We start from the raw sequence: 72,089 nt of genomic DNA, 5'->3' as shown, positions 1-72,089 counted from the left end.
TTAGCTCGCTCCGCTCGCTCGTAATAATTTATGAAATTCCATAAGTGTCTAGTCTCCTGTTCAAGGCCGTATTATGAGTGTTACGAATATAAGGACACGTAGCATCGACTAATATACTTGATTTACTAACAAACTATTGACAAGAAATGTATGTTTTGACGGGAAAACGCGAAAATTTCGGCTCGCTCACTCCGCTCGCTCGTAATCATTTATGAAATTTCTTAAGTTTCTAGTCTCTTGATCAAGGCCATATCATGAGACTTACGAGCAGAAGGACATGTATCATCAACTGATATGTAATCATTACCAACAAGCTATTGAGAAGAATTGTATGTTTTGACGGAAAAACGCAAACATTTCGGCTCGCTCGCTCCGCTCGCTCGTAATTATTCATGACATTTCTCAAGTTTCTAGTGTTCTGATCAAGGCCATATCATGAGTGCTACGATCCGAAGGACATGTAGCATCGACTATGATACCAACAAACTATTGACAAAAAGGTTATGTTTTCAACGCAAAAACGAGAACATTTCTGCTCGCTCGCGGGTCATGACCGCACTGTTACATACCCCATCCCCACTTAAATGTTATTGTCTTATTTGCAGCGCTGAAAAAAAAAGAAAAAAAAATCATCACCTCCCCCCCCCCCCCGCTCATCACTTTTTAGAGACTGGGCGGGAGATTTAAAAAAAAATCAGCGCGAACCCCCCCCCCTTTCAAAAATCCTGCGTACGCGCCTGGCAGAGGTAACAATGCTACGAATTCGTTGGAGGTGTACCATGAAGGCTTTTTAAAAAGAAATCAAACGAGAAATGTTTTTTCATTCAATTCATCAGGAGCAAAATGAACTGCACTATAGTTTCATCCATCATTTTATAATATTTCTATTTGTCTGGCTTTTTTTTGTATAAAGTTTTGCCAGGTTTACCGAAATATATAGATAGATAGATAGATAGATAGATAGATAGATAGATAGATAGACACATGTAGATAAATAGATTTCTACCCTATATGGTATGAAATCTCTAGACTTTATCAGGCATGATGCTTTTCATTGTTTAACTTAACCATTTTGCTTCACATTTGGTTTCTAAAGCAAGGCAGAGGTAAAAATGGCAGAGGTAATAATGGCAGAGGTAAAAATGGCAGAGGTAAAATGGCAGAGGTCATAATGGGAGAGGTAAAAATGACAGCTCTAGGTAAAATATGGCCAGCCTTAAACCCCCATGCAATGAATTGTCAAAAAGCCCCCGCATGTACATAGATTAAATTAGAAGTGCATGTCACGGTTAGGCATTTCATCATATCATTATGTCTTTATCGGCCTAACAATGCTACGAATCAAACGAGAAATGTTTTTTCATTCAATTCATCAGGAGCAAAATGAACTGCACTAGTTTCATCCATCATTTTATAATATTTCTTTTTGTCTGGCTTTTTTTCGTATAAAGTTTTGCCAGGTTTACCGAAATATTTCTCGTTTGATTTCTTTTTAAAAAGCCTTCACGGTACACCTCCAACGAATTATTAGCATTGTTAGGCCGATACATTAACATGTTTATGTATCGACAGCAAAGTTGATCCAAACTTTGGAGCATTTAGATCTTTTGTTAAGAAGCAAAAAGAAATTGAATATTGTGTGGCCAAAAAAAGACACAAACTCGCGACTCATTATAAGAAATGGAAGTTTGAATTATATTTTTTGTCATCTGCACATGTATCTTTGTACGTATCCTAATGATGTTATGATTAATTGTAAATAGTTTATGTTTGATTTGTTAATTTTTGTTTATACTTGGTCTGGTTGACCCAATACAACATACCAAAAATGTTCATGTATCGAATTCATCAGAGTATTTTCGTTTTGATTCTAAATAAATGCAAACCAAACTGAACCCAACCCAAATGGCAGCGGAAGCAAAATAAATCATGGGGGTCCACCTGAAATTTTAGGATCGACAGAGATGTTCTTTCTTGCTCACACAATATGGCTCCTAATCGTTTTTTCCCTCACATTACGGATACTTTCCATAAATGTTACAATTTGAGAACCCCCCCCCCCCAAAAAAAAGAGGGGGGGAGTCTTGACCTTTTTTACTTGACACTGGTATGAACATGTGTTAGATAGATAGATAGATAGATAGATAGATAGATAGACACATGTAGATAAATAGATTTCTACCCTATATGGTATGAAATCTCTAGACTTTATCAGGCATGATGCTTTTCATTGTTTAACTTAACCATTTTGCTTCACATTTGGTTTCTAAAGCAAGGCAGAGGTAAAAATGGCAGAGGTAATAATGGCAGAGGTAACAATGCTACGAATTCGTTGGAGGTGTACCGTGAAAGCTTTTTAAAAAGAAATCAAACGAGAAATGTTTTTTCATTCAATTCATCAGGAGCAAAACGAACTGCACTAGTTTCATCCATCATTTTATAACATTTCTTTTTGTCTGGCTTTTTTTGGTATAAAGTTTTGCTAGGTTTACCGAAATATTTCTCGTTTGATTTCTTTTTAAAAAGCCTTCACGGTACACCTCCAACCAACTCGTAAATAGCATTGTTAGGCCGATAAAGACATAATGATATGATGAAATGCCTAACCGTGACATGCACTTCTAATTTAATCTATGTACATGCGGGGGCTTTTTGACAATTCATTGCATGGGGGGTTAAGGCTGGCCATATTTTACCTAGAGCTGTCATTTTTACCTCTCCCATTATGACCTCTGCCATTTTACCTCTGCCATTTTTACCTCTGCCATTAATGCTTTATTGTCAAGGTAAATTGGTCTCCTGCGACATCTAAAATTCTCTTACTAAATAAGCACCATGGAAGCTATATACTTTGAACTATATTCATCACAATATACACCATTCTCTATGAAAACTGGTCGATTGCAAAAAGTTTCAAGTTATTAGTCCAATGCAAAGTTACAAAAGATGTTCTTTCTTGCTCACACAATATGGCTCCTAATTGTTTTTTTCCTCACATTACGGATACTTTCCATAAATTAATGCTACAATTTGACAACCCCCCCCCCAAAAAAAAGAGGGGGTGTCTTGACCTTTTTTTACTTGACACTGCTATGAACATGTGTTAGATAGATAGATAGATTTCTACCTCATATGGTATGAACTCTCTAGACTTTATCAGGCATGATGCTTTTCATTGTTTAACTTAACCATTTTGCTTCACATTTGGTTTCTAAAGCAAGGCAGAGGTAAAAATGGCAGAGGTAATAATGGCAGAGGTAAAAATGGCAGAGGTAAAATGGCAGAGGTCATAATGGGAGAGGTAAAAATGACAGCTCTAGGTAAAATATGGCCAGCCTTAAACCCCCATGCAATGAATTGTCAAAAAGACCCCGCATGTACATAGATTAAATTAGAAGTGCATGTCACGGTTACGCATTTCATTATGTCTTTATCGGCCTAACAATGCTACGAATCAAACGAGAAATGTTTTTTCATTCAATTCATCAGGAGCAAAATGAACTGCACTAGTTTCATCCATCATTTTATAATATTTCTTTTTGTCTGGCTTTTTTTTTGTATAAAGTTTTGCCAGGTTTACCGAAATATTTCTCGTTTGATTTCTTTTTAAAAAGCCTTCACGGTACACCTCCAACGAATTATTAGCATTGTTAGGCCGATACATTAACATGTTTATGTATCGACAGCAAAGTTGATCCAAACTTTGGAGCATTTAGATCTTTTGTTAAGAAGCAAAAAGAAATTGAATATTGTGTGGCCAAAAAAAGACACAAACTCGCGACTCATTATAAGAAATGGAAGTTTGAATTATATTTTTTTGTCATCTGCACATGTGTCTTTGTACGTATCCTAATGATGTTATGATTAATTGTAAATAGTTTATGTTTGATTTGTTAATTTTTGTTTATACTTGGTCTGGTTGACCCAATACAACATACCAAAAATGTTTATGTATCGAATTCATCAGAGTATTTTCGTTTTGATTCTAAATAAATGCAAACCAAACTGAACCCAACCCAAATGGCAGCGGAAGCAAAATAAATCATGGGGGTCCACCTGAAATTTTAGGATCGACAGAGAGGTAAAAAAAATTGACAAGCAAAAAAAAATTTAGGGGGCGTCCACCTGAAATTTTAGGATGGACAGAGGTAAAATATTTGACAAGCAAAAAAAAAAGAAAAAAAAGTTAAAATTTAGGGGGGAACCGTCCCCCACCGCCTATACAACCCAAGGTACAAACAAACGACATGAACCTGATATCAATAGGAAGGACGTCTCTTTTTTGAAACGGAACAAAATTCGGTCTGAAGGGAAGTGAATGTTGTTGCAGACGTGGTTGAAAGGAATGACACAAAATAGATGTTGAATCTTCATTCTATACATCGAATATACACTGGGCATTATATACATTAAACAGTAAATATAACGGTTTATAATATATTCATATTGCACTCTAATAGAGGTACCTCAGCATAAAAAGTTATAAAAAGTGGATACAAAGCAAATGAAAGGGCTTAACATCAACGCACTCAAAAAGAAGTGACGACATTTATAAATATTTAATTAACTGATTGATTCTAAAGTTACACGATTCTCTACATTCCCAAAGGCCACCGCACGCCTTACGACTGGTCAACGATCCGATTTTGAACCAAATCGCATTTTGCTCATTAACATCATTAATGTGAATGAAGAGTCTCTTTCATTTAAGGTTTAATTAACTGTTAGAATACTAATATAACAATTTTGAATGATTACAAGCCTATATTTTGGAGTACAGGTCAAATTAGTTTCGAATCGTAGCCAATCGTATGATTGCTATGACATCATCACGACTGAATATCAAACAAATCGCTTTTGTTATAATAAGGATGATAGCATACGGCATAATAAGGATGATAGCATGTGTGTATATATATGTAGGTTATTTACTAATTCCATGTTCACCTAACTTACAACCTTGATTTAACAATGCAACATTCCATTTATTAAAGCCCTCATCATGGATGCCCCATAAATTTCGAATCATCCGAACCTCCCCATATCAAATTTTATCATTTTTATACAAAACAAAACAGACATACATGTATTTGATTGGTATATGCGAGATCATTTCACGGGAAAAGACTATATAACAGTTTATTTCTATTTCTTTTTCGAGTTTTCAAGACTATAGAGTATCCCAAAGGGAGCCCCCTGTCTACACCGGAGAGACAGGACGATGTCTGGACGGTGTCGTTAGAAAGGACGGGATCATGCGGTAACCTGAAAAATACGATGGTCTTTATAATAATAATAATAATAATAATAAAGAAAAAAAAAGAAGGAGAGGAACGATTTTTTAAAGACACGTCGAAAAAAGAAAAGAAAATAATAGTTGGCCTAACGAGTTGGCGGTAATAAACAAATATGACTGGTCGCCATTAATTTTCAACAAACAAACAAACAAAGCTCACAGATTTGAACACACGTATATTCGTACGATGACAGAACATTACACAGTAAGATATTCCATGATTCAATATTAGCATCAAATTCTTGTACGTTTTATTCCAAAATCGGGTCGCAGACCAATCGTAAGGTGTGCGATGTTCTTAAAAACACATAAAAGCTACTAAACTGAGGAAAATCAAAGTACCTGACTCGAAGAATAAATTAAAATGTCTTTATTCCATACATCAATCTAATTACCTTTGAGACCTTTCGAATCCTCTCATTTTGGAGCACATCGTTTTCGTTTTCGCCTTTGAGTGAAATTCCAAGTGAAGAGAAGTTGCAGGTTAACAAACTTACAATAGGCGATGTCGCTGGTCTGGAAAGTAAATGCAGAGCAATTGTTCATAGGCGGATCCAGGTGAGCCCCCCCCCCCTATTGGCGGAGCAAAACAAAAGGGAAAGCAAGAAGAAAAAGGGAGAAGAGGAGAAAAAAAGAGGAGGAAGATTAGTGAATAAAATAAGGTGAGGGGAGACATGCTTAAATCATCCAGTTTCAGAAAATATCAAAAAAAAATCTGCTCGCGCTCGCATTATTAATAGGAAGATAATTATCCTAATCATGATTACAAAACATAAATAGAGTGTTCCTTTTTAGGTCTCAATCAATTTTTTTCCACTCGCGCTTTGCTCTCGCATTGTTTACTTATTTACCTATCCTGTTCATGATTACAAAAAGTGCTTAGAATAATTTTTAGGTCGGAATGTAAAAAAAATTCAGCTCGCGCTTCGCGCTAGTAGTAGGCTTAATAATATATAGACATAGGCATTTTCTTCAGGATCACAAACATTGTCCAGATGTTCAATTTTCAGGATAAAATGTATGAAATTTCCAAAAATTTTGGCTTACGAAATTATCATATATTTATGTTGCTTTTATAAGTTCATAGCTAAGAAGGGACTTGTAGGACGACCCCATCAAGGAACAAACAAAAATAATAATAATATAGGATATTTATATTGCGCACATTTCCACCTTGTTAGGTGCTCAAGGCGCTCCTATATTACCCGACTAAGCTAGGCGTTCATAGCGCACACAGCTTCTTAAGGAATTACGTCCTACCGGTACCCATTTACCTCACCTGGGTCGAGTGCAGCACATCGTGGATCAGTTTCTTGCTGAAGGAAATTACGCCATGGCTGGGATTCGAACCCACGACCCTCTGTTTCAAAGTCCGAAGACTAATCCACTGGGCCACAACGCTCCACAATCAACTTTGAGCAGGCGATGGGGGAAAATGTGAATTTTTTCGCCCGCCCCCCCCCCCCCCCTTGGCGAATGCCGGATCCGCCCCTGTTGTTATAGTATTTTCAAGCAAATAAGTAAAAGTTCTGTGGGTCCTTAAAAACTGCTTTTCTATGGCTGCCGGCGCAGAGGATTTTATTTTGTGTTGGGGGGCGCAACAATAGATGCCCCCTAGGAACATTAAAAGATAATCCTCTGCGCTCAAAATTGATCAAAATCAAAAAATAGATGAAAAAAGAGACATCCCTCAACTAACGATGTAAAATATAGGCCTGGGTCTCGTCTATCAAAGAGGTACGATTGATCCGATCAACTGTAACTATGGAAAGTCAGCAACTTTAATAATTGAAAATAAACATTTGTTCATTTTTTCTAGATATAGTGTATACTCATACATTCATCCTTTTGTTGAAAAATCAGTGTGCTTCTCATTGCCTTCAAAGGAGTGCAAATTTTCTGTAGAAAAAAATATGACAATGATGAATCTCCTTAAAGTTGAGGTTGATTGGATCTATCGTAACCCTTTGTAAGATGGGGGCCCTTGGATCTGGGGAGAGTGCCTCGATCAATATGCTCAAAGCTAGTGACACCCGAGATCAGGGGAGATAATCGCTTTGGGGGCAAATAACAAAAAAAATGAACGTATTGCTTCAATTTTTTGACTGTAATTCAGTTTTTATAGAATATAGAGGTTGTTGTAATAGAGGGCGTTGTCCAAATAAAACTGGCAACAAAATCGATCCAAGCCGCTGAACATTTTTATAAAGACGAACAGACTTTTTTTTGGAGGGGGGGGGGGTAATGGTACTAGATGTTGGATTAAAACAGATATTAAAGGGCTACAATACAGAACACAACATTTCGTACATTGCCTTACATTTTTATTTCAAATATTAGATAAATATAATATTTTTGCATACAAAATGAGATTTGTAAACATACCTGGGGCCCGTTGCATAAAACTTTTTACCTGAGAAAACTCGGGTTATTTTAACGGAGTTTTTCCCCTGTGTTAAAGTCAATGGCAGAAATCACACTAACCTTAGTTTTCAGTTTTTATCAGAGTTTTCTCAGGTAAAAAGTTTTATGCAACAGGCCCCTGATGTGCATGATAGAAAAATCAAAACAATTAGGTAATTTTAATGAAATTTAGTCAGAGTAATTGAAATCCTGGAATACTACAATGCAATTTAACATCACAAACTGTTTGTCTATCGGGTCTAACATTTCTGTACATGTATATCTAAATACATTGTTCATAATGATAGTGTCTAATGTGGGGGCTCTACTTTGCAGAAACAAAAAAGATCTGTCATTCAAGCAAGTGTATTTGCAGGTAAGGCCGTACTAACTATAGGGACCGCCAACCCTACTGGAAAATGTAATGACCTAAAAAGGGGGAAATGCGGACCTATTTATTTTCATCATCGACCGTTTTTGTCGCCGAGAAATGATTTTGATTTCAAAGTGACCCCCCCCCCCCGGTTTGGCATTTTAGTTCAAACAAAATGTTACTGTAAGTTAACAGATTGACATTTTTTCGATGGAAGTAAGAACGAATTAATCAAACCTCAATTAATCAAATTTCCCACTTATTATAATAATTATAATACTGTAATTATACTTGCTTATATAGCGCTGAACACTTCTTTGTCAGATGTCTCTAGCGCTCTACAGTATATGCAGCATAATTACCCTGGCTTTAGCAGTGCAGCTGTTACGTGCGCCGGGGTTCAAGGAATAAATTCCTGCCAGGTACCCATTTACCTCACCTGGGTTGAGTGCAGCACATTGTGGATCAATTTCTTGCTGAAGGAAAATACGCCATGGTTGGGATTCGAACCCGTGACCCTCTGTTTCAAAGTCCCCTACTCTCTGTCCGCTCTATACACCTTTTCTTTTCTTGGCATTTCCTTCTTTCTTCCTCTCTCTCTGTTGTCTTCTTATCTGATACTTCCTCCCTTCACCCCCTCTTTTTCTTTCTAATCACTCTATCCAATTCACCCCATCCTCCTGTCATCATGTCCCTATACCCCTGTAAACTGCAAAAAAAAACACTGCAAAAACATTGGCGTTAATTTAACACCAGCCCAATCCGAAAACACCAGAGAAGTGTTGGAAGAGCACTAGTTTAGAATCAAACTGTTGTTTCAGCATAGAACGGTGTAGATTAAAGGTCAAGTCCACCCCAGATAATGTTGATTTGAATAAATAGAGAAAAATCAAACTAGCATAACAATGAAAATTTCATGAAAATCGGATGTAAAATAAGAAAGTTGTGACATTTTAAAGTTTCGATTATTTTTCACAAAAAAATGATATCCATCACTCACTATTTCTTTTGTTTTTTTTGGTTTGAATTATACAATATTTCATTTTTTATAGATTTGACAATACGGACCAACTTGACTGAACCATATAGTATTAAATAATGCTAATTCCACATGTTCAGGGAGGAATTGATTGTTGTATCACTTGACAATGAGGAGGAAATTAGAATATTTCATATAATAAAATACAAAAGAAATAGTGAGTGGATGACGTCATAGTATCCTCATGTGCATACCAGTCAGGATGTGCATATAACTGTTATGTGAAATTAAGCAACTTTAAAATGTCATAACTTTCTTATTTCAGTGTTATGCTTATTGGATTTTCTCTTTTTATTCAAATCAACTTTTTATTGGGGTGGACTTGTCCTTTAAGCCAAACTGGTGTTACTTCAACACGTCTCTGGTGTTTCCTTTATCAATACTAGGCTGGTGTCCAATTAACACTGGTGTTTTTGCAGTGAAGGCTTAGTAAAAATAACCAGTCTATTGGGGAAGATTATGTACATGTATATCCAAAAAAATAATGGTCAAAATCAACTAAACCCTGGTGGGTTTGAATACATACTCATCAATGTATCGGTTATTCTACCACTCGTTCTTTTGCAACTGCACTCTCTGCCCTCCTCCCCTAAATTATCCACCTCCTACCCTCATATAATTGGAGGAATCTACATATTACAGAGTTGTATTGAAATTTTCACATAGAATCAATCAGTGAAAAAAAATACAATGGACATCACACTTTTGCAAGATTTGAATTCTGGAATAAATCAAATATAATTCACATGATTGTATTTACCATAAACTCCGGACAGGTTTTGAATTTGACTTGTACCGATAAATGATACAAGCAAATTCAGAACCAAATTGTGACATTTAATGACAGGTACATGAAAATGATTATAAAAGACAATGAGGTCTATACCAATATGATCTCTATTTCACCACTCATATACATATTCATAATCTAAGGATTTTGGATGATTCACACAAATGCTTTCACAATAGAATAGTATGATATCAAATAAGAATTGAATCAATAAAAATTGTAAGGAAAGTATACCTAGTATATACCACTTACAGTGCAGTCAGTCACATTTCATTTTTCTGGCACCAGCTACATAACCATGTAGGTGATTTGAATATGACCGTGTTCGACACGCCCCAATGCAGCCGTAGGGGAAATTTGACTGCACCATTAGTGATATCAAACCAAACATCACTGAAAAAGCAGCATTCACATATAATACTTGACAGCTGACACCATATACAACTTCATATAATTTCTAAGCAAAATAACTCAATGGTAAAAACATTATGGCACATCTACCTACATAAGAGAAAATGATTGGATCACATCACAATTGAAACAAACTCACCCCAATATAAATTGATTAAAATCATAAATATAAAAGCATAACACTGAAAATTCAATCAAAATCGGATACAAAATAAAAGTTGAGACATTTCACACTAATGCTGCATTCATATCTCCCCTATGGTGGCCATACGGCGAGTCCAAAACAGCCGTTTTTTCATGTTTATTCAAATCATGTAGCTGTTACAAAAAAATGTTATAACGGCTGTTATCGACTCACCGTTCAGGCAGCATAGGGGAAATGTGACTGCACCACACTTTTCATGAATAAAATGGGATTAAGGAGGGAAAACTTCTTGCCACATGTTCAGTATGTTGGCATATGGTGGCTAAAACGTTAAGGTCTGACAGCCCATTTAGAAAAAAAAAAATTATCAGAACAATGAGGAATATAAATTTGCTGGCTACTCTCTAGATAATTTGATTAGAAATCAACCCGAGCATCTTTTATAAGGTACCAGAAGAAAACAATTTGTTTGTCCATCAATAATGATATGGATGTCTAATTCCTTTAGATTTAGATTCCAATCCCATTCTAGATTGGCCTAAATCACAACACAAGGCATTTTAAGAGTGTGTGTTTAACAGTTAAAGCTGAATCAGTGACAAGTTATACTATTTATGAGTAACTTTGCCAGTTCAGATCCAAAAGCCAAATCATTCATAGTCCCCATACTCCAGTCATCACCATAAGCATCAGTGTCAGTTGTGAATTGTAGTACTCTTTTGGTGACACGACATTTGCTCTGCCAACAATTGTTCCAGGCTTTATTTCATCTAAAGATATAGGGCTAGGGTTAGGATTGCAAATAAAGAGAGGCTTTAATAGGAGGAAATTATAATTTGTAAACAAATTTTCGGCATTACTCCTTTGTATTAAGATCACATGCTCGATCTTCGATGAAAATCACAAGTCAGAAAAAATTGGAACCAGTGGAATTCGAACCTGCCATGTACTGCTTTCCGGGCAGCGACTTAACGACCAAGCTATTCTGGTTCACGGCTAAATCACGATGAACTGGAATTCAAATACCCTCGATCCTCTTCTATGTGACTCATTAACATGCATAATATGCAAATGCAGTCCGCCGTGGACAATAGATAGTAAATAAAGAGGCATTAATAGGAGGGAATTCTAATTTGTAAACAAATTTTTGGCATTACTCCTATGTACTAAGATCGCATGCTCGATCTTTGATGAAAATCACAAGTCAGAAAAAGTTGGAACCAGTGGGATTTGAACCTGCCATCTACTGGTTAGGATTGCATTAGGATTTTATGTCAGGTTCAGGATTAGGTACAATGGTCATTCCTTTAGTGTATAGAATTTACAGCTGAGCAATTGTAGCTGGAGTAAATGTAATGGAACAGTACATTCGTAGCCACTTGTCAAGATATTAATGCAAGCAACCATATATATGTGTTAATGAACTTACACTCTATTTCCATAATTGCTATTGCTTATACAGTATGGATAATTTCAGAATACAACCTGCGAAATAAACAGTTTCATAAAAGTATAATTTGCAACTATATACATAAGCCAAACTTTCACTCATGATATTGATTGGAATTTGCAGCATCTGGTCACATGATAATAGAATAATAAAATCTCTACAGATAGTCGACCAAGTATCCACGAGTACAGAACATAACTTTTCCCAGCCTCCAAACTACCCTGATCTAAGAAGGGTTCAGTTACATTTGACAAGAGCAGGAGGAATTAACATCAATTACACATTCCATTGTTTTCATATTTTTATGTATGAAAAATAATCTCTTTAAATCCAATAGATGAAATACACATACGGTTTGAAGATTGTCATACAATAATAGTTCATCAGTTCTGAAAACTGATTGGGAGTTTGCCTAACAATGCAACAACATATCAGGGACAGTGTAAGACATGAATGTTTCTACTTTCTTGCTTCAGAAAGGTACATGATTAAACTATGTTAAATCAGAAGTACACATAAAATCCTTTAAAAAATTCAAAAGACAGATAAGAATAAACATAAATGCTGATAGTTGTGCATAATATTTCAAGCATAACGCCAACTCATAGCACACATATTAAGTGAACGGAATGTTTATCTACTGATGTAGACCTCTTTACACAGAACAAAGTGATTGGTCATATCATAAACTCTCACAACTGATTTAGCACAGTAATCAGTCAAATCAAAGTCTGTGTAACAGGTCTGACTATGAATTCAAGGAATGTCAAAACAAACTGTGCATTGCTAGGTACGACCAGAGTGCTTAATGGGGAAGTTCACCCTGACAAAGCTTTATTGTAAAAATAGCAGAAAAATAATACAAAATATTGCCGAAGGTTTGAGAAAAAAATCCAAAGAAAAAATGTTATTAGAATTTTAATCATTTGATTTGTGACATCATATTAAGCAAGCAGCTTTCCTACATCTCTTGTGGTAAAAAAATCAATGAAATGTCATTTTCTCAGAAAATTGACAATGGTTTTTACTGTACCTTCAGTGTGTTAATATACAAATCATTTCACACCCATTCCTATAAAGAAAACAAAAATAAGTCATCATGAACCTTAAAAAAATGTATGCATTCTATATTACATAACATAATATGGGGCAGCTGCTCATTTATGATGTCACAAATATAAAATAATTGAATAGCTTTTGTAATCTTTAATTTATTTTCCTAAAACCTTCACCAATTATTTTTACAACAAACTTTTATCAGGGTGAACTTTCCCTTCAATCATTAAAATTAACAAGCTATAGGGTCTGTCGAATTGTTCCATGCAAGCCTTGCGCATGAGTCCAGGCAATCACCTGCAACTCACCCACAACGAGTTTCGAGCACATTCAAAATTTTTCTGTGGGCAAATCAGACTTAATTGCGCTCCTGCAAGCAACTGCATGCAATTTCTTGAGAGATTCTGCCAATGCGCTAGTAATCCGCAAGTCTCACGCAAGGCTCGTATAAAAGAATTTGACAGGGCCTTGACTGTTTGAAACAAGTTGCTGATGGCTTACATAAGGTGGCAATTGTTCAACCCATAACAGTAGTCACTACAACATGAGGTATAGTAATTAAAATTAGTCACAGGAGGTTGATCATAAAATCTCACAGTAGTTAACCCATTTCACATCATTCCTAAGAAGGAAATAAAACTCAAAAGAAACAAATGAATAAAAAGCATAATGATCAACACTACAAGATGGGAAGATCAAGGTAAATTGTTTTCAAAATACCCATACAACATGTCAACCAAACTATAAATTGTCATCACTATGTTCTTGGAATGGCTAAAAAGTGAACAAAAAGCTGATTTAAAATACACAAGATTGCCTACCATTATAATCCAAAATACTCTAACCCATAAAACTTAATACAAATAAAGCACTTAAACATTTATACACAGAGTGATTTCAAGTAGAGGGCTTAGCAAAGGTGTCCTGACACTGTTGGTCGGTGCAGAATGACAAAACTGACAGTGTAACACTTTACAATTGACAAAGAGTGCAACAAATACATCAGACAATCATCAAAGAATGTTCACACCTAGAAAATTATGTCCAGGATATGGAAATGGAATTCAGACTTCATCATATGGAATGTAAAATATAGATTAGTTTATCAACATAGGCTAGATAAAAAAAGTTGATTTTTATTAAAAGATTTAAGGATTTAAAAATATACTGCTCCGCAGATTTGCAGTGATATCATACAATGGCATTGTTCAGTTTGTGATCTTGAGATGTTTACACCAACACTAATACTGAACTTAAGTTAGCAAACTGGTATATTACAATCAAGAACAGATCATAAACATGAACCAAAATGCTCAGATTAACATATCTCATGTCAGTTTTCAAACTACTAAAATGAAAATGCATAATATAATCCGTAAGACAACAACATAAACATTGGACAAACCAAACACCAGCCACTTTTCCAGTGTCGACAGGTGCCGGTGTTCCAATAACACCAAAACCAGCTTGAAAACACCCAGTTAAATGAGAAAAATACCTCTTTATATACCACACATATACCATTAAACCTGATAGTCTTTTTTCTAAACATTATGAAGCACCAATAAAGTTTCAAGTATTTTTACACTGTTACACCAAGGAATGACCAGAATTACGAGATAAAATCTATAAAACCACACACTACTACAGCTACCTGGGTAATGCAAGGAATACACAAGCACATTTAAAAATAAGTTATATATTACTCTTCTTAAACTGCATAGGAACTCTTTCCAGAAGGAGTAGTCAGAACCTTATCTCAAGGCCATTTGTCTGGTCCGTGAAGATAAAAACTAAAACTCACTGATTATTGCAACCCTTACCATAATTTTACAATCCAGTTTAAAAGTTGGATACACTAGTTGATATCTCCTTGCAATGTCCTCACACATTATTGAAAAATAAACAGATTTCACATAATTTAATGTTACTTTTCAATACTATTCAATGTATAACTCTTCATCAAATTTTGTGCTTCTGACCTATTGTTTCCAAGGGTAGAAAAAAATCACAAACCAAAAGAAAAACTGCAAAACCTCATAATTTGTCACATAATTTCCAAAGCTTGACATTACATCATCTAAATCAATGTAGACTGATGCTCCTTAAAACAATTAAAAATGTATATCATCCCATCACCTGACAATGCTAAACAACTTTTTTTGTGAGCAAAATACTTTAAAAAGCAATTTATTTCATTCAGATTCTTGCACTTTTGATTTGGTACTAAGTTACCGTAGGAATGCTGACTTGTTTAAATATACATGTATACTGAACACTGAAAATATCTTAGAGATGACATGTTTAACTGAGGCAAGCATTTCATTAACATCTGTCATTTGACAAGTTGTCAGATCTGGGGCCCGTTGCAGAAAGAGTTGCGTTTAAACGCAAGCCAAAAAATCAATTGCAAGTCCCAAATGCGTGCTGTTGACTGGTTGAAAATCAAGTTGCGCATGATTTTTAGAGTTGCGATTGATGGCAACTCTTTCTGCAACGGGCCCCTGATGATTTCCCTTGAGTTTGATTGGCTGAGAAGCACAGGTGTCCAACTGTTACTATATCAACAACTGAAGTGCTGTCGAGCATTAGACAAGTTTTTCTATAAAACGCTTCTCTGTTCAACCTATCATAGCTGAATACATTCTGAATACGCCAAATCTTTCATCAAATAATTCATTTAAGATTTAAATAGTGTATCAAAACATATTTTGAATAGAGAAATAAATATTTAAATCTATATGTTACAATATTTAGCAGCTAAAAAAAACTTTTATAAATATATTATAATAATTTACCAGTATTTACTCTTACAAGTATATAATACTATAATTGTAACTAATAATTACTTTAAATATATATCTCTATTCAAAGTAGATTCTAAGCTGTATCTACAACACAAAATTCCATGAACTGCATTTTATAAAAATACTGTTTCATCATTTCTGATTTGAAAAACAAACCTTCAGACTCTGCCATCATGTTTGGCATGATTGATTTGATAAATGTTAAACTTACAAATAATTACTTTATCATTGATCAAGTTTTGTCGCATTCATTCTTCACGTAAATGCCATCTATTGTGGATTTTTCTTTTATATATATTTGCCCCATCCAAAAATGTATATATGTTAACAACTGGACTCCGTAACACAAAGATTAGCAATTAATCACTAAATTGAAAGAACAATTCTGATTGGTTCTTAGTCACTCTACAAAGCAAAATGCGCATGCAACGATGATCTTGATAGGACATTTCATTTAGCGATTAATCGCTACTCTTTGTGTTAAGGAGCCTTGGACTCTGTATTGTTCATATAGGTTTTGCACACGGGGCAACTGGTTCCAGTGAGCCATGGGTTAAAAGATACATGTAGGATTAAAATGTACATGCATGAGTGCCATCAGACTACATTCTGATATTGAAACTTAACCCCACTACCTGAACTGTCATAACCCTTCAAATTTCTTCCTGAATGTTTTATCTAAAGTATGGTACACTAACACATAACCTTTTTTTAATGTGCCGTTTAGATGAAAGGTCAAGTCCACCCCAGAAAAATGTTGATTTCAATCAAGAGAGAAAAATCTGACAAGTTTCATCAAAATCGGATCTTAAATTAGAAAGATATGACGTTTTAAAGTTTGCTTATTATTCACGAAACAGTTATATGCACAACTAAGTGAATTGCAAATGAGAGAGTCAATGATGTCCCTCACTATTTCTTTTGTTTTCTATTATTTGAATAAAACAATGTTTCAATTTTTACAGACTTGACAATAATATGACCAATGTGACTGAACCACAAAATGGTAATTCCACATGTCCAGGGAGGAATAAATCTTTGTTTCACATGTTAATTAAGAGAAAATTAAAATACTTCGTATTTCATATAATGAAATAAAAAAAGAAATAGTGAATGGGTGACGTCATCAGTCTCCTTATTTGTTTTGTTAAATCATTTGAAACTTTGAACTATCGAAAGTTAATTTTATTTTAATGAAATTTTCAGTGTTATGCTTTATTTTATTCTACTCCTTCTATTCAAACAATCTTTTGGTTGGATGGACTAGTCCTTTAAGGATGATGGAGTATAAATGCATAACCCTTCTCTATTAATGAAGCCATACAAAGTATCCTTTGAATACAAAAAAGCTGTGTAGACTACAAAGAATTCATCAAGATGTATATCGCATGGAAGCCTGAGATAGAGATAATACCAAATCAGACAAAAGACAAAAAATGTCAATATTACATGTACATAACACATCATGTAAAAAAAAAAGCAATAATTTGCCTCTTTTCTGATTTTGCTTTGGTGTTTGTTTTTGCGGTGGTACCTCAAATCCCTCGCAATGTTTTTTTTTGTAATGTTTTAAAAATAAATCATTTATTGCACATGTTCATCATTTATACACGCATTCATATTAATCTACACAGACAATCTATTTTGTTTTATCTATTTTTTAAATGGTTCTATGCCCCATCAGATCTTTCAAATTATTTTTTTCATGCTATTTCTGGATGGTCCGTTTTATCTTTTGTATTCTGTTAAGTCCCGTTTTCTTTTAAACTTGTTTTTGTTGTTGGTAATAGGAATATTCAGTTCAATTCAATGCAATTCTGGCTGTTAGAGATGCTATTAATAAGGACTGGGGGCCGTTTCATAAAGCTGTTCGTATGTTAAGAGTGACTTTAAGAATGACTGGTGAACCTTTCGCGATCATTAATCACCAATGAATAATTGTGGTAAATGGTGAATACTATTTACCACAAGAAAGGATCACCAGTCGTTCTTAAAGTCACTCGTAACTTACGAACAGCTTTATGAAACACCCCCCTGGACTGGTAAGCTGTTACACAAAGAGTTAGGAGTGACTAGAAGGTATATATTCTTGGGATTCATGAGGATGCTGCTGGACAAACGTACGTGCCAGCCAGCTGCCAATTGACGACAATGTTACACGAAAATAAGCAAATGCCATGTTCTGAATGCCTAGGCTCTGATGATTTTCGGTTCGCATTCACATTGGCTGCTGTTAATTCAAGGATTGACTGTGTGAAGTGACGTCAGCAGTTGTAGCCGAATCCAGCACTGCATATGTGTACTGCACATGTACTAATCAAGCAACTGGCTGATGACCGACAGCTACATGCTAATTCACCAATGATCTTCGCAATGATGATGGCGGCGAGTTAGCATGCAACAAAACCAGCGCCCTCTTGAGTCCCCGGAATGTGTACCTAGAAAGTAGCTCTTAAATTCCTACTTGCCTGTAGGAACTACATCCAGTCAAGGGCCTGGGGCCCTGCAGCGCGACAAGACTTGTTGAAACCTTATGAAATATCAAACTCAACTCCCAAATGGAGCCTATGTGATGGGTTGAAAATCAAATTGCGTTTGATTTCTGAACATGTGTTTGATTGCAATTCTTTCTGCATGCAAATGAGCCCCTGCTCATGGTCAAGAGAAGAGCACTTCAAAAAAGCCATCCATGAGATTGCGAATGACTTTATGAGATGTGAATGGTTTGCTTTCACGTCATTGAAATCCCATGCCATTTGCTCCGGCAATCAGGTGGGTATTTAATAAAGCTGTTTACTTTACACATAAATTTATAAATGACTGGTGATCATTTTTTGTGCTTAAACGGTATATCTCTATGTAGCTGGCTAACCTGGCTTAGGATCCAAGAACATGTTACAGTCGTGCATAACTTTACAAATGGCTTCATGAAACGCCCAACAGTGCTTCGATGGAAAATATGCATATCACACCAAATATAAAATCTCCCAATAAACCTCTAATTATCACATGCTTTACATTACTCTGAATAACCCTATCTTAACAATAACCATCATCATAAGTCTTCCGAATAATTATGACCGGAGCAATGAATTTTCGCAAAAGCACTTTTCATGACACCGTTACAAAGTCACATTAAACTCTTTGTGAAAAAGCAACCAGGGCTCATTAACACATAGCTTAGCAATTGAAAATGGGACATTTTCACGATCGATTGCATTAACCGCAATATACAATTCATCGTGAAAATCAACGATCAGTCGCTTACATAGCTCTGTGACACAAGACCTAAGGTCTAAGGTGTAGATACTATGGCCCGTATTCTGAAGTCAGGTTTAATTTGACCATGGTCTAACTCTGTGCTAAAATGATGGGAAACCAAAATGTCAGAATTTTGCTTAATGTACACTGCGCTTTTTCTGATTCTTGAATGGTGAAGACAACTATCTTATTTACCCTTCTCAGACAGTTAATGTTGATATGAGAGCCAAATGAACCAATACATTGAACCTTTATCATTAAAGATTTATGCCACAGTTGGCTATCCATAGTTAAACCACATGGGCCTGTATTCTGAAGTCAGGTTTGACTTAGACCACGGTCTAACTCTGTGCTAAAATTATGGGGAGTAAACAATTCAAAAATTCTGTTTGTATTGTATATTTCTTATGTCAATTATTATGTTTCCTTTGGCTTTCATAATGAAGAAAAATACTTCATTTATCATTCCCAAACAATTATGAAAATTCAGGTGTCATGAGCTAATAAATGAATGTGTACTGTTCGGGATTTATGTCCCAATTGGCTCTCCACAGTTAAACCACAACTTAAAACCTGGGTTTAATTGAAGCCCGAGTTCAGAATACGGGCCAGAGAGTTTAATTCAAACCTGACAACAGAACATGATCCTTTGGCTATTTCTAACTTTGATGTGATGACCCATATTCGAACAAAAATATTCTTGATTTATTCCGTTATTGCTGAAGATCATATTGAGATCAGGATTCAATGCCACCGTACTTCCTCTCCTTTCCATTCTCCTTCCTGCTCCTCCTCTTCTTCCTTCTATCTCTCTTCATCACTGTCATCATCCACGTATGAACGTCAAGAACTCGTCCCTGGTCTTGGGATCCTCCCGGAAGACGCCAAGCATGCAGGATGTTATCGTTTTGCTGTTTAGCTTCTGAACGCCTCTCATCACCATACACATGTGGCTGTACATGGGACAGAACCAAAATTGAAGACATTATTATCGTTTTGCTGTTTAGCTTCTGAACGCCTCTCATCACCATACACAAGTGAATGTACATGAGAATACAAGGGACAAAAAAAATGAAGACATTGATTAGACTACATGTATGATTTGAAAATTTATTAATCTGCATAACTTTATGTTAATCACTTCACAAAAACACAAGGCAAAATATACAACTTCAGAAAAAATGAAGTCAAAGTAAAAAAGAAACTCAGACTATAAATGAAAGTTTTGAAATATGAATGCAAAGCAAAAACTATGAAGATATAACTCCAAAACTCAAAGCTTCTAAGTCATATATAAACAGAAAAAATGTACGATAAGAAAATCAGAATACAAATAAAAGACAAAATTACCACTTCAGAACAGACAAACTGAAAGTAAAAAAAACAGGTCAAAAATACATACAGCAGAAAGAGATACTCACAGACAGGGGACACAAAACAAACAAGAGAACATAAAAACTCAAAGCTAGAAAAAAACTCAAAATCTCCTGAGTGTGCTCACCTGAGATGACTGAGAGAAGAAATGAGTTAAAACAGGGCATCAAAGGAAGCTCTCCACGTATCAAACTCAAGTGAGCACAGCAAAGAAAGTAAGTAAGCACATAAACAATTACTTTGTTAGTAATACAAAGAGTTATCAAAATCAGATGCACATGCTTCAAATATCACATTTTGGCATTTTTCTGTAAATTCTGACAAAACCAACAAAACTGTGCAGTAAAATGTTCATGTTGGAAAAGAAAAAAAATCAGTCATGACAAAATTGAAAATTAGTAGTTTAGAGGCATATCAGTATTTTTCTGTGTGAAGCCAAAAGAGGTAGCTATGTAGTAGGTCCATTATTCTTAGAAATCATTGAAATTAAAGGACAAGTCTGCCCCAACAAAAAGTTGATTTGAATAAAAAGAGAATAATCAAAAAAATTAACACTGAAAATTTCATCGAAATCCCATGTAAAATAAGAAAATTCAGACATTTTGAAGTTTCACTGAATTTCACAAAATTGCACACCCTCGTTGATATGTAAATAAGAGGACAGATGATGTCAACCACTCAATATTTCTTCTGTATTTTATTACATGAAATATGATATATCTTCATTTTCTCCTTATTTTCTTTGTGAAACAAAGTTCTATTCCTCCCTGAACACATGTTATTACCATGGTTTAAACATTTTTTAAACATTTCAAGCTTTAAACAAATGGGCTTTCAATGTTATATCTGTAAAAATTCAAATATTGTGTAATTCAAACAATAAAAAAAAAAGTAGTAAGGGACACATCGACTCTCTCATTTGCATATCACTTAGTTGTGCATATAACTGTTATGTGAAAAATTAGCATAACTTAAAACATCACAACTTTTTTCTTATACATTCCATTTCGATGAAATTTGCAGCGGTGCGCTTGTTTGATTTTTCCCTATTGATCCCAATCAACATTTATTCTGGGGTGGAAATGATCTTTAATTACATTATCATATTGTTTCCTTCTCATTTCATTGCGTTGGTAAATCTTTTTCATCCTTTTTACTGGACAATATGAAAATAGTACATGGTGAAAAGGGTGGTAAAAGGAGATCCAAAATAATCAGAAATGCATATATGCGCTTGATTATTTGAGTTACATTCAAACACAGCTCTCTACCAGCATTTGGTTCTCTACACCGCTAAGGACAAAGCTTTCAACGAGACTGCTAAATTCCAAAACGTTTATGCTACCCATCACTCTACATCCAAAGCTTTGTTGTTTCTGCAGAATAGACCATAGGCCAACTGCCTCCCCCTTCCCCTCCCCTATTACATCAACATTTCTCATCTGGTAGCAATCTGCAAAAAGAAATAAATTTTCTGAAAGAGGGGCAGTGGGGGAGGGGGGGGGGGGGTTATTACCAGGTTTCCATTAATTCCATATTCAATAGGTTAGGAGAAAACAAGAAAAAGGGAAATGAAATCTGAAAAAAATTGTGGCAGAGGGATATTGCAATGTCAACTTACGTGGCTTCAATGACCACACCAACCCCAGCTGGTGCTATGGCTTCTGTCACTGCGAGGGCTATTTGTTTGGTCAATCTTTCTTGAACTGTTGGACAAAGAAAAAGAGCAGTTTGAACATTTGTTTAGTGATTAAAGAGTGCATGACAAAAAAGCAATTCCGGTTTGATTTCTAAAACAAGAATAATAATATAAAACAGAAAGTTTGATCGATCTAACGTAGACAAGAGCAAGGCTGTGGATGCCTTGCTGACTGGCATCAATGACCCACTCGCTGGCTTGAAAGTTAAAATACATTTTAGCACCTATTCCTCTTCCATCCTATCAAAAATTGGACTTGCCCTGAATATATTGCAATTAAGGCAAAATGACATACACATGTAGATAATCAGTCAAATATATAGCACTTATTGTTCATCAAATCCACAATTACCCCATTATAAATGTACAGGAATGGTTTATTCTACAAGCCATGATTCCATCCCCATGTGTTCCCTGCTGTCATCTTGAGCATTAAACAAGGAAGCCATAGTTTGTTTAAGTAAAATCAGAAAATTAAGAGAATGTATCTATAAAGAATTGCCATTAGCTTTTAGGTTTTATTTTGTTCTTAATGTCACACATGCTGCTAGCTCTCCCATACATGTATGTCAATCCTTTTTGTGCCATTTTTCTCAGAAAAATTGTAACGATTCATGCCTTCCATAATATGCATTTATCATCACTGAAATTCAATCTCCGCTTACACTCCAAATCTCCTATTTACGTTACTTTGATATTTGCATTCAGTTTGACAAATCGGCGTCAAATAGCTGTTATCTTTTTTTAACATACATACACAACTATTGATATACCTTAACTATTTTTAAAAGGTTTTGATGTGTCTATATTTGTATATTGTATATTGTTTGTATTGTTGTTACCATTGACTTATGTATTTTATTTGTATTGTTTCTTTGATTAATTAAAAAGTGAATATAAAAATGAAATAAACCAAATAAAATTCAATTTAAAAAATATATGCAGAAATAAAACTAACAATCACGAAATATAGATTCATTAAAATAGTCCATTACAATAGGGGTTTACCTTGTAATCTCCTGCTATATATTTCAACAAGCCTGCAAATTGAAATCAAGAATAAACAATATTAAATAAAACTGGAATAACTTAATTACAGTAAGGACTCAGCTTGATTAAGATATAACATATACAGCTAAATTACATAATTTTCCAAGTATGCTGTTGAGGATTGTATGAATCTAATCAGAGCAATATATTTCGGTCACTACTCATTTATATTGCCATTTGGGGTTTTAAAAATCTAATGCTCCAAAAACCTATCCTGAGTTTAAACAAATAATCCAGATCACAATAATGACAACTCACACTTAGAGAGTGGCTCTTCATCTTCATTTTCAGTTTGGTGCTAAACTCCTGTAAAAATTGACCCACCATCAACACCAAAACATCAACCATGAACTTGAATTCACCCACTGGATTTACACTTGTGTAATGATAACAGGGCCACGTTGCAGAAAGTGTTGCGTTTGACTTTGAACACAACCAAACAATAAGCTAGTTCGTAGTTCCTTTCTGCGCATGATCAAAAGATTCTACGCATGATCAGAGGAAGGTCATTTGTACTCAAGTGACATGGTGGTTTAAAATGTAATGAGATAAGCACCAACTTTGATGTCTTGATTGTTCATATATTCTTTTGAATTCTGGTTTTCATTTACATCCACAAAAAACAACAATGCGTCCACGAAAGACTGGTATTTCACAATTTGCCAAGTACATTGTGCAACATGCTATGATATATCCATTAAAGTAGGAATGCAACAAATACTTCATTAAGTGTTCATTAGTGTGCTATTCTAGTCACCTGGTCTATTCAATTTCTTTATCCTGCTATGTAAGGCAAGCTTATGTAACATCTTGCTTTGAAATCTGCCTATCATAATGAAAGAAATGAAAGGTCATTTGACCAAAATTGTCCATGAAGTAACTACGAACTGGTCTATATCAAGCACAAGTCCCTCATACACACTCCTAAAACTGGATAAAGATGCTTTTGATTTTCAGAGTTGCATTTGATTGCAACTCTTTCTGCAACAGACCCCTTAACACAAAGGTTTATAGTGATTATTCGCTGAGACGAAACAGCCTATCAAGATCATCGTTACAAGTGCATTTTGCTGAGTAGACTGACTAGGAACCAATCAGAATCGTTCTTTCAAATTAGCGTTTAATCGCTTACCCTTGTGTTACAGGGCCTAGGGGACAATTTCATAAAGCTGTTTGCAAGTTAAGAGTGACTTTAAGAATGACTGGTGATCCTTTCTCGGGGTAAATGATATTCACCATTAAATGTTCACTGGTGATTATTCAGAGTGTAAGAAAGGTTCACCAGTCGCTCCTAACTTTAATACAAACAGCATTATGAAACACCCACCGCGTGGTACCTGTTAATACCTTCTTACCTGGCAACCTTGCTGAGGCCTAATACTCGCTTATTTGGAAGATAACCCACAGATACCTGTGAATGAAAAGGAAAAAAGAAGAGAGAGGGGGCAAGAGTGAGAGTGAGAGAGGGGTGATGCGGGGGAGGGGGGGGTATGAAAATGGAGTAGAGATGAAAGGTATGAAAAACAGTGTCATTTAAATTTGCATTATATTCAAAATCTAAATATATAAAAGCAGCTGTAGTGGTAATTACAAAATTTACAGTTTTACAGAATCTGACTTGGGGCCTTCAAAGGAAGGCTTAGCAATAATCGTAGAACATTTTTCTAAGTTTGCATGTACTACAATTTACAATCAATCATGAAAATCAAGCATATGATCAATCACTAACCTGTGTGTTACAGGCAGCTGTAGTACTTGTATTTTTAATTTTAGAAATTTCAAATCATAAAAGCAGTTGTGGTGACAAATATCAAAATTTGTCATCATTTTTTTTATAGCTAGAATCAAGCTTCCGTCCATGCTGCACTTGTTCTAACAAACATTGAAGTACCACCAGCATTTATAAATTATCTGCTTCCGCTGAAGACTTGTAGTTAAAATTGTCAGGGGAAGGGTTACTGATTACTGCACTCAACAATCTCTCTGAAGATCACGATGCACTCCATTTCCATGTTTTACTTAAGTACAGTGATGAATTGTACTATGAATTATTAAAACGAATAGACCTGTATTCACTATTCAGTCAAGATTAAATATGCAGTTTCATTCCAGATAAAATGTCTGGAGTACAGGTTAAAAAACAAACATTTAAAGCACAAAAAATTGAAAAAAATGATATTATGCACCTAAATGTGCTATGCTGATTTCAAAACTTGATTTTACCTTTGAATTGAAATTTGAAAGGTTATCATATTAGGAAATATTTTAAAGAGATTCTCACAGAAAGTAACCCTTGACCAATGCAAGCCGGAGGAAGCTAAAAGAAGGCTTCACAGACAAAGTCTGGGTCCTACAAGCCTATATGGCTGTTCAATCTCATTAACAGCCAGTGTATTTCATGACAGGTGGAATATAGTGCCAATAAATGGCCAAAGGTAATCCCCAAAGGTCATCATCAATATCATCATGGGGTGTCCCACAGGGGTCTCTGCTTTGTCTTTGTCCATGCCTGTTCCTGACATGTATAGTATCACTGCTATGAAAGTATCTGTGCCATGAAATATTCATTGCTTTCTGATGACAGCACGATGTACAGTGACATGATAAAACAGTCAAAAAGATGAAATCACCACGTTTACAATTATTAAACTATACAACAGCCCTTCTTGGCTAAGTGTCTTCTGCTAACTTGCTAAGTGCCTTGGTCTGACCATAGAGCTGTAGGCTAGGACGGTCATATCATAAAGCTAAATTACAGATGGTCACATCAACAGGACAAAACTACTGTATCAGAACTGAGAACTCTAGACTTTCTTAGGAGAAACCTCACTGATGAGCTTGTGAAACATCACGGAATGAGCATACAAGGGATTTGTGAGACCTGTGCGCAGGTATGCTTCCTCTGTGTGGGAACATCCTAGTTAGAAATGTATTGCCAATCTAGAGTCTGTACAGAGAGGGCTTGATGGCTGTCCTGAACAGGTATAACAAGTCATAACACATGTAGTGTCAGTCAGAAGACCCAGAACCTCAGCTGGGAGTTTCTTTACAAGCAGGGTAGGAAGATCTTGCTCCTCTCCATGCTCTCCAAAACCACCAACAACCTTGCTCATTGCCCAATTATCAACTCAAATTGTTGAAAATAAAAATCCATAATTTATTGTTCAAAATAGGCAAGAAATGAAATACTCCGAAAATTTGCTTTGTCCAATTGATCGTGGGCCCGGCATCCGCTGTGCAGCGCCAGATCGACGAGGCTCTATCCCTTTAATCGTTGAATGCCAAACAGGGTAGCAGCAACTCCCATCTTTTAACGTCTTTTGGTCTGATGCGGCCGGGGTTTGAACCCCCGACCTCCCGGTCGTGAGTATACAGACGCTCTACCAACTGAGCCAACACACCGGACACACTACCGACCAACCAGCAGTGCATCGGCAACATTCACTTCCAACTGTTCATGTCTGCAGGTAAAACCCAGGAGAGAGGATCTTCAATCCTGCCCTTGATTGTGTAGGACCGGCCGGGTCTGGGATGGTCTACCAAGTACCAGCAGAAGAAGCAGATGCTGCAACCTTGACACACCTTGAACGGTCATCAAGATAGTATCAGATGCGTCTTTTTAGTCTTTAAAAAAATAATTGATTTCATCTTAAAAAAAAGAATTAAAAAACCTTCAATTCTGCTAGAACAACCAATTCTTTGATTGCAGGCATCAATGAGAAGACAAGACTCAATTTAATGTTTTTATTATCAACTATTTTCTGCAATGTGTGGCTAATAATTCAGTCATACATAATGAGGATAAATGCCTTACCAAAGGGCACCAGCCCACCATGTGGGAATGAATGGAACCCGGGTCACCAGAATACGGAACCGGAAAAAACGAAAGCGTCGTGGTGTAGCAGTTTAGACTCTGGCCTTGTAATCAGAGGGTCATGTGTTTGAATCCCACCATGGCCTAGCGTCCTTTGGCAAGGTGTTAATCCACTCTTTGCCACTCTCCACCCAGGTGTTAAATGGGTACCCGGTAGGATGTGAAAGCCTATATGTAGTATGCCTAGCAATTGAGTCTTGGAACTCTTGGGAGTGGAAAAGGTGCATACATTGTATGCGGGCATGCAAGGATCCGATGACCGGGGTAATATTCTGTAAAGCGCTACGTCGTTCCGATGTGTTAAGCCCTATATAAATGCGGAATATTATTATTATTAAGACTAGAATGTGGCATGCTAAATGACTCCTCAAGTGACTTCATAAGCTGCTAAGAGAACAAATTAAAAGTAACATTAAGTCTCGGCTGGACCACTTGTATAAAATCACATTACAAATACCATCTTTAAGGCAGAAATAGACAGACGGTTTAAAAGGAGATAAAAAGTAAAAGTTCAACGTGGTGGCATTTGAATCAAGAATGTTTGCACTGTCTATATTGGGAAAGATATTAAATTCCGAGCCTGTGTCAATATAAGTTGTAAAAAAGGTCCAAATTAAAAGCTGTCTGCCGGGGCAAGTGGCGGAATGCATGAATCTCACTGATTTTGACATTTGCTTGCGAGGTGGCAGAGAATATACTTCTTGGAAATTTAATCTCGCTAGTCTGCCCAAACATCCGCTGGTGAGCGATAAAATGAAAGCTAACATCGGGGAAGGGATTGTTTGCTCATATTAACTGAAAAGAAATCAATAATCAAAACATCAGCAAGGGAGCTCATTAGACTACTTTCCAGCATGCAACATGCATGGGCGGGAAGCCACTACTTAAATTAGAATTTGTATGTGTGTGAAAAAATGTATTTTTGTGGCAAATGTATTGAATTCATTGTTATCATAAGTAATTCCAATGTACTATATGAATATCAATATCAAGAACTTTTTTTTTTAATTTAATTGGCAATTTCAAGTTAATTGGCCAATTTGAAAACTATACATATCATCTGCAATGGTGCTCAAAAGTTCAGTTATGTTGAAGGCAGGTGAACAAATATTAAAGATAAATTCCAGTTTTGGTAACGATCTCAAAATGACTTTTTACAGAATCTAATATAAAGACCACCCAAGTGTCTGTTTGTATTAATAAAAAATATGTGCCACAGGATTCTGGAAGAAATTGTGTAATTGCTGAGAAATAAGCAAAATAAGCACGGATTCGGTCACTTCCGTCGGGTCTTTATTCCAGCAATAACAATACACTGTCCCACGTGTGCATATCTGTGTTGGTGATCTTCAGTGTGAACATTTTTCAGCGTAGATTAATAGATTTCAAGATTTAACAAAGTTCAGTTTATGTAACTGTACTAGATCTAGATCCTTGATGATATTCTGACAATTAAGCCTGGTTTTACAGACTTTCTCATGGAATCAGTGTTTACTGCAACTACTGGCATTTCTCTTTAAGTTTGTTTCTCTGGGTTCGCCAAACATTGCAGTGTTCTTTTCTACATTCAACACTCAGCAAGCAGTGGGGTTCAACAACTTTTTGAGGGCAACTGTATATTACAATGAATGGGAGCTCATGCATCAAAAGTCAATTAAATTACTTATCAGCAATTATTCAGAATATTGTGCCTGGTTTATTCCTCCATAATTAATTTTATTGCAATTTATTTCATATTAATGGCAGACGGTTGGGTTCAATCAGAGAAAATATTTGAATACACACATTTTTATAAATGGTGTAAGGACTGATGATGTTCACAAGAAGAAAATGAAGTATCTGGTTTAACATAAGATTTCTCAATGATTACAGTGTACTTGCTATTCCTGTAAAAGGAAACAATTTTGGGGGGATATTCTGATGTAAAATTGAAATTTGAAAATGTTCGTTCATATTCACCATTTACAAATGGTGCAGGGTGGTGTGTTTACATTAATTAGTGTTTGGCTTAATAATATAAACATCATAAGGGGTTGGTTGTTTGCACACCAAAATCTTTTCGTATACAGAATGTTGAGTCTGATATAATAATATTCACTCATACTTCAATCATTTCTTACAAACAGTGCAAGGTAATACATTTACACAATGAAAAGTTATGTCTAGTGTGAATGAGATTCCTACATGATCATACTCACTTTTCCAATAAATGACGCAAGGTGGTGTTCACACACAGAAGACTTTTCAAGAGGGTGTTGAGTTGGATGTAAAATTGTAAATAATATTCCTTTATACTCTATTCACTTTTTATAGATGGTGCAACAAGGTGTTACCAATGACACACAAAAAGTATAAAATAGCCGGTTTATTCCTCCATGATTATACTCACTTTTCCTATAAATGGCACTAGGTGGTGTTCACACAGGGAAAACATCTCTATATCTTTAACTACAACCATTTCATCGTGATCCTCATCAAATATTGCATCATTTAGAACATCTGGAGAGAGAAAAAAAATAGAGAAATTTTAGATTGGTTAGTCATTTCAGCAACAGATTGCAAAGAAACTATCTGAATGATTTCAAATTCACTTTTGAAATTGGCATCTTAGAAATTGTAGAACAATTTGAAAACAAAATTTCTTGGGAATGAATTACAGCTTTCAATAGAAGACTGGTATATCCCTGATACATATCAAAATAAAAGAAATTACCCCCCCCCAAAAAAAAAAATAGAATGTGGGTATGAATTTTTAATCTTTATAATCTGAGTACCCACTACCTGAGAGCTTAGATAGAGAATTCATTCATTAAATTGAGCCGAGTCAAACACCCCCCCCCCCCCACATCATCCTGAAAACTTTAATGCGTACATCTGTTTCGGGAGTGTGAATCAGCTACCATTTCCGAGGCTGCATTCAACCAACACTGTTTCAAACTAGACACTTGCTTTTCTTGGATTTTTATATTTCAGTCCTATATCCTTTTTTAAATTATGAAAGATGTTTTATGAAAGTGAGTCTGTACAACCTTTGTCATCACAATCGCTCGAACGTAACTGAAATCTCAATAAAAAATCTACATCTATGATGTCACCATTAAGTTTGCCTACACTGTAAAAACACTTTGAACTCAAATATTCATATTGATACCTTAATATCGAGGGGCACTTAAAACATGAAAAAGGAATTTCTCCATGCTTGAATAGATTGTAGTTAACACTGTTTAAATTTAAATATAATGCTGCATGCAAAGATGCTATATGAACCTATCTAAACATGAAATAATTGTTTGCTGAAACCTCTTCCTTTTATCTTAAAGCTAAATGATAGTAGTTGCAGTACAACACTAATTTCGTGAGAAAGTCTGTAAACCAAGGTTAAGTATGACTATATCACCGTGGATCTAGATCTGGTACAGTTTAATTCATAAACTGAACTTTGCGAAATCATAAAATCTAAGCTGAAATACAAGCACACTGAAGATCGCCAACACAGATAGGCACACGTGGGACAGTGTACTATTATTGCTGGAAAAAAGACTCAACGCAAGTGACCGAATCCGCGCTTATTTCTCAGTAATTACACAATTTCTTCCAGAATCCTTTGGCGCTTATTTTTCATTCATTCAAACAGAAACTTGGGTGGTCATTATATTATATTCTGTTAAAAGTCATTTTGAGATTGTTACCAAAACTGGAATTTACCTTTAGTTTAAATCACAAATTTTCATTAAAAAAATATGGAATTGGAGCCTTGGGAGGAAGGGTGAAAGATACTTTGAAGGTTTCCTGCTAAAGATTCCCACAGACCTTTAATTGTTGAAATAATTATTATGCACAAAACGAAAAGCCACCATAAAAGATACTTGGCAGGATATTCCTGTTGAAAGATGGGAGCGTCTTTTTATGACTAATCTTAATGTTTCATTATAGACAAAACAGTAGAGTATGCACGAAAAGCCGCTGTGATGAAGGTTTATTTCCAATTCGTCTAATTGCCAACTCGTCTACTGTCATTTGGTATACCATCAGTTCATCCACATGGTCTCACTGCTAATTCGTCTACTCACCATTTCGTCTATAATAGCCAGTGAGTCCAACAGCCATTATTTAGTCAAAATACCATTTGGTCTAATTAGACCAAATGGCATGTGCAGTTACCATGACAAGTATTGATTGTGCAAAATGAATGAAAATGAAACGGATATTGGACCAACTGATAATGAAACAAAAATGGTCATAGACGAACTGGTGATTTGATGAAATGATGATTGGACAAATGGTTATTGGGCCAAATGATTGTTAGACGCAGTGTTGGACGGAATGACATTAGACTAAATGAAAGTAGACAGTGTGGCGAATGGACGAATTGGCAATATACCGTGATGAAGGAATCCTACTAATACCCTTTTTATAATCCCAATTATGCAGATAATATCCGCATAATTTGGTTGTAAAATCGTAGCTGGACCAGATGCTGCAATTATCCGCATAATAGCAGCATCGGGACCAGATTTTGACTTTATGAACGCATTTCCAAAGTAATGCGGATAATTGCCATGGTGTGGTCACCCTTTTCCAACACAACCCCATCGGAGGGGGTGTGTGCAGTTACCATGACAATTATCCGCCTTTTCAGGTCGGGCGCTCATAAAAAATAGTGCAGATTATTTTTGGAGTTTGTGAATGCAATTTTTATTGAATTATATGCATTACTCTTAGGCGGATAATTGGAGGATGGGTTTGTGAAAGGGGTATAAGACACACACAGGTACTAACAAAAATCGCTTGAACACAACACTATTCATGAAGAATGCACAGATTCTTCTGGGATTAATAAAGCCCCCAAACTGAGTGGCTGGCTGGCCTGCGGCAATACATCTTCAGTTCACCCGATTCATTTCAGACAAAATCAATATTAGCATCATTTTACTTGTTGATCACGGAGACCTCAGCACAAACATCGCAATGATGAGAGAAGCATGGCATTCTTAACGGCCTGACGTACATGCTTTTCATGACAGTTCTGGGTTAATATAAATGTAGAAAACCGATCGTTGGAAAAATAAGCAGATGGGTGAGTGAAAAAGATCCCAAAATAGGTTAAAAGACTGAGAGAAGGGTAGGAGTCTATTCTAGAAAAGGAAAATGGTGGCATGATTTGAAATACTACAATAGTACAGTCATTCAATAAATTAAAAGTTTTTTTAGTCTGTGAAGGTTTGATCAGGAAATTGCAACAATTCTGGTCCAATAAGACTGCAAAAATCAAATCAATCCTGCATGCAAATTCCATTTGTATCTTTGTTTCTCCTTTTCTAAATTTCTTCTTCAATTTAAAGCACAGGCAACCATCTACATGTGGTGTATTGTCGTACTGACATTCACATCATTTCCTTGAGCAGTTTTACTACAGTTCACGAAAATGTAGATACAGTCAATTCATTTGCACAATTGCTGGAGTTCTTTGTCAGTTGCAAACAGATGTTTTCCAAACCCCATTTTCACAACTTGAAAAAGAGTGGAAAACAGATCACTTGAACACTATCCTGTGTACATCCATAAAATTCATGTTTGCATTTGTTTTATAAATGTGTTTGTGATTTCATTTGTAATCCTTGTTTGGAATTTCACCCTCAAACTTCTACATGCAAGTGTATGCATGCCTTCTCAACTGAACCCTGAATCTTGGAGAGTACAATTTAATTGTCTGCATTCATACTCAGACAGAATTTCTAAACAGCAGAACACAAATTAATCCGATATTTTACATCTAATTGCATCCAGTCACAGCATAGGTCCATGGTCTCAGTAACACAGAAGAACATTGATTTTAAAATTGCCAAGACTGGCACAACAGGATCAACAGGTCATGAATATGATGGAATTCATGTGCGTAAGGGCAAGGAGCTTCCGACACTCCTTGGTAAGGGTTACTACAAAAATGTGAAGGTCAAGGATAACAGGGTTGAGAGGCAGGATTTTTTTTTTTTGAGGGGGGTTTACTTGTCACAAATTACTGCGTAAATATACCAAGTTGGATAAAGCTTCAACATCAGCACAATGAATGGGGATTTGTCTGGGCTCTGTTTAGCATTTTGGGGCAAAATCACACTGAGCCCCCATTTTACCCTGTTGAGAAAACACTTTGTGGAATGTTTGACAAAATATAAATACATGCAAATAATAAATGAATATTAGTGTTTGGGCTTTGGTCATTTTGTCATTATTGAAACCAAATTTGGTCACAGACTTTCAAAAAGGATCTTCAGTGAGTCATCATCCTTTGATTACCATAAAGATTGTATTTTCTCATGCTTTTCAAAACCTAAATATTGCCTCTAAAAGTTCTCATATTTCATTTTCAAGACAGATTAAATGTTTTCAAGTTATTAAGAACTATAGATCTAATCTTTTTTCCCAGATTTTTTTCAACATTAAAACCACTTTCACCATACAAGTGTATATCGACCATTCGCAAAGGAGTATGATATTACTTTTATTTGGTAGTGCCCCCCCCCCATACACTCATTGTATTTAAGATTAATTATTTACAAATGTATATTCGAAGAATTTTCATTTTTCAATCCAGTCACTATAATGTCCAAAATAAACCCTAGATGCTGCAAAAAAAAAGGAATTTGGAATTACCCTAAAACATTTTTTTCTTAATAGAATATCAATTATTAATAATCATCAAATTTTCAAGTCTGAAATCATCTTTTCACAAGCTGATGTGCATCACACTCAAAACTTGTACAGAATCCTTCCCTCAATTTATGTTGACTAGGTAATGGCTATTTCTTCAACATTGGCAATAATTGTTTTATACGATCAATATATTATCGCTTCGAAACACATGTAAATAACAGAACGTTTGCTGAATGTGCTTGATCTATTTACTCACTGAAGATAATAGTAGAGGTAAAATTGATAAACCTTATCAATACAAGATATTCAAACAGACTTTAATAGTCATTAAGAGCTGGCATTGTTGTACTGACTAATTGAAATCTAAAAATTAAATATATAGGCCTATATGCCATTATCCAGCAACTAACTAACTGATTCTCAATCCAAAGAAATGCTGAATCCTTCTCTATGGAAAAGCTGTGGTAATATTTAGCTGTTGATATCCAACAAACACCTGCAAGTAAAATTTCCATACTCTTGATGACATAGCACTATAAAGAAAAATGTATGACATCCATGAACATGCAAAATTGTAAAAATCTGCTGATGCAGACAGATCTACATGTATTATTTGTAAGCATGCAGACTGCGGTTTGTGCATAATACTGTGCCACCAGCTTGTCTGTAATTTATTGTGAGTTAATCAATAATTTGCCTCTCTATTGTTTCTGCTTTGTAAACTTTAAATAACATTTACAGGGGCGTGGAACTGGGGGGGCTGGGGAGGCTTCAGCCCCTCCCCCCCACTTTTTTCCAAACCATGTACAAAAACGCAAAAATGACCTTTTGTATGGTCAGCCCCCCCCCCCCCCCATTTGAAAACTGTTCCGTGGCCCCTGCTTTAAAGGTTCTTTTATCATTATGATTAAGATTCATATTTTAATACAAAAGAATCATCCTCCTTCACCATACTTTGCACCAATTTTTTTTTGTAAAACACAATAATTATTGAAATGCACTTATCAATCAGACGATCAAGATTTCATGAAATAATCAGATCATCTGATCAAAATTCAAAATAATGATATGCCATATATTGAACTTTATAGGCAATGGTCCAATTCTGTGCTTAAATTATCAGAAGCTGAAAAAGTCAGAATTTGTGTTTACACTGCACATTCCTTAGTCTTATGTTTACTGTGCTGTTTGATCACGCTTCAATGGCGAAGGAAACTAGTTTATTTTACCCAGATAGTCCGAGTGTCAAAAGAATGATATAAATCTTGACTTGAACCCGTAGAGATTTATGTCACAACTGGCTTCCCATGGTTAAACCACAAATTTGAACTATAGTTCAAATAAAACCAGAGTTCAAAACATCAGAATAGGCCTACAATTCAATGTTTCTCTAAAGTGCTGCATGCAATTATCCCAGCTTTATAGCACAGCTACCCTGATCACCTGGTCCCATAACGCAAAGATTAGCAATGACCATAGAACCTTTTTCTACGATTGATTGCATAGACTACAATGTACAATCAATCGTGAAAATCAAGCATACGATTAATTGCTAATATTTGTGTTATGGGACCCAGGGTGGAGATTGGCAACTGTAGATAAATACCTTGCCATAGGATGGTGTGCTGTGGTGAGATTTGAACCCCAGACCTTGTGGTTCAACAAAGTCTGGATATATCCACTGAGCCACACCACCTCTACTGGTCCTCATGCGCATGTTCACCGGAAGATCTATGTACTTGTGAATGAAATCTTCAGAAAAAACACTTTTCTGTAATAATAATAATAATCTGCAACATTTATATAGCGCTTAATACAAATGTTTCTAAGCGCTGCATGCTCTTACCCCGGTTTTAGCACGGCTACCCTGATCACTCGGGTGCAACGAGCATTCAAGGAAGTCCTTCCTACCGGGTACCCATTTATTACACCTGGGTTGAGAGTGGCAAATGTAGATAAATGCCTTGCCAAAGGACGCTAGTGCTGCGGTGGGATATGAACCACAAGGTCCTTGTGGACTTTATCCACTGAGCCACACCACCTCTACACCTGTAACACCTACTGTTTAACCTTTTACCACCACTACACCCAAGGGACAACACTAGAATACATTGGCAGATTTCTAGCAGCTTTTCCATTAAAGAATCTCCAACCCAGAGAGCCTTTCATGAAGCAAACAGTGAATGATGTAACCGTTATAAGCTACCGAAATCCTTGCGCCTGGTTGGCTATGATGATATAAGATGTTTCATGAAACCTTCCCCAGCCTTCAAATGTCTATACTCTCGAACTCGGACGTCAGAGGTCTTTCATTTGCCATGATAATTTTTCAATCTCTGTGCCGCCTGGGGCACATCTCGCGAAGAAGAACCCCCGCGCCATGCTATATTTACAGAGGTAACGATTTCAGGAACATATGCAGGCCAAGTCTGGTATCAACGAGGTAGTCGATTCCGGTTGGAAAAGGAGGTGGGTGGTTGTCTCCCTCAGGGTTACCAGATTGGAAAACGCTCACTCGAATGGTATAATTGGCAAATCCTTGTATGTTGTAAAACAAGTATTTACTCTAAACATGCTCTCAAGAACCAATTTCGGAGATCTTCAGAGCATCATGTGCTTAGAGAGTCTGGGAGTTGATAGATTCTGCTTCAAGACATCAAACTTTTAACATCGCAAATTAGATTATGTTTGAAACATGATGTCATATTGATACTAACAAAAATTCTATGTTCAATGACTCATACCAAATTGACATCAATATGACATTTAAAAGGAAATGACCAACACAACATCAAGTTCATATTTCTAAAAGTAAAGTTACTTTACTGAGGGGCAACAAAAATATTTTTGGTTGTTTTTTTAATGATACAATATATTGAAAATGTTTTGATTGCTTGTGACTGTTTGTGATTTGTTTTGATTTGTTCAATAAAAACATTTTTAAAAAAGTGTGATCCAAATTTTACCAGACATTTGTTACTCTGTTTGTTTCACCATTTTTTTTCTTTCTTAATTTCATCAAAACCGATTGAAAGTATAAGATATGACAGAGATTTTCCCAACATTACACCTTCTATGGGACCAGACTGCATTTATTCAAAATCAATTCTTTAATCAATAATGGCAAAAATTAGCAAAAATCTCAAACTAATATTTTTTTTCAATTGGAGAAGCATATTACACTGTAAGCTGCTGCATCATTGATCAATAAAAATATATGAATTTATAACACATTTTAGACCAAGGTAAAACAAAAAAGTAAACTCAGGATTACTGAATGGTTTCATATTTCAAATGTGTATATTTATTAGACTGGAACAAAAAAAATTGTATACATGTAGTTAATATTCCCCAAGTAGGTTTCTGAGGGTTGGAAAATTAATAATTCAAAGTAATTAAAATGAAGGAAACAGCATACTTATATGGCACCAGTATATTTCCCAAGTCAACTGCATAAGAAATGGCAATAATTTGTTAATAGAATGAAATTCAGCACTTATTTATTAGATTGCAGAAAAAAATTGTGGTAGAGTTCTCATATAAAGAACATTTAGCTCCTGAATTTTTAACTAATAAATCATCATATATACACATATTGCCCACTCTAACAGGCATTTCAACATACTCAGTACAGCTCCATGCATAAACACTGTCTCTCCTCGACCCTCTATAAAATTCAAAACTTTGTGTTCTCCATGTCATTTTTTCCCAAAGTAGCTTCATGGCACCTTTAAATTGTGTTTCAAAGCATGTGAACCATAGATATTTAAAAAAAATTCAGAAAAATCTTGATTTGAATCAATAGATAAAAAGAAAACAAGCATCATGTTGAGAATTTCATCTAAATAGGATGTAAAAGATGTGACATTTCAAAGTTTTGTTTAATTTTTACAAAACAGTTATATGCACAGATTTATAGATCAATATGCAAATGAGAGAATCAGTGATGTCTCTCACTCACTATTTTTTTTCTTATTGTTTGAATTATAAATACTTCAATTTTTACAGATTTGACAATAAGGATCGACTTGGCTGAACCATAAAATGTTAAAAGCAATGGTAATTCCAAATAATCGGGAGGATTAAAACTTTTCGTGCACGGCAATGAGAAGAAAATACGATTATTTTTATTTTCATACTTCTTCAAAGACTTTATTATTTACAGTTCAGTTTGAAAAATTCATTCCCCAGCAATTGCATACAATAAATCTACATCTACGAAAGACAAGAAAGATATACGAACCCAGATGTAAAACTATTATGGGGAACAGCCCAACCCCTGATATCATTGATCTGTACAAAAAAAAACCTTTGAATGATTATGCTTTTTGTACAGGTGTATTACTGTTAGGATTATTTGTCATGTTCATTGCCTTAACTTGCTCTTTCTTTTTATGCATTTGTTACATGTTCTTGTCAGTCTCAATCTCACCCTTCCTCATAGTTTTTCTTCTTTTTTTCTACCTAACTCCTCTGACCCTGTACTCTTTCCTTGCCTTCTCCTTTCCAAAAATCTTTCTTGATCCTGACAATATACAGTTATAATTATAATTGTTTGTCATTTTGCCTCCGATGAAGATTCTGCTAGGATCGAAAGCTTAGGCCCCTTTTGACTCTAATATACAGTTATGCATGAATGTAATTTTAATAGTTTTAATTTTATCATAAGATCAATGGTCTGTAAACAAATTTTCGGCATTACTCCTATGCATTTTAAGATCAATGGTATACAGTATTCTATATTTTATCTACTTGAACATTGTATTGTATGTATTCAATGAAATGTATTGTATTTTTAGCTTTGTAATTCACATGCAATTCAGTTTGTTAACTGCAATATGTAGAGAATTGTAATAAATTACATTTATCTATAGATCTTCCGCTTTCTTACAGGCTTCATCCCTCCCCCCTTGTCTCTCACGCTATCCTCTAGATGTATACTACTGGCTTCATACGTCAATGTCCATACTACAGGTCTCACGCTATAGCTTTACATGATGAGCATCGACTGCGGTAATGAAACGGTCATCTTGATTGATCGAGCTGAGCTAAAAATGAAACTGGGCAATTGCCACTTGACAATCAACAGTTTGCATTGATGACTACAATTCAGTTCATGTCAGACCGAGGAGGGGGAAATGGTCAGACTTATGGACTGTTTTTTTTTAATGTACCGGTATCCTATAGGCCTACAAAAAGTAATCAAAGAGATCAATAGCAGAAGCTAGCAGCAAAGCAGACCACACAGATAATGAATTAAACTTCATTAAAATTTAAAGCAAAACATGCATTAACATAAAAATAAAAAATGTAAGTTGTTTGAAGAATTTGATGATTTGTAACAATTATCACTCTTTAAATTTATAAAAAGTCCACAACTCAGCAGTGGCGCTTCAAGTATATTCCAATTCCCCCCCCCCCTTTGCACAAAACGCAAATAAAATTGCATTCCCGCCAGCGGAGCATTTCATCAACATTTTTGTCTGAATAGTTGTCAAGTCTGACACCTTTCCTTGAATATGATTGGCTAAATTACCATCCCCTACAGAAATTTAAGCACGCCGCTTGCTAGTAACTAGCATGCGACTAGCAGGGCGCTCACATAAGAGAGTCTTGCATGTAAACTTTAATGTTGACCTGAAAATGACCTTTGACCTTACGATGTGACCTCCGAATGCAGCATATCATGCAGGTCTCCAAAGTCCATCTACCATCCAAGTTTGGTTGAAAAGCGACCTACGGTTGCGGAGTTAGGTGTCATAAGAGAGTCTTGCATGTAAACTTTAACGTTGACCTGAAAATGACCTTTGACCTTTATACCATGTGACCTCCAACTGCAGCATAACATGCAGGTCCCCCAAGACCATCTACCATCCAAGTTTGGTTGAAAAGAGACTTACGGTTGTGTTATGTGTCATTAGATTTGTGACGGACGGACGACATTTGGATCCCAAAGTCTTGCCTTCACCTCTGGTGGGCGAGACAAAAATCAAAATCACCTTTTTTATATTTCCCATTTCTAAAGTTCTGCACGTACAAAACACCCCTTTTTAATTTCAAGCAAGCTCAAGTATCTTTTTTTAATGATAAAATATTTAATAGGTAACAAAAGGAAAAAAATACTTATAACCTTTATTCAATCAAAATTATGATCTTTCAAATTTAATTTGAATTATTTTTGAGCCTACATCAGCTTCCAGTCATAATGTGGACAATGGGAAATTTGTACATGAACAAGAAATTTGTGAAATAGAATGTCTTCTGACATTTGCAACAAAGACACAAGAAAAAAAGTAAAGAGTATTGCAAATTAATCTTATAACAGGAGGAAACCACAGCAAAATTTTAACAAAGAAAATCTACATATTACATTCAAACGAAATAGAAACTAAAGGAATGATGTAATTATTTTTGTACATCTGTACCTATTTCTAAGCAATTGGCCAAGCATCCCACATATCCAGGATTAATCAAATCTCCAGCTGGAAGTCAATCAAACCAATTTGACTTCCCTCCCGGATTTAAGTGCTTCTAAAATGTTTTCAATTTTCATCGGATGGTACGAGTCCTACCATGCATCATATACATGTACAAGTGGACTGTAGCTACATGTAGTACTGGTAAATTGGCATCAATGAACTTGTGAACATGCATAAAAATTTTGTATTGCTCCAGTTCTAATCCTTTTCATTTTATAGGCCCTTTAAAAGATATCTATCTCGCAACTTGACATACAAAGATGTTTGTCCAGTTCCACTCTAAGGGGGGAGGGGGGTGGGCAAATTGTTCCCTTCCAACACTCATATTGTAAATTCTGTACTTAAAGCATAAGATTCCATATCATAATTTGAGATTTAGTTTATTATATTCTTTTTTTATTAGACAATGGAGTCAAACAATAGTTTTCACCCATTGATTTGGGCTTTATAACGACAGAGTCCCTTTGGAATAATACATGTAATAGTCTTCCCTACTGCATCACTTTTAATATTCTTGAAGGTTTTAATGACTGAATTTCGTCCAGTTTGGATAAGAAAGGCTCATTAGATGTAAATTAAATCTTGCCACAGCCTGGCTCAAATTATCCAGACCAACAAGCAATTAATTGCTCCCCATCTCGGCATGGGAGTTGTTTAACTACTTGTGTACTCAAGCGCAACATCTGTCTTGGAAACACCTCATTAACTTGTGATCATTATTCTCCTCCCATTCTGGAGAAACTATTGGGAATTAGAAGAAGAGAGATACACTCTGCAATCCACTTGACTGTACACGTACAAGAACTGGTATAGACTCACTAGGCAAGAGTGTGATGGTAAAAGATTTTCCATGAGGTTAAAGAAAGATGTCTTATTCAAGGAGGCATACATCAAAATGTTTTTATTTCTTTTCAAGACAAGAATACCCACACAAAAATAAAATTATTTGAATAAATTAAAAGGAAAAACATCCAGTAAGCATAGAACTGAAAATTTCATCAATACCGGATGTAAAATAAGAAAGTTATGTTTTAAATTTCCCCTTAATTTCACAAAACAGACATAATCATGCACATCCTGGTCGGTGATGTCACCAACTCACTATTTCTTTTGTATATTTTAATTTTCTCCTCATTGTCATGTGAAACAAACATTTATTCTTCCCTGAACACATGGTATTACCATTGTTTAAAACATTTTGTGTTTCAGTCAAGTTGATCATTCTTGTCAAATCTTTAAAAATTTAAATATTGTATAATTCAAACAATAAAATGGAAAAAGAAGGAGTGAGTGCTCAAGGGACACTGTGGACTGTCTCATTTGCATGTCACTGAGATGTGCATATAACTGTTTTGCAAAAATAAGCAAAACATTCAAATGTCATAACAATATTTTACATCCAATTTTGATGAAATTTTAGTGTTAATGTTATGCTTGTCTGATTTTCCTTTTTATATTGATCATAATCAACATTTTACTAGGGTGACTTGTCCTTTCAATTGAGTCTCTCTCTTTAGTTCACTGAATACAAAATCTCATTCCATTGCACAAAGGGGAATATTAATGTTGCGCGACAACTAGAAATATCAGCAAAAATGAAGTCAAACACAAATATTGTGCAGAATAACCAGTAAGACCAATGCAAACTGCACAAAGTGCAAATCATATTATGATATCAACCAACCAATCATGCATTGATCAGTACATTTTGGATAGTATCTAGTATATGTGTGATGGTAGGAATATTACCCATTCAGCCTTCCATTTGACTGGTTGATAATCATGCACATACATGCAGAAAAAATATGGAAGTCAGGGATGATTCTATACACTTTTTAGGGGGGGGGGGGGTCCCTAGGCTAGGGACTCCAAACTATACAGAAAAGATATGTGATCAATCCATATATTTACATAGCATATAGGTGTAACTTTGACTGGTAGTCATTTAAGTGCATATTAGATAGAAATCATATATTGCATCGAAATCTAAATTTATAATATAATGCACCTTAAGTATTTCTTAGATACATTTATAGATCTAGGAAGATTACATGGTGTTGGCCTACTGTAAGCCCTAAAGTGTAAATTGAAATGTGCAGGATAGTAGTACACATCTGCAATGCATATATATCGACTCTCAACGATATCAAAAATAAAGATTATGGTCATGATAAAAGAGCTGGAATATTACTTTAAGGTAAACTTTATTTGCAAATCAATTGAAAAACATTTGAAAAAACGACACAATAGATTTGTTTTGTAGTAGGCCTATGTTTTACTGGTCATCCAACAGACAGTTATTTCTTTATTTTCATGTGTGAAAATGCTTTTGAATCCTGAATAGTTTAATTCTTTATTTTCTTATTTACTTTTTTGTGATTTTCTTTATTTCTCAACTTTACCTTATTTGATAAGTTAATAATTTTTGTCATAATTCAGTTTTTGGGGGGTGGTTCAACACAAGACTCAAAGTGCTTACCTGTCCCACATATGTGTATTTGTTGCAATGCATGGATGTCTGTTGCTTGTTCCAACACAATTTTCTCAAAGTGATTCAAAAAAGGATTATTTTTTTAATATTTCAATAAAAATTAGAGATACATGTACTCATATTCCTCTGCAATTTTTTAATTAACAATGGGGCAACCCCTATCACCTAGTGCAAAGTATTAAAACACAATATGTGTACACATTAAATTCCGGTTTTGTTTTGCCATGTAATTTTTCTTCTTCTTTTAGTGACAATGACTAATATATAAATAAAGGAAAATACAGTCGTAATACATTTCCAGATATTAAAGATATAAAACATAAAGACAAAACAAGACAGCACAATACAACACAGTAGGTGGTTTCAGACCGCCTCGAAGTTTATCAGTTCCAGGTATTTTCTGATCGGGAAATTTACCTGATCAGAAAATACCAGGTAATATTGACAATGTGATAGCAAATTACGCGTAATATCCCCGAAAGAAAATACTCACTAAATAGTAGGTACTTGGCATAATTACGAGAACTTTCGCCAGGATTTTTCCAAGGTTGCAGGTATTTTGGCAATGTGAAAGCAATTTACGGGAACTTTTAGTCCAGTGTGTAATTGGGCGGGGGCGCAGTGGGTGCCTGCTGAGCTATTGGTTTTGAATCTCGCGCCTTGCCTGCTTATCAGACCATACTGCACATGCTCCTAACTTCAGAAATTAATCCCGAAGAGTATGTCTCGGGGCGGTGTGAATGCAGGAATATAATTAATGGGTATTTTTTAGCCCAAAAATGTTCTTGTAATTTAATGGGGATTCTTATGATCGAGGCAGTTTGAAACCACACAACAGGGCAGTTGCCTCCTTTGAGAGGAGACTTCCCATTAGGGCCGTCTGCACCATCCCGAGTTTTCAAATTAGCGCGCTATTTCTGATCCGGCAAATTATCCCGATCTGAAAAATCTCGAGATTGTTTGTAATGCAGACGCAATTATCGCGCTAGTTCGTAGGATTAATCTCGAGATTGCAATCCCAAGTCAACTTGGGTTTATTTGCAAAATAGCGCGCTATTTACGAATTATCGCGCTAATTCGTAGGTGCAGACGCACTCGGGTTTGGACTCGGGTTAATTTATTCATGACCTTCAGTCCATAATGCAATTCGCGTTCCATTTCCGCCTTGGTAAAAACATAAACAGCGATTATACCGAACGCATATGCGAAAGTCAACTTTATCATAGCGTTCATCAATTCCCCAATCAGCAACGATGGTGTCAAGCCCCCCGTGAATGGATTTTGGGAGAGACCAGACCGATGGGGGAGGCGCTCATTATCGACGATGGTCATAGTCAATAACAGACAGCATTGTCGTCTTATTCCTTCGCAAAATGTGAGCAAATAGCATTTCTTTCCTCCCCTCTCTCTCTCTCCCCCTCTGTCGTTGCCTCGGAGTCCGCCATCATATTAAACGAAGAATACTTCACTCGCTTATAATTATAGCGCGGCTGAGCTGAGAGGATTGTTGCATAACAACGGTCGAATTCGGCGAAAGAGTACATGGACTTGATTGCATATCGCGGGAAGTTATTCAAAAGCGCGGGCCGTTGAAACTCCAAGATCGAAAGTGCGCATGCTCGGAATATCGGGCTTGTTGCCTCGCTCGAGCAAGAATCGCTCTTCGTGCGATGGTGGAGACGGGGTTTCTTGAATCTCGAGATTAATCGCGAAGAGGGCTGATCGGGCTAAAATCTCGAGATTGAGCAAACTCGGGATGGTGCAGCACCGCCTACTGCCCACAATTACCTGTAACCATGGCAATCATACTAAAAATTGTTGACATCACCATGACTTTGGCAGGCTTCCATCAAACAAACTTGAATGCAAGCCATGAGGTCAACCTCAACTTTACAGTGAACATGACATGTAATGTACTATGCTGACTGTGCAAAGCATATCAGGATCCAATGTAGGATAACTATTTTGGCTTTTTTTTATTTTCTTAAAACTAAATGATAGTAGTCGCAGTAAAACACTAATTTCGTGAGAAATTCTGTAAAACCAAGGTTAGGTATGACTATATCATTGTGGATCTAGTTCTGGTACAGTTACATAAACTGAACTTTGTGAAATCTAAGCTTAAATACGATCACACTGAAGATCGCCAACACAGATAGGCACACGTGGGACAGTGTATTATTATTATTGCTGGAATAAAGACCAGATGGAAGTGACCGATTCTGTGCTTATTTTGCTTATTTCTCAGCAATTACATAATTTCTTCCAGAATCCTTTGGCACATATTTTTTATTCATATAAACAGACACTTGGGTGGTCATTATATTAGATTCTGTTAAAAGTCATTTTGAGATCAGTTACCAGAACTGGAATTTATCTTTAAACTTTTTTTCTTCAGCTGTTTTACATTTCTGCTCCGTCTAGACTGAGTTCGTATTTTGCATTTCTTTTCAGAACTGCCCTTGCAGTCTGAACTTAGGTTATTTTAGTTTAATTATATTCAGTTTTCTTTCTACACACTGGATTCTTTTCCTCTGATTCTCTTTTGTCATCCTCATTCCTACTCTATTCAGGTGTTCCACTCATTCCATCCCTCACCTGATCCTGACTCCTTAGTTTCTAATGTCATTATTACATAATCACCTGGACATCTTTTATCACCTTCATCTTATTCCTCATTGGTTTATATTATAAATAGGATTACTACATTTTAGTTGGGCTCTCCTACATGTATTTCCTTTAATTTCATTGGTTAGATTTAAGTTAATTTAAATAGTGTTATGTTCGATAGCTACAAATTTGATGTGGGCCAGAAAGGCCTAGGCTATGGTTAAAGAAAAGAAAAGGTTTCAAAAGCACAGACACACACACAGACACAACACCAGATTTCTTTGACTTCAGTTCAATTTCTTTGCGAGTTTCACTTATTCCCCTTCTGGTTTGATGGCCGATGATTGAGTTTGTTGCTTTATTTTCTATTCTAAACTTGTAAAATCTCAACTTATAATTTAAGGCATGAATGGACCGGTCTAATGCAGGGCTCTCAACACAAGACCTTGCAGCTCAATGTTAAGTCAAATCCATACATCTTTAAGAGTGCTGCTCTCAATTTTCTTTCAAATAGAGTAAAAAAAATCATGTTTAGTAGTATTGCAATAAGTCATGAAGTTTCAACAGCACCATTTATTTTTTTTTAAATTGTACATAATCAGCAATTTTTCATTAAATATTTCTTTTAATCTGGTGTATCAACATTCCCATTTTCCCATTGGAAAATTTACAAAAACAAAAAGAGGGGCCATATTTTTCTAACAACAAGTAAAAAAATTTTGTGAATACATATTTGACATGGGGACCTATTTTCTTGTCTGGATCAGATTCTCATCTGGTGAACGCCCTTTGCATGATAGTACAGGTACCCCCCCCAAAAAAAAATGAAATAATAAATAAAAGATCTGTATTTGTTATCTACGTGTCATGAAAAGCCTATCATAGAGCAAAAACAAGATTCAGATATCCACAACAATGGAGTGCACGCATCAAGATCAATCAACTTGACCATTCTAATCAACAACATTATTTTACCATAACACATGTATGCGTCCACACTCCACACTTGCATCCATGGAAATAGTTTGTAACATACAGAAGCGGATCTAGAGGGTTGGTTGGGGGGGTTGCAACCCCCCCAAAAAAAAAAATCTGGGGACCATTTTTTAAAATCTTATCTTTTTTTTAAACTTGTAATTTTATTTTATTCTATTTCTATGTATTAATTTCATTTATTATTATTATTATTTCTTTTTGGGGGAGGGGGGTTGGGCGAACAAATGTCAGAAAGTCCCTTGCCCCCCATCAGCTTTTCTGAGGACACGGGCCTCCGCCGAAATGACAAGGTAGGCCAGCGTTGCCGATTCTCATCCCCAAAATCCCCACATAAAAAAAAAAAATGGGGGGATTGTTGAAGTCTTTGGGGATGAAAAATAAATATTTGGGAATGAAAATAATATTGAGTTTTATGAAAAACAAATTTGGGGATTTTCTGTCAAAATTTGGCAACTTTGGGGATATTTTAAGTGTCGTTTGGGTGGGGATTTTACAAATTTTCATGGGGGTTGATTTGGCAATGACCTCTATACTAAAAATAGTGGTGTTTTAGATGCAAGAAAACGCCATTTGCACACACAGATTTTCAAAAAATTTTCCCTACTGTGGGAGGGGGGACACCCCCCTCCCCCATCGCTCGCTTGGACTCGGTCACTACGCTCCCTCGCATACCACCCCAACCCCCCCCCTTTATAAAAAGCTGGATCCGCCCCTGACATACGATCAACATCTACATGTACCAGAAGCAATGACTGAAGCCTGGAGGTCTCGACAGGCTCTGCCATCTTCTACGGTTTAATGATGAATGATGGTGATGACCTAATGTCACCTTTCTCACCACTCATGGTTTCAAATCGTCTCGTGTGTGAAGGATTCATATGCACCTGGTGCACGCGAATCTTTCACACCATTTTTACTAAAATAACTATGACTTTACATCATAGCTATGACTTATAATTTTTCTATAACACTTACCGAACCATATGGATCGTTTGTTGAATTCTCTTTGTTGTTTGTTTTAATAAAATAAGAGCATTTTTCGTGATCTTCACGTAGATGCCTCTTGATCAGCATTGATATCAACTTTTGCCTAAAGAGGGCGCGCGATATTATTTACCAAGCCGGTAGGCACTTAAGAACCAAGTTTGAAAGGATACTCGTAAAATTATGTCACTCTCGCCGATGAATATTCATTAGATCGTGGTCGTGCGTGTTCAATACACACCGAGTGCATGCATGCAGAGAGTTTGTATTGAACACGCACGACCAGGATCTAATGAATATTCATCGCGAGAGTGACATAATTTTACGAGTGTCCTTTCAAACTTGGTTCTTAAGTGCCTACCGTACCTTTGTTTACGGTGTTGCAAGCTAGCTGCATTCTAGGCGATCAGCATTATTTTCTTGCTCGTTCAATCCACTTTCATCATCATCTTGTCAAAAGATGGCGTACTTTACCAATAAGTATATACATGAGATGCAACCTGTTGATTTTTGGTACAATTTCCTATTACGCGCTGACGACTTGAATTGAGAATGTTCGATACGAAAAATTGCTTTTCGATTGTTGTTTGCGTACTTTCCACCGCAGTATTAAGGACGGATCGAACGGAGTATCCTGGTTGAGACTTGGAGGTAAGCGATAAAAACAGTTTTATAAATAATTTCCAATTCATTTTTTATTTAAAAACTAAAACTATTAAAAAGAAATCATTAGTGGAGAAATACTGAAACGTTTGGCGTTTTTTATTCCCTCACATTCGTGTGATGAATGAAAACATCAAAGTCCACTATGAAACCACATGTGTTGTGCGAGGTTAGTATTACTAACCTCGCATGTTGTGTGAGTGCTTTCTCACCATCATCAATGACACCATCGATCAGCATCACAATCATCATCTTGACCATCTCAAGCACCAATTATCACTTTTATACATTTACATCTATCATGACTTTTATACATTTATCATGATCACCTGAGCATTAATAATCATCACCTTCATCATCAATATCATCATCATCACCATCACCATCACTACTGATGATTTGATATTAACATCCTCTGCAGGCTCCACATCATCATTACCAGAACAATGTAAATGGATCATTGTCACCACCAACATCACCATAACCAGCACCACACTGTGCACCATCACCACCATCCATCATCATCATCATCATCATCATCACCACCATCCATCATCATCATCACTACAATATCATCATCATCATCACCAGCATCATCAATATCACCATCATCACCATCATCATCATCATAAATATCATCATCATCACCAGCATCATAAATATCATCATCACCATCATCATCATCATCATCATCATCACCAGCATCATCAATATCACCATCATCATCATCATCATCACCATCATCAATCATCATCATCACCAGCAATTCGACTTCTTCGCCATCATCACCACCATCATCACTACCATGACTACCATCATCACACCATCGTCATTAGGATCGATCGATCGACCATCACTCTAAAAAATTAAGCAAAATGAAATTCTAACACTGAAACAACTGAAGTAAAAAAAAATAGTTAAAAAAAACCTACCTTCGACTTTCTCTTCATATCCCTTTGTGAAGTACATCATGGCTTTAGCAGCGCGATCGGGCGTCTTCCGGAGACCCTGGCGACTGGCATCCTCCCCGATACCACGGATTATCGACCGGTAGGCAAGCGCAAGCCCGGGTAGTTGTTTGTCTGAATCTTGCCTGTACAAAGTGGCATGTGTATCTTTTGCTTTTGGGGGGCGAGCTCGATCTTCCTCTTCTTTGCTTGGCACTCTTCCTTGGAAGTTGCTGTCTTTCAGAGATAAATTTTTCGTCTTTGCGGCTAGGATGTCTGTGCTGTCTTCCCTATCACCACCACCAGGCGACGACACCGACGGGTGCCCGTTCGGGAGGGACTCCCCGTTCGGAACAGAGTCTGTATGGTCGATCGACATTGCTTCTTTTTCAGTCCCAAATTTCTGTTTATCGATGGTCTAGGGTGATTCTCTCCTTCTCCAGATGAAAGCAGTTATGCTTCAATTGGTTACCTCATCAATAGATGCATGGGTATTTAAACTAAAAAAACAAAACCAGATACTAGTAATATCAAAGTGTGGAGTGGATGGTCCTTTCCTTGGCACGTTGGTGGTGTCGTTGCTCGTTCGAAATGACTTGTGTTGCCACATCGTATCGCTCACCGTACAGTTACTAGTCAGAGAGTCAGCGATCGCCCGACGAGCGAGCCGTGCAGTCAGTCCGGCCGCGCCGCTCGCTCAGCTCACGGTATTCTGTTTATACAAAAATCAGCTGTAGAGGGGGTACCGTATTATACCACCTGTGTGACTGTGACTCACCAATCATTGATTTTTTTTTTTCAAAATCAATTCGAGTATCCAGTGACGAACAGATAGGGCGCTTGGCGCTTGCTCCCCCCCCCCAAAAAAAAAAAATCACGACGAAGAAGAAAAAAAAAAGAGAGAAGAGGATGACAAATACATATTTTCTGATTTTTAGATCTATGTGAAAATCAATCACAAAATAATTGTTATAAAAATGTCAAAATTGTTAGCGCTCATTTCACTAGCTCGCAACTTTTCATAAATTTTGCCCGATAGACCATAACTTGCCCCCTCAACTAATTTTTGGCTAATTACGCCACAGTGACTACGAGAGACCAATTTGACCCCCCCCCCCCCAACAAGGCAGTCAACATTTTTGTTCCGGATAAACCGCCGGCAGGGGCTGTACGTGGAACTGCCCCACACATTTTCCCCAAAAAATGTCTATAAAGCGTATAAATTACCTTCTGAATGTGTTTATTTTTCAGGTCAATCCCCCCACCCCACTTTCAAAAGCCTTTCCGCGGCCCGCCTCTGACAGATTTTTAAAAATCCTTTACGAACTTTTGGCCAAAGGAAGCCATCAAAATTACCAGGTGCTTATTCCGGATTTTGCACATTTTGCCCGATCCGATTTGCCCCCCCCCCCCATTTATTGCACTCAATCAACACATTCAATGAGCAATGTACAAAAATAAATGATCATTTTTTTTTGGCGGGGCACTAAATGTGTAGTTGTTGCCACTATTTAGTCATGGACCTAATAGTAGGTCTGATGATTTAGTGAAGTTTGCCAAGGAGCATGCCTAAACATTTTTTTTTTGTATACGTTGACATGATAGAACCTTTCTCAACGATGTACCGACATAATAAAGCGCAATCGTACATAAAGTCTGAACAGGCCTTGTTTCACCTCCCTCCTGACTAAATTCTCTGTTTGAATTCATGCCAATAATTTCAGGGTTTCTTTCTTTTATCCTTTTTTCAGCATATTTTTTATTCTGAAGTGTCATCGCTATATACGGTTATAATATATGAACAAATTATTTGTGTTGGAGAGCAATATAAAAGAGCCATATTACGGTGTACATGATATATTATATTCAATATTTCAGTGAAACAGTTATTACATGCATGTCTTCATAATATTCAATGAGCAAGCCGATGATGTCATGTCCCCGCTTATTTTGTGTATCATATTATACATTTTTTTTTTCAAATTTTGTCCACAAAGAATAAAAAAAGTTGAAAACTGGTTAGTTCCTGCAAATTATTTTGATACAAGGGAGACATTATAATGTATATAAACAAAAAATTATGAAGTGATTTTTTTATATAACGACATAAGAAAATGGAAAGTGTGAACGTGACACCATAAACTCACTTAATGATTATTCATGACAGTCTGTTCTCACAAAATATTGCTGAATTCATCCGTTCACTCGATTTCTGTTATCATATTTTGATGAATTTTCAGCATTTTCCTCGCTGATTTTTACTCTATTTACTATTATAAACCGGAGTACCCCTTTCAGTGTTTGGTCATTGTCATGTTTAATACCATTTTTGTAAGCAGATCTCTGTGACGATTTCTCTTCGACAAGTTACATTGAGGCCTATTGCTGGCTTACACTGTATAGGCTTATGAACTTCACAATACAGTAATTCATTTTTTTCTCCAATCGTCATTACACAGCAAAAACTGTGGTGTTAACCGGTGTACATAGAGGACCACACCAGTTAAATTGGTGGTGTTAGTTTTACACCTATAGGTGTTATTACAACACCTTTTGTTGTTACATTGACACTCTTTGGTGTTATGTTTAATCTCTAGGGTGTAATTTTAACACCTCAGGGTGTGGTCCTCTATTAACACCAACTGGTGTCAGTTTTAACACCGCAGTTTTACAGTGTACGGATGATTATGACGGACCTACTGGGATGACCCCATTTCAAAAACACTTTAACAAGTTAATTAACAAGGGAATGCAATAGCGTTGTTCATGATGCTTAATGCAAGTCTAGATTAGACAAGGAAAAGTTTTAAACAAATTACTCTATATCCCATAGACTTGCCCGATCAGGGGGGCGTTTCATAAAAGGACCTGTCGGACGTTTTATCCGACAGTTACCATAGGAACGGTGCCTCTCAGCCAATCAAAATCATGGAAAGATGTCAGATCTGACAACTTGTCGGATGAAAATATTGATGAAACGCTCCCCTGGTACATCCACACGAATAAAATCAAATACATAAATTTGTATATAAAAAACGATAGTAATTCATATGGAGATAACATCTTCAAAAAAATGAAATATAGGAGAACAAAAAAAAAACAAAGTACAATGTCAATAGAAAATTGTATTTACTGTACTGAGACGAAGTTAAGATTAGTATTTCGGAGTGCTATTTGCCACGTAATAGTGTCATTAAATATCAAATTACTTTCTACTACAATATTCCTTCTCCACAATTCCCCATATTATGTTCTATTATTACAAAACGCATATGTTGATGACCATGGCAATTGATTGCTTGTTTGTCAACTGTATCGAATTGTGACTTCTTTACGCATTACACAAAACTAATCAGAAGATATAATGCCCTTGTTTTATAACGGGAAATCAATTTTCCATCCAAATATTCACAAGTCGAATGAAAAATAAGGGTTTAATAACGTATCGCCGACATGCTGATATTTGCATAACAACAAGGCTGGATGGGGCTTGATGCTCCCACCCCCTTAACAAAAAACGAAAGATGAATAATGAATGATTTTTTTTCATCTAATATTGTCCAGTTATGTCATCTTTTGTTATTTCACTAGACCGAGCTGGTTCATGGTCAGCCCTTTCCCATTCTTTGTTTTCCTCCTTTTTAAAAAATAGTTATCTTGTCTTGTACAGTTCTGTCTCTTGTGATCTCTTGTCTGCTATGTCTTGCCATCCCCTCTCTATTTATTCTTCTTTCTTGCGCAACATATCCTTTACAACGAAGACCTCTTTCTGTGAAAAGCTTTGCATTTGTTTAGTAATTATTTTTGCATTAAATATGATTTCTTTTGTTCTCTTTTTCTTTCCTGTAATACATGCATGTTCGCATATAAGAATAAGTCAACTATAATTTCTTCATTTCCAAGGGGATCCAGACATGGACCCCCCTCATTTCCATTTATGCTTTATATTATACTGTTTTGTCTGTTTTACGAAGTAAGAATGCCCTTCTGTAAAATTGTACTTGATTTGTATTGCTTTATATTACTTTGAATTGTGTTTTGAATGGAAATTAAATAAAAGAAGTGAATTGAATCGAAAAAGCAATAATAACAGTAATGATTTATTATTATTTTTACTAGTAGTAGTTTTATTATAAATAAGTATAAAAAATAACAAAATAACGATAAAGTGAACATAATTGGTAGTAAACTTTCATATTCAAAAGAAAAAGGCACGCACGTATGGATGGGGGTTGAAGGGGCAACACTTGTCCCCTAGAATTTCAAAGGTCTTTTGAAATTCTATTTTACTATAAAAAAAAAACCCAAAAAACGTATAGTACTCTTACCGTGAGTTTTATTATGCCAGATGGTTTTACAGACATGTTATATAATTTCTTATAGTAGGTAGTGTCTTGTCATAAACGAATCATAATGTTATACATCATGCATGCGTGTGTGTGCTAACGTGCGTGTAAGGGAATGAGGATGGGTGTGTGTTAGGGGGATGGGGGTACGGAAATGGAAACCCTTGGAGCACGTAGGCTTGTGTCGAAACAGAAAAATCAGAGAATATAAGAACCAAGAAAGTTTGAGAAAAATCGGACAAATAATGAGAAAGTTATGAGCATTTGAATATTGCAATCACTAATGCTATGGAGATCCTCCAATTGGCAATGCGACAAGGATGTGTGATGTCACATGTGAACAACTTTCCATTTGATGGACTATAGAATACGCCCAAAATGTCACTTTTTGCTTTTCTTATGGTGATACAAACTCATTTTCCATGATGTATTGTTTAAAAATCTGTATTACATGCCCTCCTTTAGAAAGAACACAATAATGTAATGATCGATAGATGTGATATCAGAGGCAGTTTAAGTGAAATATATACTAAAGTAATGGGGGTACTAGTTGTTCTCAAGTGACATCACACATCTTTGTCACATTGCCAATATGAGCATCTCCATAATAATAGTGAACGCAATATTCAAATGCTCATAACTTTCTCATTATTTGTCCGATTTTTCTCAAACTTTCGTTGATCTGTTTCTTTTATTTTTCTGTTTTCACACAAGCTATCTTGTTCCAAAGGTATCATTCTCCTTTAACTGTGTGTGTACTTGTTATTTTTTTAAGTGTATGCATATACGACTTATACGTAAACATATTTTGCACATTATACGAATTCACATACCTCCAACCTATCTTTCATTTCATAGGGCATTGAGTGCGAGCGAAGTGAGCGAGAAAAGAAGAAGGTGATTTCTCTGATTTCATTGTATAATGAATTATGATGAATATGTTGAAATAATAACAATGATGATGACATTTATAATGACAATAAATTTATATAAGAAAAGTACATCCCCCCTTCCGGAAAGCTTTTGGATACATCCCCATTCCCAGTTGTCTGTTCTAGATAAATTGCGTGTATGCTGAGTTTGGTCTAGATGGGGGAGCATGCAGGGGGTGCCCCCCCCACACACACACACACGCTTTGTCTTTTTAATCCTCCTCTGACTCATTTGAAAATGAAAACACAGTAAAAAAAAAAATAGGGTATTGGATTGAAAAAATAACTCCACTTTCATGGTTTCATGAGAAAAAAATGTGTATTTACCTGTAAAAGTAAGTATTTTGAACAGTATGCAAGACAGTGTGGTAAATGTGAGAAACTGTAACGACCGAGCAAGAAGCTTTGCTAGTTTCCCCCAATAAAAGTTAACATTTTTGAAAGACTTTACTTTTCTGATAAATGGTTGAGGTATGGGCAGTGGAACGAAGTGCTTAACCGCCCTCTCCTCCCTCACCCCTCACTCTCTCTAGCTCGCAGAAAATGCCCTCGACAAGGCTAGTAATGACAATTTTAAAATGTATTTTTACTATTTTCATTCTATCTTATGACATATTCTACCTAGCAATCATTTATGATCTCAATTTATTTATGAACGATTATTTATTTGTTAGAAGCTGTATTCATCAGGCAGGCATGGGTTTGTGATTGTTAATTGACTTTTCATTAAAAAACGAGAAAGAAAGACGATTACAAAAAAAATCGCTTGGTGTCTTGCTGACAAGTCTGAAAGTGGCAATTAAAATTCCAATTTCCTTTTTCATTTCACTCACGCTGGCATTAAATGACATAAGCATTGACATTTTATTAAATGCAAGCGTCATTATCACCGGTTTTATCGAAGAACTATCATCACGGGGGTGTTTCACAGAAATTGAAGTATGACTTGAATCTTTGTGAAAACCCCCTGGGGTCCGTTTTATAAAACCATGGTCAGGGCTCAGCAGCCAATCACAATCAAGGTTTCCATGGTAGTTGCAATCATTGCAAAGATACCACAGTTGTAAGTATATATGAAATGAGCTCCAGATCTGTGGATATGAAGAGCTCACTTACAAAAAGGGATAGGTCCATTTTCATCAAATTTGATTTTTTTCTTGGTCTCAATGAACAGATTTTTAGTAGCTCTATGAGATGATACCAAAGAAAAGTTGAAATTCCCATTAAAAAGTGATCTAAAATGGCAAAGAAAAGTCACCTTTTTTCAAAAGGGGTTAGGTCCATTTCAGTTTAGTTGCAAAAGGGGTTAGGTCCATACAAATTTTTTTTGGAAAAGAATATTTACAAAAATATCAAGAAAAGTAGATTTCTTTTATACCCAATTTAATGTTCTCATGGTATAGGGTATCACGAAAATTTAGTTTTGCATAAGAATATTGAAATAAGGGAGAATAAAAAAAAAATGATTTTCTTGGAGTGGACCTAACACCTTTTGCAAACAAACTATTCTGAAGAGCTCATTTGTCAAAAGGGGTTAGGTCCATTGTTTATAAATTTTATTGTTTTCTGTCTCAAATCCTCTAAATTTTTACTCGTTCTGATGAAAACAACGAAAATTTGAAATTCGCATGAAAACATGAATAAAAGTGGCAAAAAACACATTTTTTTAAATCAAAATATATTGGATTCATTTCAGTTTAGTTGCAAAAGGGGTTGGTGACTTAAGTCCACAATAATAATTAAAAAAATATAGGCCTATATGTAGAAAAAAAATGAAGACGGGTAGATTTCTTTTTAAATACCCAATTTTATGTTCACATGAGAGGGTACTAGTAGTACATCATGACAATTTACTTTCTCATAACAGTAATGCAGTTAAGTGATAATAAAAAACATTGTTTTTCTCGGAATGGTAAAAAGTGGACCTAACCCCTTTTGCAACTAAACTCTTCATATATTGATTCCATTTTAGCATATAGCAATCACCCCCTTTCCTTCTCCACCGAATTCTTTGCTCCTTTAAAACTTCATCGAAATCATTGAGCAAAAATCTGGATTGACACTCGCCCTGTCTTCGAGGCCTTGTTTCACCGTCGACAGTCATTTTTTTTCACTGGAAACTAAGATTGATTTTCAATGACGACCATTGATTGGCTGCATGCCCAAGCTGAACTTTGTGAAACGTCAGTCATTGTCCGAACCAAATTGAAAATATCATCTTCATCAGTACCAACACATTTTCTATCACATTGAGTTTGGGATTTCCTGAGAATGGGATCAAGTCCATCTAAATTCCGAGACTCTGACCAGGACTCCAATTAATGTGTATGTAGATTTCAGTTATCGCATTTGGTCATTAGAAACTCACCTAACGTTACGAATTACAACTGAGAGTTAGTCTCCTGGAACGTCCGACTATTTGTGCTCTCCACACTGATACCAAAAAGTACTATTTCACAAGGTAAGTCCAACGACATAATAAAGTTTAACGGAAATATTGTTTCGTCTGGACAAAATAGTAATTTTAAAAAGTTCAAGCAGCTACAAATAAAAATCAAAACAAATAGAACCAATACGATTATTTTGCTATAACGAGAGAATCTGTTGCCAATGAATTAATTCATCATTTATCAGTTTATATCATAATTAATTGTCGATAAAAGCTGATTGTTTCAATTGGAAGGGGCAGACAACAGTCCACTTTTTAAATCTCTTTCTAAGTTATACTACAGATTTCGCTTTGCGAGGTTAAATATACACTTTTAAAACAAATCAGTCAAATTGACTAGACCAGTAGTCAGCTGGGAGCAACTGATATGGCAATCACTGATATTCACATTTCTGACATATATATTCTAGTAAAAAATAAGTCTTTTCTAGTACAATATGACTAGAAAATAGTCAAATATGACTAGAATAACAGTTGCACCAAGTTGACCCTATTAACTAGTCGTTTTTGACTGATTTGTTTTTAGAGTGTAGTATAAATAAACGTACATACCCATAAAAGTTGAAAGTGTAACACGAACAAAATGATAAAGCAGACTACATTAGGTCCCATAAAACAAAACAGAAACAAGATGTAAAAAAATGACGGAAGGTAGTTTTTACTGTTAAGAACTCCTTCAATCTGAAGGCCTTTGACTACCAGGAGTATTCAAACCGGGACAAATACATCAGGAGATGAACATAATGAACTTATATCTTTCTGAGGGTAAGATTCCAGACGAATGGAAATAAGCCAGTGTGACTCCTATCTTTAAAGGTGGTAATGTTAAGGATCCTCTGAACTATAGACCGATCGCTATTCTCCCTGTTTTATCAAAAGTTCTTAAAAAAACTTTAGTATTCAGACAAATTTATAAATGTTTTAAAGAAAATTACTTATTTACAGATTCGTCCAAGGTTCTCTAACTCCTTTGCACTCCTAACGATTACCGAAAATGTTCGAGCTAGCTTAGATAAAGGCCTTGTGATCGCAACGGTTACCCTAGATTTGAAGAAAGCGTTCGATATGGTTCCCCGTGACGTCATCATCGATAAACTGCCTTTATAATGGTTTTGATAATCAAAGTTTGACCTGGGTAAAAGACCATCTTCATATGCGTAAGCAGGTACCTGTTATCAATGGAAATTATTTTGAGTCCCATTCGATAATTTGCGGAGTACCCCAAGGAAGTATCCTTGGTCCGATTTTTTAATCAGTTTGAGTGATATAACCAAAGTTGTTCGGCACAGTACATTATCACTATATGCCGATGATACATGCCTTTATTTTGCTTGCAATGACCCAGTTGAACTTGAACGTAAAATGAATGAAGATTTGAATATTATTACCAATGGCTCCGTTGCAATGAGCTATTATTCAATACAAGCAAGTGTGAACATGAGCATTTCGTCAAAACACAAACGTCAGGTTGCCAATGTTCATATAAAAATAAATAATTTTCCTATAAATCGTATGAACAAATATAAATATCTTGGTGTGGTACTAAATGAATATATGACGTGGAATGATCAAATTGATAAGATGAAAGCAAAACTACTTCAAGTCTGTACTGTTTCAAACGCGTGAGATCATATATATCTCAAGATACTGCAAGTCATTGTATAAATGTCTTATTCTACCCAACTTTGATTATTGTTCATATATTTGGAGAAATGCAGGGAAACCCAAATTAATCGTTTCATTGTAATGCAGAATAGGGCCCTTCGAACTGTGCTAATAATTGATTCCTCGTTCAGCACATCAGCATTACACACCAAATTGAATGGTGAACCAATCGTCATTAGATGAACAAACAAGTACTTGTATTAATATTTATGTCACTCAATGAGTTTTTACCGCATTTTATATTGAACTGAATTTATTTATTACCAAATATCACTTTCAGGTACAAGTAATAGTACATTACATACAAACAAAACATTTGGTAATTGGAGCTAACATAATAGCTATATGCTAATCAAGGTTAGCCCCAAATGATGTCTTTATCACAGTTTAAACAATATTTTTAACTAAATCTCAATATTGTACATCAAATTTAGTACTAATTCTACTCATTACTGTTGCAGAGAATTTCGATCATTTTTTAGTCAAACATATTTACACTATTTACAAGAAAAAAATGTTTTAATCATTTACAAAATCTTTAAATAGAATTGTTTTCAGGCAGTATTTTACCATACAATTTAATCATAATATTAGAGTACCATTGATTTAAAGGACAAGTCCACCCCAACAAAAACTTGATTTGAATGAGAAAAAATCAACAAGCATAACACTAAAAATTTCATCAAAATCGGATGTAAAATAAGAAAGTTATGGCATTTTAAAGTTTTGCTTCATTTCACAAAACAGTTATATTCACATCTCGGTCGGTATGCAAATGAGGAACTGATGACATCACTCACTCACTATTTCTTTTGTATTTTATTATATGAAATATGAAATATTTTTATTTTCTCATCATTGTCATGTGAAATGAAGTTTCATTCCTCCCTGAACACGTGGAATTCCATTATTTTAACATTTTGTGCTTCAGGCAAGGAGGTCCTAATCGTCAAATTCGTAAAAATTGAAATATTGTATAATTCAAACAATAAAAAACAAAAGAAATAGTGAGTGAGGAACATCATCGACTCTCTCATTTGGATGTAACTGGCTCGTTCATATAACTATTTTGTTAAAAATAAGCGAAAATTTGTTATAACTTTGTTATTTTACATCTTTTTTTTTCTTTCAATAGCATTTATTTAATCATCTGTATATACATTTCACATAAATACATCAAAATACATTAAACATAATCAAATAATACATACGGAAGACGATACAGAGATTTACCAGTACAGTTTTTGTTCATTTCTAGCCTTCTCCGCAATTCTGATTTAAATAAAAACGTTAGATTTGATGGTCTATTGTCTACTTTCCTGTAATTACGTAACAAAATTGATTTATATACAGTCCAAAAGGCTATATTAATGATATCATCTGATTCTTTGTGCTCGTTATTGTTTATCAAAAGATCGACATCGATAACAACGTGTTTATTGAAGACTTTTTTGATCAACCAAATTATATAAGACCAAAAATTTTGATTCAATTTACAAGTAATCAAAGCGTGTGTTATGTCTTCTTCTACATGGCAACTATTACAATAAGCATCTTCGCTTATGCGCCATTTACATAAATTTCTTTTCACAGGCAATATATTATACAGTATTTTGAAATTAAATGATCTAAGTTTGTTTTCTTTTACTGTTAACAAGTTTCTCTCGAAACAAATATTCCAGCCTATACTCATTTTCGAAATATTTTCCCAAAAGAAACAACAACGTGAATTTGACCCTTCAAGACGTATAATATAATTGTAAAAGTATCTTGAAGGTACATGGTCCAGACATTTTACTGAGTTACCTATTTTTAATCTGGGTATATCAAGATTCACAGATTTTTTGTAGGTTCTTAATAAAAGATTTTGAGAGCCAAATTTTTTGGATAGCTTGCCTCAATTTTGAATAATAAAAAATGACAGCTCTTTTACTATTCTTAAATTTCAACATTGATGAAATTTCGGATACATCTTTAAAGCCTCCATCAACATTCAAAATGTCTTCCAAGTATATTATTCCGCTATTGTACCATTCCTTGAAAAATAGTGGTGATTTATTAAAAACAATATAATGATTGAACCATAAAATATTTTCAACCTTATGTTCTTTTCTGAATAATATTTCTTTATCAATCAGACTCCAAGCACGAATTATTTCAACATAAAATGGAGGTATTTTCTTATCAAACAATGGGATAACGTTATGAACCAGAAGGTCGCTATTCAAGATTAGATTAAGAGTTCCAAAACGCTCAAACCAATAATTTCCAAGTGTTTTCCACATAGAATTTACCTCATTTGTTAACCTTCCTAACCACCTTAATCTGAAACTGACTACTTTCTTTTCTACATCAACCATTTTCAAACCACCTTGTGAGTAATCTTTGATAACATCACATCTTCTAACCTTTTCCATTCGTGAGTTCCAAAGAAATTTGAAAAACATTCTATTTAGTTTCTTAATAAGTATTGATGGAAAAGAATTAAACATAAGCAAATGGACTACTTGGCTGAGTGCCAGGCATTTCACAATCGTCACTCTACCGTATAATGTCAAGTTTCTTTTACGCCAATTATCTAGAAGACGTTGCATTTTCTCTAACTTATTTTCCCAATCTGCACTGTTAGCAATTTGCTCATTATTAGAGATAAAAAAGCCCAAATATTTTACCGGGTTTTCTGCCCATGTCAGGTCAAGGTCACATAGCCCGGCCGGTGTCCGGCATCGGTGGAGCTCGGTGGATTTTTGAGGTGTCGCCGAGCTCCCCTCATCGGTGGCATAGCTCGGTGACGTGACCGGGCTCCGTCCGGAAATCTACAGGCGACCGACCAAACACCGGCCGATGACCGTCCGGAGTCTGTCTCAAAAGTGGAGATTTTTTTCGGCCGATGTGGCAGCAACTACCGGCCGATGTCCGGCCGATGGTCGGCCGGACATCGGGGGGTATACGGCCGGTACCCGAGCAGGTTAAAGGACACCGTGCGATCACCGGCCGGGTTGTTAACGGGCTTCGAACACTGCCCGGCCGATGTTCGGCCGGTGTACCTCGGACTTGGGGGGCCGATGGTCAGCTATTCCATACCTGTATATATATGTCCACCCTACCTGGAATGGTCAGTTCATCACTATGGCTGCACCGAGAAGACTACGAATGGCGTTGTTAGAACACGAGCTAGCTCAGGCGAGGTTCCAGTACAACTTGGTCCTGGCAGCACTGCTCGAAGAAGCCGAGAGGGAGCGACAGAGGGCCGGCAGAAGAATAAGACGTTGGTGGGTGCGCGAGTGGATCCTACGCAGACCTCGTTTCGGCCAGTATGAGACGCTCATGAGGGAACTCGAGGCCGAGCACGCTGCCGACTTCAAATCCTACCTCCGCATGGTGCCACAGATGTTCTATGAGTTGCTTGACCGAGTTGGCCCCCGCATTGCCAAGACCACAACGTAAGTTTACACTTTATGAACCTACTGTCAAATTGTGCTGAAATGTCTTCCATCCATATTTATTCTAGTTTGATTTTATTCATATTTCACCCTCTTCTGTTGCAGGCATCGAACCCCCCTTGGATCCTGGGCTGAAGCTGGCGATCACCTTGAGGTTCTTGGCGACCGGAAGCAGCTATCATGATCTGGCGTTCGCGTTTCGTGTCCCACACAACACCATCTCTCTGTTCGTCCCCGAGGTCTGTCAGGCCATCTACGACGAATACGAGGACGAGATGTGGGCCACTCCCCAGACAGAAGATGAGTGGCGCCCGGTAGCCGAGGGATTCGGAGACAGATGGAACTTTCCCCACTGTTGTGGCGCGATCGATGGGAAACATGTCGCCATCAAGAAGCCCCCCAAGAGCGGCTCACTTTACTACAACTACAAAGGCTTCTTTTCCATCGTCATGCTTGCAGTGGTAAACTCTGACTACAAGTTCATCTGGGCGGATGTGGGGTCACCAGGGTCGTATTCCGACGCCGGCATCTTTAACCGGTCGCGACTGGAGCCAGGTCTGCGTGAGGGAACGATCGGACTACCCCAGCCGGATCCCCTACCAAATGACGACCAGGACACACCCTACTACATGGTCGGAGACGACGCCTTCCCCCTACGGCCATACATGATGAAGCCTTACCCTCATCGGCACCTGAAACGGGACGAGCGGATCTACAACTACCGGTGTTCCAGGGCACGCCGTGTGGTTGAAAACGCGTTTGGTATATTCGCCAATCGCTTCAGATGTCTGCTAACAACCCTGGGATTGAGACCGTCGAAAGTTACCAAGATCGTCAAGGCCTGCATGACCCTTCACAACCTCATGAGGACTCGTTACCCCAACCTTCAGAATGCTGACCTCGACCGGGAGATGAGCAGGGTCAGATCATCGCGGGTGCATGGCGAGACCAAGCCGTGCTCGAAGATGTGCAAGCAGCAGGGCACGGGCCAAGATTGACCCGACCAGGCAAAGAACTGCGCGCATACCTCAAGAATTACTTTTGCAGTCCTGCCGGGAGTGTGCCATGGCAAGATGTGGCAATAAACCAGCAGTAACTTGTGTCTAATATTGTTACAGTATACCGGATGCAGCCACAGACATTCCATTATTCTTCTCAGGACTTAACGCATTTTTGATGTGTTATACTTTCCATTATTCAGTATGTTGTTTGCAAATAAATCTGTTATTGGGTAATCTTAAAACATTGCCTTTGCTCTTTTTAATTTGAACACTAGTAATAAATGCCAAATGAAATCAAACCTGTTTGAAAGAATAAATCAATATTAAAATACACCAGTATGAATAAGATGAGATGTGTGTAAATAATACAACAGCAACACATTCATTGTGATTGAATTATTTTTAATCAAAGAATAATCGTCATTGTATCTTTTCTTTCACCTTTAAAAACTAACCTTTCATAAAGAAAAACACTTGTATCAACCAATATGATTAGCTTTGTAATTTTGTAATAGGCTTCAAATGATTGCCCATTAATATGTTTTCACCTTTTAAAAAGTATGTGTTTTTTCATAATGAGGAAGGATCTCCATTGTTTACATATCAGATAAAGTCTTACGAAATATTAATTTTTACTTGAGTACTGTTTAACTTTTGATCTATGCAACTTTGTTAAAATTAACCAATTTTTATGGTGTGTTCTATAAAACCTTCTAAATGACATTTTCTTTCCTTCTAAATTAAAGGGGAAGTTCACCCTGACGAAAACTTTATTGTAAAAATAGCAGAAAAAATAATAAAAAATATTGCCGAAGGTTTGAGAAAAATTCATCAAATAATTAAAAAGTTATTAGAATTTCAATTATTTGATTTGTGACGTCATATGCGAGCAGCATTCCTACATAGCGAATGGTAAAAAATCAATAAAATGTCATTTTCTCAGAAAATTGAAAATGGTTTTCACTGTACCTTTTGTATATCAATGGACAAATTATTTCACACCCGATCATGAATAGAAAACAAAATTAAGTCATCAGGAACCATTCAAAATTTGAAATTCATGCATTTTATATTACATAACACATGGGGCAGCTGCTCGTTTATGACGTCACAAATCCAAAACTTTGAACTCTAATAACTTTCTTACTCTTTAACGGATTTTCCTCAAACCTTCACCAATATTTTTTACTATTTTTTCTGCTATTTTTGCAACAAAGTTTTCTTCAGGGTGAACTTCCCCTTTAACTTTGTTTTACCTTTTGAGTTCTCAGTTTATTGCTCTAAGATGTTAAAAAGATAAAAACAATAAAGACAACGACAGAACTTTAGTTTTCATACCTTGGATGTTACCACATACACAATAAATATGGCAATAAACATAAACTGGCACGGGACACCGGCCGATACTCGGTCGTACACCGGCCGATGCGTATTCCGATGTGGTAAGGATGGGGCTGCGATGAGGGAGCTCGGTGAGAGCCCGTCGAATTTTTAACTCCGAAGTTAAATTTCGCCGAGCTGCCACCGATGCGGTTTTTAGCCCCAAACGCCGGCCGGTGACCACGGGAGTCCGGCCGGTGTCCGGCTAAAATCGCATCGCTGGCTCATCGGAACCTCATCGGCCGGGCTATGTGACCTAGGCATTACCCATCGATTCTTTTCCTTACCTATCCATAAGAGTGCAGTTTTTTCTTTGTTAATTTTAGGACCGGCTACACTACCAAAATCTTCCAATTCAGTTAAAATAATTTCTAATGAGCTATCATCTCCAACAAAAAAGGTAGTATCATCTGCATACTGTAATACCTTTAACTCAAAGTGACCATTGGTTTCATCAAAACAAACACCTCATATAGTATCGTTTTTGCGTATTTTGTTTGCAAAGAATTCAGCTGCAATCACAAACAGGAGTGCCGAAAGAGGACAGCCTTGCCGTATTCCTCTTTGCACTTGAAACTCTTCTGTTATCCTGCCATTTACAATTACTGAACTTACTATTTGATTGTAAAGGACACAGATCCAATTGCGAAATTCATTGCCAAAATTCAACTTGTCTAAGCATTTCATTATAAAAGATATATCGATACAATCAAATGCTTTGGTGAAATCAACCATCATGACCGCACCTTCAACATTTTTTTCATGCATGTAATCTATCATATCTTTAACAATTCTTACATTAAAACCTCCTAATCGTCCTTTAATATACCCTACTTGTGTTTCCATAATAATACTTGTTAAAATCTTTTGTAATCTTAATGCTAGAACTGTTGCAATTATTTTATAGTCACAATTGAGTAGTGTTACTGGTCTCCAGTTCTTTAAATCGTCACTGTTTCCTTTTTTATAAATCAAAGTTATGAGACCTTTTCGTTGTGAAGGCGACATCTGTCCATTACTGAAAAATTAATTGAATGCATTAATTAACAACTCGCCTATTTCGTCCCAGAAAACTTGATAAAATTCAATGGGCAGGCCGTCCATACCTGGCGCCTTATTCCTCTTCATAGAGAAAACAGCCTTTTTGCATTCTGCCATATTCATTAAGCCTTCACATTTATTTCTTTCATCTTGACTAAGCCTTTTCACATCTTGTGACAACACATATTCATTCATATGATCTAGATTAATATGATTTCTCTCATACAGATCTTCATAATACAGTTTAACTTCTCTTAAGACATGTTGTTGCTTAGTAACTACATGTCTCTTCCCATTCACTCTTAGTTGAGTAATAAGCTTATTTTCCCCATTTTTTTCTCAAGGGATAAAAAATAGTTTGTGTTTTTTTCCCCTTCTTCCGTCCATCTGATCCGTGACCTTACTGCGGCCCCTTTACACTCATTTATGTATAACTTCTCTAACTTTTCTTTAACTTGAAGGTATTTTTCTTTTGATATATCATTATTTCTATTGTCTAAATCATATTCATATTTGGCTAACTCAATTTCCAAAAGTTCTTTTTCACGTTTTGTTTTCCTTTTACGTTTGCTAAATTTCTGAGCAAATTCTCTACATTTAATCTTCAGAATCTCTAGTTTCATCATAGAGGTATTTTCATTATCACTGAGACATTTTGATATAACATTTCTAATTCCCGTCTTAAAGTTATTGTCACTAAGGTAGGAAGTATTTAGTTTCCAATATCCTGGACCTTTAATTATATCACTCAATCTTAATTTCAAAGAAATTGCATTATGATCTCCCTTAACGACGGGTCTAATGTCTGTAGAGACAACTTTCCCCAACATGTCCTTACTTATTATCCAATAGTCTAATCTGGATGCAATATCCATGTTCATATTTCTCCAAGTGAATTGTTTTACATCTTTGTTAAATTTTCTCCAGACATCTACGAACCCTTTATTTTTCAGCAAAATTTTAAGATTGTGTGGAGTTTTATAGTAAAAACTTCTTGACCCTTTTGTATCTTTAACTGGGTCTAATACAGAATTCCAGTCGCCTCCAATAATTAGATAACAATCTTTGTCTTCTTTTTGGATATGATCTATTGTTTTTCGTAGTTTCCTAAAAAATGAATCTTTGTTCTTTTTCTCCGTTGGGGCGTACAAATTAATCAGACAATAATTAACAGAGTTCTTCGTGAATCTTATCACTAATAGTCTTCCAGTGTTATCTACACAGCTAGTGTCTCTAGTAATGTTGATTTTTATATTTTCCTTTGCTATAACTGCGACACCTCTTGCACGATTGCTTCCATGCGAATAAAAAACTTTGCCTTTCCATTCACTATTAATCAATGGTTCGATCTCCGTCGACCAATACGTTTCTTGGGCTAAAATGAGGTCAGCTTTTTGGTTTTGACACCATTTGAAGAAGATGTTGCGCTTGGTTTTATTGCGCAATCCTCTCACATTAACGCTTAAAAGATGACACGTTGACATGATGTAAGAAAATCACGGTGAGACACCAATAAGATTTTTCCTCACTTTTTCTTTGATTTCTTCTCCTTTAGTTTTCTTTTCTTAGCTGGTTTCTTCGCTGCGAGTTGAGATCTGGTCTTCGGCAACTCGGGTGACTCTATCGATACTTCCGATTCTGGACAATCATCCGTCTCGATTTCTAGACTATAACCATCACTCGATTCGTCAGCGCTGGTTTCCGTGTGACCTCGATCCCGGTCTGCTTGTTTAAGACGCTCGCTACGAATGAATTGGGTAATCTTTGACTGTGTGTTGCCCGACGTTTCATCTTGTGAAAGGGTCTGTAATTCGGTAGCCCCTTGGTTGTCAGCTGTTCGTCTCGTTGTCTTGGTAGCGGTCCGTTTCGGCAGCTCAACTCCAGTCTGGTTGTCAGCTATGTGGCTGGTTGTCTTGACGACGGTTCGCATCGGCTCCCTTTTGTCGTTCTGACTTCGCTCCCTAGTATCTAAGGTTCCCTGCTTATCGATCGGCTCCTCTCGGCCTTCTTCGCTTGTTAATCCGGGGTTCGGACAATCTCGTTGTAAGTGCCCTTCCCTCTTGCACATCCGACATACAATCTGGTTTGTGCATGTTGAACGATGATGTCCCTTATTAAGGCAGTTTGAACATATGATTTGATCTTTGATGACTTGGTTTGCATGAAAGACCTTTCCACGAAAATTTCCGAAAGACAAGATTCTCGGAACAGGTTCTGCTGGTTTTTCTATATAGATGACTCTGTCGCCCGTTAGGCAGTTTGTTAGTTGGCCATCTACCCTCAACTTTGGGAACGTAACCTTGCCCGACACCTTGTATTTTCGTTTCTCAAGTTCATCTACAATCACTGAGTTGTCTACAGACAAAGGAATGTCTTTCACAGTTAGTCTAAGAAGGTTCTCATATCCACCCGCTAGAAATGGGTTAGAATCATATACTGCTATGCATGCATTACGAATGTTCAAACCACTTGCTATCAGTGCAATTCTATAGTCCTGATGTGTAATGTATAGCCTCCATAACCCACCAACTTTCTGTATGCCCATGATATGAGATGTAGGCACAGATTTTAGTAGGGCCTTGTATACTTCTTGAATTTCCAAATCCTTTTCCATAACATGGGGTACATCCCGATGTTTAAAGAAAACTGGCTTACCAGTAATGATGTGTTTGTCTTTGATCCCTGTTGCCGCTGCGTATGATTGCCTGCCATTGGCTTCCGTGTTATAAACCGCCATTTTCAAAAATGCAAAGACGTATCATAAACTATATCCAAAATCTGACAGAATCCAGTCCAATTTTCGTCCAAACAACAGATCCCTGCTGCCTTTGTCTATATTGTTTAAATCCAAGTAATTTATATTCCAAATAATCCTTTGATTTTGTCGATGTAGAGAGATTTTTCCAGAGCTTCATGAAGTCGTAACTTTCAAGAAAGAGTGGAAATAGCGCCCTTTCACATCTGATTTTGATGAAATTTTCAGCATTGTGCTTGTCTGATTTTTCTCTATTGATTTAAACCAACATTTTGCTGTGGTGGACTTGACCTTTAACGATTTGATAAAAATCTTGCGACTTGGGGTGTTTCTAATATTACTTGGCAGATGATTCCATTAAGTAGGACTAGAAAATGAAATTGATTGTTTTCCCAAATTCGTATTATTTTTGTCAAGATTAACATTTCACTTTTCTTTATTTCTTGTATTGTAAGGGTGGTCTATAAATGAAAAATAATAAATACAACTATGCGTCAAACGATTATTAATTAAATTGTGCATAAATACTCCTATCGAATATTGGTATTGTTTGAAAATTTTGAAAATATTTAGATCATAAAATAAAGGAGCAGAGTGATAATTATGATGGTTGAACGTCATTATTCTAGCTGTTCTTTTTTGAAGTAATAATATAGGGTTCAGGGTTGTTTTGCACGTCCCACCCCAAACTTCCAGACCATACGTTATATGTGGTAAAATAAATGAGTATAACATAACTAAGATTATTTTTGTTACATAATTCCTCATTCTATAAAGTATTCCATTTTTTTGCTTAGCACATTGCATACAATGTCAACCTGTTTCTTCCATGTAAGGTTTTTGTCGATACATATACCAAGAAATAATATTGATTCCACACACTCTAAAAAGTTCCTTTCATTGACAACTGTCCTGATATTAAAATATTTTTTCGTCTATTTTTAAACAACATATGTAATAGGATTAGTCCTATGCAACATTCTACCCACACTCAAACAATATGATAAACTAAAAAAACACACAAAACAGACTTTGCACGAAATAGCTGTCTATATCATGCCATACCTGATTTTAATTCATTTGCAGAGCGTATTTGGAATTTACCAAAATATTTTATTTGAATTTATTTAAGTTTATTTGAATCTGAAATTGAAAAAGTCCTGAAATCTTGATTATCATTTTTTTTTACCAAACTTTTTGTTTTATTCTTGCTTCTATTGTGTTTATGTATTTATGTTTTGATTTTGTTTCTGTTTTGTTTCATCCTCCCTCTTTGGTTTTATATGTTTTTGTTTCACTCATTTTACTTTGTCATTCTTTTTATTGTTTGTATATTGCACTGCCCCTCTAAAAAGGCCTTTTGGCTGATCGAGGTTTTTTTTTATATAAAATAAATCAAAATCAAATCCTGGGGGTGAAACTAAAGTGGTACGGGGGTGCACATCTTGGGGAGGTGGAACTAAAGTGGTATGGGGTGCACATCCTGGGGAGGTGGAACTAAATTGGTATGGGGTGCACATCCTGGGGAGGTGGAACTAAAAGTGGTATGGGGTGCACATCTTGGGGAGGTGGAACTAAAAGTGGTATGGGGTGCACATCTTGGGGAGGTGGAACTAAAAGTGGTATGGGGTGCAAATCTTGGGGAGGTGGAACTAAAGTGGTATTGGGGTGCACATCCTGGGGAGGTGGAACTAAAGTGGTATGGGGGTGCACATCTTGGGGAGGGGGAAATAATGTTTGGAAAATCAGTTGCTGACAGCAAAAGAAAGGGTACAAATTTCGTTTTGCTTGTCAGTGCAGTGTCGGAACTCCCCTGAATCGACTAAAGGTGCACGTGCACCCAATGCACAAAAAGACTACACCCTCGCACATTTGATGTTAGTCACTGTACAATGTAAAATAATGATGTGTGATTCATCAATGCTTATATTGCAGGATCTATTATTGTTAAAAGGGAGGTCGGCATGGATTTATGGACGACAACCCCTTCCCATCAAACGGCAGATGATGCCAATACTGGAGGAACCATTCACAGAATAATACGAGGCTCTATCCTCGCAATCGTGGCCGTCACTGGCATCGTTGGCAACATCCTCAACTTGGTTGTTATCCCTCGAATACCAGAGGAAACCCTTGGAGAAGCGACCCGGATCATCTACAGCGCCCTCTCTCTAGCTGACCTCATGACTGCCAGTATGTTCCTTGGTGGCGTGATCTTTGCCTATGATTATAAGTGGATATCTAGCACTCAAGCGGTTGTTTTCTGCAAAGTGGCGGGATTTATTGGAACTTGTGCTCCACCTGTTAGTGCATACTGTATATTTTTGCTAAATGCCGATCGTTACCTTCAGGTGACCAGACCGTACGCATACAGCAGTCTTGTCACTAAAAATCGAGCCGTCGTGTCTGTTATTTTAGGCACTATCTCGATTGTTGGTATGGAGCTACTGTGTGTTTGTATTTCAGAGGAATCATTTGACATAATAAGGTTTCGAGACGAAATAGGTCTATACCAGATAGACTTTTCAGATCCTAATTTTTTTCTTTACACGATAAGTTGTTTTGCTTTCATATGGTTATATGCAATCCTTCTTTTGGTCATGTATGCTGATATTTTACGAATAACAAGGCGCCACATTCGGGAAATTGCAGCACAGCAAAATGTTGCCATGCTTGCGGTACGCATCGAACATAACGATGTAGGCATTCAACCTGAGGCCATCGTAGGAAATCCTAACATCCAAGGTTCTGAGACAGGAGAGGGTACGGCAGCACCTTCCATTAACGTTCAGAGACATAATCAACATATCAATGCTAGACAGAGAGTACGCGCGAAGCGCAACGAAATCATTCAACATCTGCGCACGTTGCGTACACCTTTGATCATCACCGGTTGCTTTCTTGTAGCGTGGCTTCCGTTAACTATTACGTTGACGTATGCGTCAGGTTCGAGGGAACAACTCAGTGAGTTTGTTTTCAAAGGAGTTTATTCGATGGCAGCGACTAACTCTCTTGTGAACATATTTGTTTACATAAAATCTCGAAGTGATTTCAGAAAGACATTTCGAAAAGTTATACTACGTCGACAGTGATTTTCCAAGACGGTCGGCTTAGGAAAAACTGTTTGCGCAATTTGGCTCTTTGCTTTATAAATATATATTCTTTTTGTTTACCGGAATCTATACTAACCTATAATTTGTTATTCTCACCATAACGCGGCTGTGCATTTCATTGGGGAAATTCAACCCCGACTAAAAAAAGATATAGCAGGAAAAATCAATGGCAAAATATTGGAAAAGGAAAACCCATCAAATAATGAAATAAAGTTATTGCAATTATATTTTTGTATTTGAGACGTAATGTGCGAGCAGCTTTGCCACATATCAATAAATAATGATATGTCATTTTCTCAGAAAATTGAAAATAGTGTTCATTGTGACTTCAGTATATCAATAGACAAATCCATTCACTCCTGCTCCTGAAAGACAAAAAAAGAGTCAATACGAACCATTGAAAACATATCACATTTATATTAAATAAAATGAGGGGCAGCTGCCCGTATATGACCTCACAAATGATAATTTAAAAAAAAATAATTCTAATATAATTTTCTTAATCTTTGAAGGATTTTTTACTGTTTAAGTGTTATTTTTACGACGTAGGTTTTTTTCACAGGGTATAAAGAAGGATAATCAATTAAAAATCATCTGTTTCAAGGAGTTTAAGACATGGAGAACCATCCAACACTTCCCTTTTAGCCACTTTGATGCCGCAATAATGAAATATGTTACACGTGTTTCATTGCATACATGTAATTGCACATTGTAGACAGAAGATTCCTGCGACACTAAACTGAATTCCGGACGAATTAAGAAAAGGAAACAAGCTTTTGTAATTACGCTGCCTCGTCTGTTGGATACTGTGAGCAGACACATTGTTCACTTTGACAGGGGACGCCAAATATGTTGCAATTATGTTCTTGAAATATGATTTGAAATTACTCGACTGGCCGCATTTCTGACGCGTAGCATCACAAATTAATATACTTTTATAGTGTGGACGTTTGTCTAATTTTCAAAATGTTGATTTGAAAGATGTAAAATTATTAGGTCTTATCACATTTCAAAACTGTGTTCATTCAAGATTTCACCCCTTTTCAGGACACAATATTTCGTTATTATTTGTTTTATATATGTTTTGTGCTCAAATTATAATGGAAATATCTCAG

The 72,089-nt window shown here is 36.2% G+C and overlaps 3 protein-coding genes across 4 annotated transcripts; 2 read left to right on the top strand and 1 right to left on the bottom strand.

Moving 5' to 3' along the window:
* Positions 1-18,181: 18,181 nt before the first annotated feature.
* Positions 18,182-49,469, bottom strand: LOC121427559 (GTP cyclohydrolase 1-like). 2 transcript variants are annotated; one of them, XM_041624010.1, is made up of 7 exons: positions 48,835-49,469; positions 29,418-29,527; positions 24,510-24,565; positions 23,113-23,144; positions 22,027-22,111; positions 20,533-20,541; positions 18,182-19,984 (listed from the first exon to the last, which is right to left on the bottom strand). In XM_041624010.1, the coding sequence occupies exons 1-7, from the start codon at positions 49,226-49,228 to the stop codon at positions 19,858-19,860; spliced, it is 813 nt and encodes a 270-aa protein (XP_041479944.1). In that variant the 5' UTR covers positions 49,229-49,469; the 3' UTR covers positions 18,182-19,857. The 2 variants fall into 2 exon arrangements, with proteins under 2 accessions (XP_041479944.1, XP_041479945.1); XM_041624011.1 differs by lacking the exon at positions 20,533-20,541 and having other exon boundaries at positions 48,835-49,467.
* Positions 49,470-60,941: 11,472 nt separating this feature from the next.
* LOC121427927 lies at positions 60,942-61,868 on the top strand. The gene is made up of 2 exons (XM_041624504.1): positions 60,942-61,684; positions 61,790-61,868. The coding sequence occupies exons 1-2, from the start codon at positions 61,272-61,274 to the stop codon at positions 61,866-61,868; spliced, it is 492 nt and encodes a 163-aa protein (XP_041480438.1). The 5' UTR covers positions 60,942-61,271.
* Positions 61,869-61,959: 91 nt separating this feature from the next.
* Positions 61,960-62,682, top strand: LOC121427926 (putative nuclease HARBI1). Its single transcript, XM_041624503.1, has one exon. The coding sequence runs from the start codon at positions 61,960-61,962 to the stop codon at positions 62,680-62,682; it is 723 nt and encodes a 240-aa protein (XP_041480437.1).
* The last annotated feature ends 9,407 nt before the right edge of the window (positions 62,683-72,089 follow it).

Source organism: Lytechinus variegatus, chromosome 14 (assembly GCF_018143015.1).
Source record: "Lytechinus variegatus isolate NC3 chromosome 14, Lvar_3.0, whole genome shotgun sequence".
NCBI lineage: Eukaryota > Metazoa > Echinodermata > Echinoidea > Temnopleuroida > Toxopneustidae > Lytechinus > Lytechinus variegatus.
The sequence above is the reverse complement of the archived record's forward strand: the minus strand, read 5'-3'. Positions and strand labels throughout refer to the sequence as shown.

Coding starts and splice junctions, on each gene's coding strand:
- LOC121427559 (XM_041624010.1), bottom strand. CDS start 49,228: ATGTCGATCGACCATACAGACTCTGTTCCGAACGGGGAGTCCCTCCCG. Junction 29,528..48,834: donor ATATGAAGAGAAAGTCGAAG/GTAGGTTTTTTT, acceptor TTCTCTCTCCAG/ATGTTCTAAATGATGCAATA. Junction 24,566..29,417: donor TAGTGCCATTTATAGGAAAA/GTGAGTATAATC, acceptor TTTCATTCACAG/GTATCTGTGGGTTATCTTCC.
- LOC121427927 (XM_041624504.1), top strand. CDS start 61,272: ATGTTCGGCCGGTGTACCTCGGACTTGGGGGGCCGATGGTCAGCTATT. Junction 61,685..61,789: donor CGCATTGCCAAGACCACAAC/GTAAGTTTACAC, acceptor CTTCTGTTGCAG/GCATCGAACCCCCCTTGGAT.
- LOC121427926 (XM_041624503.1), top strand. CDS start 61,960: ATGTGGGCCACTCCCCAGACAGAAGATGAGTGGCGCCCGGTAGCCGAG.